At 45.2% G+C, this 72,089-nt stretch overlaps 1 long non-coding RNA gene across 1 annotated transcript; it reads right to left on the reverse strand.

Moving 5' to 3' along the window:
* Positions 1-9,154: 9,154 nt before the first annotated feature.
* LOC142830854 (uncharacterized) lies at positions 9,155-55,850 on the reverse strand. The gene is made up of 3 exons (XR_012906382.2): positions 55,574-55,850; positions 10,243-10,306; positions 9,155-9,796 (listed from the first exon to the last, which is right to left on the reverse strand). It is a non-coding gene; the product is annotated as an uncharacterized LOC142830854 (long non-coding RNA).
* Between the last annotated feature and the right edge of the window lie 16,239 nt (positions 55,851-72,089).

The following is a 72,089-nucleotide window of genomic DNA, read 5'->3' on the forward strand; positions in this document are numbered from 1 at the left end:
GTCCAAAAAAAAGTTCTTCTGAAAGAAGCCTGCAGTCTAGACATAGTCTGAGAGAGCGCCAAAGGGATGAAGCTGGTTTTAGACCTATTGCCAGCAATGTGGCTGGGGCCTGGTGGCATGCTTTCAACAGAGGTATAGGCAGGCTTCTGTTTGCCACATTACTGAAGTTGAAGGAATGGTCACCAGGTGGCAGGAGAACACTCGCACACCTCAAAGAGCAGATAAGCAAAAAAACTGGATAGTCCAGTGGTTAAGATGCCAACTTTTTGCTTTACCTTCAGATTCAATTCTTTGCTTTACCTCAGACTTCCTGTGTAACTTTGGGCAAGTCACTTACTCATTTTACTGCAGCCCTGAGCAGCTATGTCATACTGCCTGGAGTGGCTCAAACTGAGGGTGCCTTCCTCAGTGCAGATGGTCAAAAAACAAAGGCCGACACCTCCAAGTGGTGATATGCTTTATAATCAGATTTCACCAAGCCAATAACAAATGTGAATTCCTGAATCACTATCCCAATCTGATTATGGGGTCAAGACAAGCTCCTTATAGTCTCCGCCTATCTTGCCCTCCAGACGTTGTGATTAAAAAGTTACAAACAAAACAAAAAAATTACACCACATCAGCTTTCTCCCAGACCAAGAGGCTAGTCACTTACACAGATACAATAGATCTGTATCAGTATTGAACAACTCATGTTGTATTATTTACTTACTAGAAGATTTACCTGGTGTTGCTCGGGTTCTTAACTGAAATAAGTTCTATTTTCATTTAAACCATGGGTTCCCAAACTGGGGGTCATGCCCCCTTGGGGGGGCATGAAGAAATTCCGGGGGGGGGCGTGGGCGTGAGGCGACTCAGTTCCTCAGTTTTTTTTTTTTTTTTGCTCAACAAGTTTTGTTGCTATGGGGGGGGGGAGGGGTTTTTCAAAAATCAAAAAGGGGGTGTGATGCCAAAGAGTTTGGGAACCACTGATTTAAACCATTGTTCTGGGCTGGGGTTGGGGATGGGGATGGGGATGAGGGGTTCAGCATACAGACTGCCCCACAGAGAGGTGACTATCCCAGCCTTCCCTCATCACAGCAGCTTGGGGCCACCCCTTGGGTGGTAGGTTCCCTCTGTGGGGCAAAAACCCCTGCGCTTGTTGTCTCTCCGCCAGTGAGGAGACCCGACACCTGCCCAGTTGGGACCCAGGTGAAGCTGAAACTATTGCACTGCTTGTGTAAAACAGTGGTCTATCCGCCTCACCCTGAACCAGGGCTGGGCCTTATAAACTGTTAGCGTAGGCTTCATGTCAGGCTGGGCCTTATACCCTGTCACTCGGCCAATGACTAGGCTGAGGTGTGCTGCACAAACTTGTTGTCCACTGAGGCACCACAACTGCCCTCTGGTGGGGCACTCTAGGGAGTCATTGTGGCCTCCTTCTGACCTTGGACCATTTACAGAATAACTCTCCCTACTCCCAGACTCTTTCCATTTTGAGAGACAATCAAATGCCAGTTACATCCCTTTGTCCTGGCACAGCCAGATCCTTATCTTACTTTAAGTTATGTTAGGAAGAAACACAGACACACATACATTTCTAAAATAGATAGATAGATGGGGGTGGGGGGGAGAGAGTTACCAGGAGGTGAAAGCAGGTAAATTATATGCATCGCAGTTTATAATTCCAAATGGAGACTGATGTAAATCAACTGCCAGCTCCCCAAAGTCTCTCAGGGTACTCAGATTCTCTCTGAGATCTCCATTTTGCACCTGGCACACTTCCCTGTAAGAAGTTCAGACAATGAGAAATTAAGGCTCTTTTCTTGAATCCATATTTCTATATCTTCTCCTCACAGAACACAAGTTGACAGTTCCTTTACCCGATGTGGGCTTTTCCTTTGATGACAGTAGGTGAAGAATGCTCTTTGAGTCTCTGACCTCAGGACAGTTCTCACACAATGGTCATGTGCTTTGGAATTAGTACCTTTTCTTAAAGTCCTTCATTAGCATTTCCCAAGACTTCTTTGTTGTTTATTAGAAAAAGGAATATTTATTAAGGTAAATATTAGCTGTTGTAACAAAAACAGATACTTGTATTTTCACTTAACAGTCCACTACTTTTCATAAAGTTTATCATCTGAATTTAAAAATAAAGCCAGCAAAATGGTCTGTGATAACTACCATGGTATCTCCTGCATGTTACTGAGGAAGGAGGAGAGAGAATCTTTGCTCATGTCTTCCCAGACTGATTTCATCTGACTCAGCAGCCAATGTACTTGAGACTCAATGTGAATTCAAAACTGGTGGTAGACTACAGACATAATTTTCAGTATCAGGTAAGTACAAGAAACCTGTATTGAATGGAACATGGATCTGTTTAATGTCATCATTGATCTGACCAGAGCCTTTGATACAGTCAATAAAGAAGGATTATGGATGATCCTCAGCAAACTAGATTGTCCACCAAAACTGTTAAAGATCATTGGTTTATAAACATGAGGGGATGTAAGGTCAGTCAATCACTTTTTAATGGAAATCTGACTGACTTCTTTTCTATTTCAAATGGGATCAAGAAAGGTTGTGTCCTTGCCCCTATACTGTTCAACCTCTTCTTCACCCAAGTTCTCAACCATGCTACAAATGGGCTCAACCAAGATATAGACATCAGATACAGACACAATGGCTTCATCTTCAATCTTATAAGTCTTAGGGCAAAAACAAATTATGAGAACTAACACTCTCTTGTTGCTAGTGTTGGGTTTGTACACCCCGTCACACAGATCTACTGCATGACAATGGAGTAGATATTTAAAGTAGTGTACCTTTTCCTTTTAATGTTTTAGTTGCTGCCAGAACACCACATGCAGCCAGCAGGAGTTCTGCTATTTCTAATTGTGAAGGAGTTTTGCCATGGGATGGTTGTGTGTGATCAGTTTACTGGAGACCTACAAACATTCTCTCTGTAGAGTGGTGCACCCAGCAGGAGGGAAAAGTGATTTTTATACAAGGTAGGTTTGGTAGGACATTTGTCTCCATTGTTCTTTATTCGCTCATTTTATTTAAGCAATTCTTTAGGTTGCAATCACCAGTCCATTCCACGAGACTTGCCTAAGAAATATGCCCATGCTTCTTTGCACAACTCCTGAGCATTGCTTCCCCAACACTACCTGTCATACACAAAGTACTGGTCAAAATACCCATCATCCAATAAGAAAGGAAATACTTCTATACCTCCACCTCATAACTATCAGCAGTTAAGCTATGTCTAGACTATGCTGAAGTTTTGAAAGAGGATAAAGAGCAGAGCTTTCGAAAGTGAAAGTAGTCGGGACGTGGGGATTTTTTGGCAAACACTCCCTTTTTCGAAAAATGAGGTTTATGCAGCTTTTTGAAAAAGGGGAGGGATTACCGAAAAAAGCACATCCCGACTACTTTCACTTTCGAAAGCAGAGCATTTGAAAGTGAGATTGGAAGAAGATATGCAAATCCCCGCAGAATTTGCATATGCTCTTTCGAAACTTCAGTGTAGTGTAGTGTAGACGAGCCCTTAGAGGTCTTTCCTCACATTGGCTGACAATAGTTTCAGAGAGGTAGCTGTGTTAGTCTGTAACTGGAAAAACTTTAAAAACAACAAATAGTCTCTGAAGTGCTACAAGACCCACAAAAAATGTAGTTGTTATAAGCTTTTTTGGGCACAACCCACTTTCAAATAAATAGCATAGAGGGTTTCTTCTTCTTTTTCTTCCTCTTCCCCTCCACCCCATCTCCTCTCTCTACTATTTATTTGAAAACTGGACCGACTCCTTAAACTTCATTCATCTGAACAAGTGGGTTGTGCCCATGAAAGCTGATACCACCATCTACATGTTTTGTTAGTTTCTCAGGTGCTGCAACACTATTGTTTATAGGCTGACAATCACAGGAGTTACCCTGAGGGAATGACAGCACAACACTTGAATCATACTGACAGCAGTCGCAGGACTCCATCTCCCCACTGATGTGTGTGGGCTACCCAAGAGTGATACACACTGATCTGTCATGCCCTCCAAATGTGTGTGTGCGCGCGCGTGCACACACACACACACACACACACACGCAGTCCACAATACAGTTAGAAAACAAGACTTTTAGTAACACAATTTTTCCTATGCTCTCCTAAAATATATATCTCAATTAGTACAAAATAGATAATTACTCCTCAGGCCTGTGCAAAACCTTGTAGGGTACAGTCACAGTGTTCCCTCTCAGCTGTGTTGCAGCACAGCTTCACAGGTGATTAATCAGTCCCACCCAGCCAGTCAGCTCACTGCACAGAGCCCTGAGCCTCTGACTGGGCAGGGTTGTTTAATCACCTGTGAAGCTCCCCTGCCTCAGTTTGGAGGGAACACAGGTCACAGACAGTTGTCAGCAGATCATGACCTGCAGATTCATTTCATGTCCTGACACACTAGTGAGGATACAAAGAGAGGGAGTTCAACTATAGGGGCCTCATCACTAGGATACCTAAGAGCCAAATATTTTGGGCTGAGATTTTCCGTGCTTGATCTCAGATGGTTTCTCTCTCTAAGTTTTAAGAAAAAAAATCCATCAACATTTCTATTGTGCAGTCATGGAGAAGCCACAATTCCTGCCTGTGACATGACATATAACTGTGCTTTAATAAGCAAAAGTGGCCAATGATGAAAAGTCAAAATGTAACTGCTTTTATTCAGAAATCAATGAGACTTCATTCCAAGTTGTCTGTTGGTGGAGACTGGTATAACTCCTTTGAAGTCAATGGAGCTGCACTAATTTCTGCTAGCAAAGAATTTAGTCTGCAGTTCAGCAAAGCCTTTGAACAGAAGTAGTCTCACTGAATTAAACAGACCCATGGTAATGCTGGAGTAACCTTCACTCATTTATCAAGCATGCCCGGCTGAGTGCTTGATTTCTCAACCTTTAGTGTTGCTATGAATGCCAGGTTGTAGATTAAGTAGAAAGATATCATGAGAGAGCACACACAGGTGTTAAAAAGATAAGAGTCTACGTAATCACTATAAGAACATTAGATTCATATCATTCTGGAATCTTCAGCTTATTGACTGAAGTTAACAACCATAATTTCTTCTTTCATAAATCTAACTCATGACCTTTCAAAGTTTTCCTTCTAAAGAAGGATGAGAATAACACTTTAAAAATCAGTCTTGAGTTAGGGATGTTATTGCAAATTATTTGAGCATTGCTCATGCTATCGTCAAAAGAACACTGCATTCCATCATTCACCATTCTTACCACAGACTGGGTAATTGATGTCATTAGCAGTCTCACTGGTCAGTAAAGAATGAGCTTGTACATTGCTGCTAAAATATCACCTGTGCTGCAGCTTCCTCAAAACTAGTTCATTTCATTCCATCCCTACAAAAGAAATTTAGGCCTCCCATTTATGTTCTGAAAACCCCGCACTTTCCTTTTAAAATGATCATTGTCCAGAAATATCTAAATCAAACCTCCTCATTCCATGAAAATTAAAGGATCTGATTTCCTGGATATTGCACTGCGTTAAAGAAAGCAAGAAGCCTACAATCATAGACTAACCATTATAATTCTGTTCTTTATTCATGATTATTTAGTTTCCCCACTAGGGTTGCCAACTTTCTAATTGCAAGAAACTGAACACCCTTGCCTTGCCTGGGGCGAGATGCAGGATCTGAGATGGGAGTGGAGCTAAGGGGTTTGGATTGCATGAGGTGTTCCAGGCTGAGGCATGAATTTGGGACATGGGAGGTTGTGCGTGCTCTGGGGCTGAGAGTGCCCATTCTAAGGTGGGGTCAGAAATAAGGGATTCAGGATGTAGGAGGGGGCTCTGGGCTGGGGCATCAGAGTTGGAGTAAGGAAAGGGATAGAGTAAGCAGGCTCCTCTCAGCTTTTACTTCAGATGGCTCCCAGAAGCAGTAACATGTCCTTCAACAAAGGCAGAGGTACGGCCAGGCAACTCTCCATGGTGCACACTGCCTCCACCCACATGCGCCATCCCGGCAACTCCCAATAGGCACAGTTTCCAGCCAATGGGAACTGTGGAGCCAGCATGCAAGGCAGGAGCAGCGTGTGGAGCAACCCTGGCTGTTCTTCTGCCTGGAAGACCAGGAATATGTTGCTATTTCCAGGAGCTACACAGAGCCAGAGAAGGAGTCTTCCAAACCTGCCAACTGGACTTTTAATGGCTCAGTCAATGGTGCTGACCGGAGCTGCCGGGGTCCCTTTTGGACCAAGTGTTCGGATCGAAAACTAGACTCCTGGCAACTCTACACCCAACTACCCATAAGAGTTAACATGTTGAGAATATGAAAATGTCAACAAAATGACTTATCCAAAAATAAAAACACAGAACTATAAGCCTCTTTAGACATGGAATGTACGGGAATCCAACAACAAGCGACAAAAGCTTTTTTTTCCTTCCCCCTTTGACTGAAAATTTTCTGCATGTTGAGATTTGTGTGTGCCCTTCTCCCCAGTCACTTATGGGAAGTCAGAGCTGATCCCTGCATTTCTTGGGATTCTCTTGTAGCTCTGTTAGTTCTCCATGCTGAGGAACATCAATGCAGTCCTCCCTCTGCAGTAGCTGTCTGCCTGCTGCTGTGTTCCTAATGCAGGGCAGAATGGAAGCATTCCAATGATTTGCTTTGTTTGTTCCCCAATCAGAGCACTTCACTCAGCTGTCAGATACTTCCCAGAGCTCTGAAAGGGGAGGGGTGCATGCCCACAGGGCAGCAGAGATCTCAAAACACTGAGCAGAGCCATCAGGACAGGCACTGAGGGATACTGGGAGAAGCCAGTTCTCAACAAAACAGAGCCCACACTGGCAATAAAGGGGGGGGAAAGACAGAAGTCTCTCATAGAGCTGGAATTTTTTTGTCACCAAAACGGGGTGTTTTTCCCAACAAAAGTCATGCTGTAGTGTACACTCCCCCTTTTTGGTCTCTAAAAGGCAGTTTTTAGCAACAAAAAGTGCCAGTGTAGACAAGGCCTAAGAGTTGATGGACAGTTTTGGTCTTAAGCAACATACTAGGGGGCTGTGTCCCCTGCTCACTGTACTCACCAACCCCCCTCTCTCTGGGGCTAGGTGTCTGGCCAGGTGGAGGGGGCAGGAGTAGGGTGGGGGCAGGGTGTCTAGCCAGAAGGAAGGAGCAGGAGCAAGCTTGGAGGTGCAGGATCTCAGTAGAAAGGGTGAAGAGGTGGAGGTGGGGGGGGGGACCCAGGGTGGCCAGGCTCAGATGGCAGAGGGGACCCAACCCCAGTAGCTCCTCCCCAGTGGCACAGCCCCCCGGGCATGAAGCAGGAGCCAGAGTTGGAGCAGCCCCTGCCTGGAGGGGACGGCCCAAGGCTGGCCACAGCAAGTGGCTGAGGACGGCGGCAGAGGTGGGCGGCGGCAGTATGAGGATGCAGATGACATCACTGTCATCCCGTAGGAAACATTTTTATAGAGAGAGAGATAACCATTCAGGGGAGAAGCAGCAGCTTAAACTACAGACATTCTGCCTATTTCTTGGCTGCATGGATGAATGGTTGGAAAGTTGACAAGTCCTTTCAGGCATGACTGAATCCACTCCTTGACTCAGAAGCAAATGGGGCATGAAGCTTTGGATAACTGAGATCACTACGTGTGAATGAAAACTGAAACTAGCTTAACCTACATCAGTTAGATTCATGTAAAAATGCATCTTTAGACAGAATAATTGGTGTTGACAATGTTAATGGTGTAGCACTGAACCTTTGCTACTTAAAGCTAATGGTGCTATGTGCATTTTATATTCTATATGGGCTCACACTTGTCTTGTCTCCAGCTAGAATTATCCCAGATGGTGAACAGCCCCAATACAGCCAAATATAAGCATGAGCAATGGCTCTTCTCAGTCACACCCCTCTCTTGTACGGAACTGAGGGTTATTGAGGAGGTGTGGCTATGTCCTTCAAGTCTGGCCTGTCCAGTGGGTGGGAAGAATAGGCTTCTGTCTCCCCCTTGTGCAGCACAAATCTCTCTGGTGTTCCATCTGCAGCCCCAGTCAGGGCTTGTAGCCTGCAGGCTATATACTAGCTTTCTTCAGTGTTTATCTTTACTGAGACCAAGCAGAGAGATAGACAAAATAATAAATTAACTTTACATTTGGAAGATTGTATCAGCTGCGTCCTAGCAAAGGGACTGCATTTCAGACATGCCTAAGTTGCAAAATTGCCCCTTGCCCACCTATGAAAAGCCAAATGCTCAGGTGTTTAAACAAAGCAATTAACCAAAAAGTTGTGTTTGTTAACTGTCACAAGAAAAAAAAATTGAGTTTTAAACAGTCTCCGAGCCTCCAACAAGCATATGAGTAACTTTACCTGAATGAGTAATCCCCACCAACTGAAAGATTTGCAATGTAGTTCACATCTTTTTCTATATTTTCAAATGAAAATAAATATAAAGCTTTAGCAGAAAAAAACAACACAGATTATAAAACAGGAGGCGTGTACAGGGTTACCCAGGAAATACAGATGAAAGACAAAACCACTAGCCCCATCTCATATAGTCAGCCTTTTGTATAGAGTGATGTAGACACAATCTTTCTCTTGGAAACTTGTGAAGGGGCAGGAAATGGTTTGGAAAAAGAAAAAATTGGAGTTTTCAGCCAGTAAGAGCAATATGCCAGTGAAACAGTAGACTTATGAGCTGCTTTTTTGGCTGAATTCATGCCCATCATGGAAGACAGGAACAGTTTTAAAGGGTATGATTTTAAAATTTGGGAAATAATAATGAAAAGTAATTGGCAAGCTGAGTGGTTCACAATCATAAAGAACATGATTGTATACATAGGCAACATCACCTTTAGATTAAGATTGCTCATAGCAAGGAATGAGAGATTCAATCCTTCTGTTTTTGACTTAACTCACTAAGGACACATCTACACATCAGGGCTAAAGCTGAAATAAGCTACACAACTTGAGCTATGTCAATTGTGTAACTTAAGTCAATATACTTTCCCAGCTTATTTCAGCTTTTGGTGCTGTCTACACAGCAGAAAGTCTGGGGTAGAGCACTCTTCCTCCAACTTCCCTTACTCCTCGTAAAATGAGGGTTATACAAGTTGGAGTAAGATGTCCTCCAGCTCGACATTATGTCTACATTAAGTCAAAATAACTGCTTGTGTGTGGACGCAGACTTTGTTATTTCAGAATAACATCAGTTATTGCTGCTGTGTAGACATAGCTCAAGTTCCAATGACACAAGACTTCTGACACAAGTCAAGGCAACTGTACCTGTGTTTCCTCAACAGTGGGACAACAAGGACATCTACTCTTGGGCTTCAAGCTCTCTAGCCATTATCTTTCTGGATGGACACAGGTATTCTACTCCCTTTTGATAGGCTGCAACACTTCCTTTCCTATACAGTGTATTTTCAGCACAGACAAGCTGCCCATAGACACCCATTTGCTTTGTCCATCAGAGATGGTTAACATATACAGTTACTACAGTAATAAGGTAGCACACAGCACTTCTTTAGCAAGCTTGCTTTTTACCAAGAATAAAGCATTAGAGAGAAAATATATTACAAACAATAGAAGAACCCACCTGCATACTAGAATGCTTACTAGCATTCCCCCTAAGATGGAGTCTGGCAAGAGCAGCCCTTTAAGTCTCTATCCAAAGAGATCCCTTGTGGTTACAAGGCCATCACCGCTTCAGTTCAGAATAAGCAGTCTTATGAGGCCTCATTAATTCCATTCTTCCAACCCTACCCTAAGGATTGGGCATTGCCATGGACCAACAGTCTTGTCTAAATGATGGCTCAGGAAGAAGGCCCTAAAACAGGTAAAACCAAAAGTCATTTCTTTGTCCGTCCCAGGAAAATCCACTTTGAATTAGTACGTGCATACCTTTCCAGCAAGGCTGGAATCAAAGAGCTGCTAAGGAGATACTTCAGCATCCTCCTTTCTACTTAGAGAAGGTATATATACACCATACAGGCAACCCCCGTACTTATGACTTAATTGGCTCCTGGAGAACCATCATAAGTCAAGCCGTCATAAGTTGAACCCTTATTTCCCATGGGTGCAATGGTATAAATGGCAGTTCCATTCCTGGAAACCCATTTCATACCCGAAAAATATCAAAATTGACTGTGGAAATGGAGGAAAACTAATCTAAATAGTTCAAATAATGCATAAAAGTAACTAAAAAGTGAAGACCGATGTGGCAGAGATGTGCACAGTTCAAGCAGCAGCTACAGACCGACAAGTCTGACTGACCTTGTGCGTTTCCTGTTTTGGGATGACGCATGGAGTCCATGTCGTACGCCATCGTAAATGTGACCTATGGACATAAATTGGGGGATTTTAGAGCTATCTTGCATGAAAAAAATGGTTGTAAATGTGGGGAGTCGTAAGTCAGGTGGCCGTAAGTCGGGTGTCACCTGTAAATGCATGTCTAGCTGCATTTAGTTAATCCTAATTCAATTAGGTTTAACCATTCACAAAAGTTTCTCAATTCCATAAGTTTCGTTCAGGATAATGTCAATCTGTCACAACATCAACACTGGGAAATATTCCAGTTGCCAAAAACCCTCACCACTTCTCCCTCCCCCCCCCTTTTTTTCCCCCAAGCATCTGTGCTTCCTTGTTTTGTCCAAAACTAAAAGCAGAATGATCACAAATAAATTGAAAAGTGCATATGTTGTAGTATGTTTGGCCTTGCAAGATCCATAAAGTTCTGGAAATAGTGTGAAAGTTATCTCCTCCAATTTCAGCATCAGAGGTTCAGTGGGAGATGTAAGGCAAGCCTATTAGTTCACCTGGTTCCCCTCCGCCAGTGCAAGATCACGGTCTGCAGTAGATACACCAGAGTTCTGCCCAGTTTAGTTTACATACTCCTTACTTATAGGATTGTCCTCATTTCCCTCAGGCATATATGCTGTAGACTTAACATCTCACTGGTTTATTTTGTCACTCATTCTCTTGCATTCTCTGCATGTAGGCTAAGAACAAGTTCCCTTTCTCCTTGCATCCTCATATTGGACACCCAGGTTTGGAATCTATTTGCCCAGTTATTCCCCAATGAAGGAAATGAATGAGGTGTAGCTAGGAAATGGAGAGTTGTGGCTACAGGGTTGCCAACCATCAGTAAATTTACGGAAAGTCCATAAAAAAATTAGCCGAAATTGGACTTGTCCGTAAAGTCCATAAAAAAAATTTAGGTGTCCGTAAATTTCGTAAAAGTGCAATAAAATTTCAAAAACCAGCAATTATTCTATAGCAAATTAAATTTCTTCAGTGCTGCTTCAGCCATTTTACTGTAGACAGCAGAAATTGGATGTTTTAGTTGTTTATTTCGCTCAATGGTTGAGGTGACGTAACGTGAATCACATGATGTTATCATCTACATCCGTGGTCCCCAACCCGGTGCCCGCGGGCGCCATGGCGCCCGCCGGGCTCTTTACATGCGCCCGCGGAGCAATCTGGGCTGGCAGGTGCCAGCCCCGGGCGCATGGCCGGTCCCGGCCCCGGGAGCACCGCGCGTGCCCTTGCTGGCTCTGGCGCCGCGCGTGCCCCGGCCCCGCGGCGCTTACGGGGTGGGGGCGCCAGCCCCGGCCCCGCAGCGCTTACGGGGGAGGAGGGCGCCGGGCGTGCGGCGCATGCCAGGGGGCGCCTTCCCCGGGCGGGCAAGTGTCCCCCGCCCCCTGGCTCCCGGCAGGCGAACGGCCACGCCCCCTGGCGCCCGCCAACCTGAAAAGGTTGGGGACCACTGATCTACATTATCCCACCGAGGACCATGACTAACTAAATGAAAGTGAACTAAATAGCATATTGTTCTTGCGATATATGAATGACAACGGTTACTTTTCACTTTTGGCCATGTATGTCGTCTTAATATAGTATAAAAATTATGTCTGTAAAAAAATATGTCTGTCTGTAAATTCTTCCCATTTTGTCCATAAATGCCATTTCTGGGGGTTGGCAACCCTGTGTGGCTCCTATCCACAAGCCAGAATAATTGAGTCAGAACAGACTGGAGGGAAGTAACTTACTGCTCACCAGTACTGCCTGAAACAAGGCTGACAGAAAAGGAACTCAGATGTGTTTCTGTATCAAAACTTCTTCTGGCTATTCCTGAGGTGGCACCATTTACACATAACCCCGTTGCTCAGAGCTATGCCTAAAGTTGCAATCTAGCCCATTTTCTGCAAGTATCTCTGTGTGTGTCTCTCTCTCTCTCTGTCTCTCTCCACACATTGCCATGTCCAACCTCACACTTTTCCCAATTTTATCAGCATTGAACAAGACAGACAGCAGATATACTCATAGAAATACTAATTTTCCAAGTACCATTTTTACTCAACCCTGGCCTCCCACCTGTCAACAACGAACAATTAAGGAAGGATAAAGTTTGGGTATTTATGTCGCCAGATGTAGACAATTTCCTAAAAAAATGACAAAAAGAGAGAATTTTCCCCCATATCTCCTTTATCAATCCATTTTGATAAAATTAGAATTGGAGTAAGTTTTGACTTGTTTAGAAACCCATCATATGGTGAGGCCCTAAACTGTAGCTTAGTTAGCAGAGCTGAATCAAGGCATAAGTAGACTGGAGAGCTGTGAGGAACCAGTAACCCAGGAACAAAAGGCTAGATGAGCCCTCAACAACGTGTCAACAACAAAATCAAATGGCCCATCACCTGGTTAAGTGGCCCTTTTTTGTCAGGATAGCGGATGCAGGCAAAAAATCTATACCTTACAAACAGAGCAGCAGCATTAGACTCTGATGAGACTCCTGAAATCTAAACGGTGTCTGCTCACAGAGACCTACCACATGCCTATAATGACTCACAGGGCTTTTGCTTAAAGTAGCATTCAAGGGTAAAAATCATGACCACAAACATATGATCACCAGTAGTAATCAAACCCAGGATCTTTAGCACCAAAGCACTAACCCCACTCTACCCCTACCAGCTAAAAAACATATTCCTTTGGCTGACAGTGGTAGACTGTACAGTGTACCCTCTCTATGACCAGCCACTGAAGGGAGAGGTCATGTGCTCTAAGGCAGCTAGAGGGTTGCATATTTGAGTTAGAAAAGCTGAACCTGCATCTGAGATCCCAGCAATTCATGTCCTGTCTAGAGTGTCACTTTGTACTGAACCACAGCAGCATGACTACAGAGAGGGCATGGTCAGCAGCAGTGGAGCTCACACTGAGGCCTCAGCACAAAAACCCCAAGCCTCTCCCAGGTGCACTATACACAATGCTCTTTGGAAGCCTGTGAAGGGCTCCAAGGCTTTGACTTTGAAGTCAGATACTTGCAAATGAAACAAGTATGCAAGGAAAGGTGGCAAAGTCAGGCCCTTTTGTTTCCCTCTATTATTTTGTTTCACTCCTTCCTCACACGTCTCATTTCAGCTGAGCTGCAGGCTACTAACTAAAAGGAAAGACTTTGATTAATTCAGTTCACAACTCTACTTGAGACACAGCAGAGTTATAGCTAAAGAACATATACATTGCCAGGAAATGAATATAAATCCTTAAAGCCTTGTGAGCCAACCGTGATTAGTAACTGTTTGTTCTCTTGGAGAAAGTGATTCCCTAACACTGTTTAGGGTTACAAGTTTACAAACTTGTTATTTGTGGACTGAACAGTCTGGTCAGAGGAAATGCTCAGCCTCCCTTCGACCCATAATCAACAATATTCAAGCTTCAGGGGATGATTCACCCCTGCCATGCACTCCTGTAGCCAAACTACCACCATTATGTCAAGTTTTACACCTACTTTGTAACTAGTGTGAGTAGCTACACAAAGTTGCCAGGCAATGATGAATCAGGCCTACAGAGTGAAAGCAATGGGACATCTCACAAAACTAAGAAACTCCTCATCGTAAGTAAAGGCGGCAGACTCAGTTCCAAAATAAAGTAGCATTGGTAAAGGCTTGGTTGATAGTTTGACTTTGAACTACCTGATGCTTATTGCTGAGAAACCATAACAACTGGGCGAGGGTGGCGGTGGAAATAACAGAAAAAAATATTTGTAAAAGCAGAGGTCTTTATATGAAAAGGCACTATGCAAATTCAAGTAACAATTTAGGGTTAACAACTTTTCATGATTGTCCTGGAGTCTCAAAGATGGATGTGAAACCCGTAGGTAATAGCATTACAAATTTTTGCTGGACAAGTAACAATTCTAAAAATCCCCATTACCTGTTCAATACTCAGCATTTAAAAAGAAACCAGTTCAAATCCTGAAATACAGTAATCCTGAGATCTCCATATTCCTAATTACTGGAGTAAATGAAATGTTATCTACTAAATTTGAGAGAGTTTGTCTGTCTGTGCATGATTCTGTCTATCTGTTCACAAACTTCTCTTAAGCAGTAAGAGCTAGAACCACCAAATTTAGTATGTGACGCCTCTGATCAGAGCACAAAGCAAGGTAATGGTTTGGCTGTGCCAGGAAAGACGGGATGAGTCCAAAATGGGATTGCTTCTTATAAAACCATACAGGAAAAAAAGCAAAATGCAGGACCATGTAGCACTTTAAAGACTAACAAGATGGTTTATTAGATGATGAGCTTTCGTGGGCCAGACCCACTTCCTCAGATCAAATAGTGGAAGAAGATAGTCACAACATTTTCTTCCACTATTTGATCTGAGTAAGTGGGTCTGGCCCACGAAAGCTCATCACCTAATAAACCATCTTGTTAGTCTTTAAAGTGCTACATAGTCCTGCATTTTGCTTCAGCTACACCAGACTAACATGGCTGCATTTCTACCACTATACAGAAAAAAAGAGAGAGAGAGAGAGAAAATCACCAGGCAGGTAAAAAGGGCTGGCTGTGGGCACCCCTCCACTTTGGGACTGCCTCAGTCATAAGTCTCCCACCTACCCTCCCAGTTCTCCTTTAGGGAAGACTGGGACAGGGGATCTGAAGCAATCTGAACTTACCCAATGAGCAGTTCATACCCAAGATTATTTAAATTTTCAACAAAGATTCTTAGGGCGATGGTGAATTTTTTTCTATGTCCCTCCACCTCTCTATATTTAAAGATGGATGAAGTCTCATGATTCTCTAGTTTACTATGTTGGGCTACTGCTTTGTATTATCCTCCATATGATCCTTTTGTTTTGGAGCACCCTCTGCAGCAAGTTGCATACTCACAGCATAACATCCATTATTGGATTCTGCCTTGCAGGCTCAGACTTTTCATGGGCAGCAAGACATCTTTTAAACAGATTTAAGAAAGTCAAGTTTTTCCTCATGAAAATGGCCTTGAAAACACCATGTTTTCAGTTTCCTGGATGCTGCATAATGTTATGCAGCGTCAGTCATATCACATCACGTTATGTAGCAGGTCAGCAGAACTGCCATGTTCAGAGATATGGTTTTTTGGCCAAATCATTTGGCACATCTCATATTCTCATCAATTTGAATTACTTGTAGATCATTTCGGAAGAGATTATTATTGGCCACCATTCAAAAAAATGGTAGATAGCCAGCAAAGCACTCAGTGAGCTCTCTCATTTGTCTATGCATTTCAGAATAGACAGTTTTTACAGAAAAACCAATACGAGTATGTGAAATTCATGTATATTCAATCTGCAAACCTTATTTACAAATAGTTTATTGATTTCTATGGTGTTACTCAGAGCAAGAGATGGCTCAATATGATTAAAGGAAGAAGATTTTGACCCTTAGGTTTAGCTTACATAACTTGCTAATTGATTCATTTATTCAAATGAATGATAGATAGATATATTCTCAAATCTTTGTATAGTTTTCATCTACTGCATACATTTAATCTTTTCAGTGTTCCCACACCCAAATATGATAAATGGCTTTAACTAAGTATGGATTTTCCTTCACATCTAAACAGATGCTAAAATATTCCTTTATGATTACAGCATGCATTTTTTATTAAATCCCATTTTAGCATACATTGTATATGAAAAAGTGAGTAATCAATGAGAAATGTACAGCTAGTTGCTGAGTTCTGGTTAGCAAACCAGCAATCTGTCTAGAAAATAATATTGCACTTTTCCTGGTTAGGAAAATTCATTGCTTCATTTTAGGTGGTATCTTAATTAAGTATAGTATTTATTCATTGTAAATTTCTTCATTGTTATGTGTTATAGGTGTATAACTTAAATTTTGGTCATTGATTTCTCTGGGGAGGATAAAAATAGGACTTTTTTTAGAACAATATATGCCATCCAGATTTGGACTTCAAAAACTCAAGTTTTGGGGGACCTATCAAATAAACCATCTGCAGCATGTTATAACCTTTTGTCAATGTCAGGTATGACCAACAAACACCATTAACAATTGGTGCATGTCCATAATTTTCAGTTAAAATAGGAACTCAGAATGTCTGAAAAAGAGGGACCCCACGTTTCACACAGCGGGCACCCAAGAATTGGAGGAAATAAAAAAAAGTCAGCATCTACTTTTCTACCATGGTCTGATTGACTATCCCAAGGTCACACAGACAGTAAGTGACAAAGGTGAGTGATTCTGACTGTTAATCAGTGCTATGCCAGCTATAAGTATATGGATCTATGAAGAAAGAAAAAGTTGCACATGGTTGCAACTTTAAGCCAGTCATGAAGGGAGTGCACTGTTTAGTAGACTGGTATTGAAAGCCACTCAGTGCACTGGCTCTTTACCATTTTGTCCTCTGAAGGGGCAATAATTGCAGTAAAAATGCCAAAAACTGGGTCAGTGCTAAGAGAGATCTAATGGACTGTGGACCATGAAAAACATTGCAGCAAAGCAAAACAGTCAGCATATACATGGAACTACTTGGGGTGAGGTGAAGTCTAGGGGAGCGGTCAACAGATTGCAGTTCATTGACAGGAAAGCAGCATTCACTATGATGTGCAAGAAATTCAGGACCTTGCTGGCTTCACTGTAAGAAAGGTAGGGAAAATGCAGGAAGGGGAAATGTTGCAAGGCAACTGTGGAGGAAAAGAAAGTAGACTGGAGGCATGAAAGTGTCTTAGTGAGTCCACAATGATGAACGTGTGGATAGCCTAAGGAACTGAAGTCTGATGGATCAGACAGACTGAGTGTACTGGGAATAGCACAGAAAACTCACAGATGCCAGCAGACTAGTAGTGTAGCCATGGAGATTCTAGACTAGCTGTCAACATACTAAAGTCCCAAAGTGGGAAAAAAAAAATCCACAAAACTTTGTGCGACTAAACCACAAAATGCGGAACGATGCAAGAAAAAGCACAGGATTGCTTGTATAATGGTTTGTTCTAGTTTATGAAACTGAGCTTGCAGAAGACTTGATTCCAATAAATCACAAAAATAAAACGGGGGTAATGGCAGATCTCTAAAGTAATTGAGTCTGATATGATGAATGGTTGTCAAACAGGGCCTGACGCAAAGACCACTGAAGTCAATAAGAGTCATTGTAGTAATATGAAGTAGTGAGCTGTTAATCCTAGACTTCGTAGTGATTAAGATACTCACTTGACGGAAATTGGGAAAGCTAAATTAGGTCATAGGAAAATCAGCAATTTCAGTTTTCAGCAGGTCTGTGCAAACTGCTGGGCTTTTAACCTAAGGGGATATACACCCCCACTTGATTATGACCTGTGAACTTAAACAAGCGTCCCTGCCTCAGCATCTCTCCCTCACCCCCCAAAAGCAAAGATTAACAAAGCCACATTAGGGACAAGTCTGCACTACAAAATTAAATAGAATTCAGCTATGTTGACTTACAGCTGCTGCAGTAATCGGGACCATTTCTTCCAGTGCGGTTGCCCTACGCAGCCCAACTCCAGGATGGACGGACAACTACCTCACAGGAATAGCAGCTGCTCCACTGGAGGGTTTTCAGGGGCAGAAGCTGGGGGTTGCCAAGACTCCTACAGTGGAATCCATTTGCTGCAATGGCCTCCTGTCCATCTGGTCTGGGAGAGTTGGAAACTCTGGAACAGAGCAGAATGGGAGGTTCACCTGCAGCCTCAGGGCAACAGGCGGGAGATGTGCCTGCCAGTTAGAAATGGCACGTTGAAGGAGAAACCAACACTCTCTAAAGCCTACAGGGTTACCCCCACATGTAAAGACTACCTGCAACTTAGTTCAATTTCAAATACCGTATTTTCCGGCGTATAAGGCGACTGGGTGCATAAGATGACCCCCTAATTTTCTAGTTAAAACATAGGTTTTCGCCTATACTCGCCGTATAAGACTACCCCCCCTTAAGAGGCCAACTGGCAGCGCCCCAGCTGCTCTGCCCCATGGTCCACAACAAAAGCCTGGTCTGCTGGGGGGCGGCGCACTAGCTGCGCCCTCCCCCCCAGCAGACAAGGGACACGGGGAGCAAAGCCGGGGCGGCGGCGGGGTGCCGCGCCTCTGAGGCTTTGCCAGAGCAAAGCCTCAGAGACGCGGGACCCCTCCGCCTCCCCAGCTTTGCTCCCGGTGTCCCTGGTCTGCTGGGGACCGTCTCCAACAGACCAGGGACACCAGGAGCAAAGCCTCTGAGGACGCCGGCAGCGGGACAGCCGCGGCACGCCTGGGCTGCCCCGCTGCCAGCTTCCCCCGGCTTTGCAAAGCTGCGGAGGGGCTCGGGCAGGGGGGCAGCCCAGGCGCGCCTGGGCTGCCCCGCTGCCAGAGTCCCTCCATGGCTTTGCTCCACGTCTTCCTGGGCTTCAGACCAGGGAGACGCGGAGCAGCTTTTCTCGCCCCAAAGTACCCGGGCGGCAGGACCACGAGGTCCTGCAGTCCGTGTCCTCCGGGGCGAGAAAAGCCCCGTTCCTACCTTCAAGTCGGGGACTGCCTGTATGTTTATACCCGGCGTATAAGACGACCTCCGATTTTTGGGGGATGTTTTTTAGCATAAAAAGTCATCTTATACGTTGGAAAATACGGTAAAAGTGTTGCTAACCTTGGTGGACCTGGCCTGAATAACAGGTTTGTAACCAAATCCAAAACTTACACGGCTTTTGGGTTTATTCTGAATGGCTTTCACTGCTTTATACAAATTCCAACAGTTAAATGTTGAATCTCTCCGAGTTGGAAGGTAAAAGGGGAAAAAAAAAAAAGAAGGCAGGATGTTGTTCAAAAGCAAAGAAGCTGTCTAGCCAGTTATAGAAATGTTGCCTGAGTCAATTCAAGGTAAGTCAACATTTTTGTTTGTGGGACAAGGGAACTATTACTGTTTGTAGTGGGTTGGAGTGACCACCCACAGACCCCAAGGGAGAAACGCCACTTTCTGAGCCATGGTGGGCTCACCTGGATGACTTACCTGGGAGGAAGCCAGGGGGCCGGGCCAGGGATATAAAAGGCCTGCCTGCAATGCCAGTTGGGGGCCTGCCAGTGAGGGAGCCAGAAGCCTTCTTTCCCCAGCCAGCAAGGAAGATAGAGGCCTTCTCATCACAGACAACCGGAGAGCCAGAACCTGCTCAGCCTAACCCAGGGTACGTCTACACTGCATCCCTAGTTCGAACTAGGGATGCAAATGGAGACAATTGAAGTAGTTAATGAAGCGGGGATTTAAATATCCCGCGCTCCATTAACATGATCTCGCCAGCGCACTAGTTCGAATCACAGCTGATTTGAACCAGGAAGTGCGCGCCGGGACGCGTTAGTTCGGACTAAAGCCCTTGAGGAGTAACATTAGTTCAGACTAAGGGCTTTAGTCCAAACTAACGCGTCCCGGCGTGCACTTCCTGGTTCGAATCAGCTGTGATTTGAACTAGTGCGCCGGCGAGATCATGTTAATGGAGCGGGGATATTTAAATCCCCGCTTCATTAACTACTTCGATTGTCTCCATTTGCATCCCTAGTTCGAACTAGGTATGCAGTGTAGACGTACCCCCAGAGAGGAACCGGACTTGGGGGAAGCTGACGGCTGGCCAGGGCCACCAGGCCCACTGTTGCAGGATTGCTTCTGTGGCTGGAAGACCCCAGCCCGTGCGGCCTGGAGGACCTGCCAAGGAACCAGGTATAGGGTGCGGAGGGGAGAATTGGAGCAGGCCCCGGGGATAGTTGACCTTGGTCTGGCCAAGGGTCAGCGGGCTGCGGTGTGGACCCCTGCTGACTCTGACATAGTAGGTCAGTAAGTTTTGGAACTGGACCCCTGCTTACCTAGCAGCTGACTACTGGCTGCTACTAGAGCCCTGGGCTAGGACGCAGTGGAGTAGGGAGGGCCCGCGTCCCCCCTGCTACCTCTTGAATGGGTGGCAGTCTCCCCTCCTGTAGTTGGCAGCCACAGGCAAGGTGTCTGAACCCCTCCTGAACAAGGAGACAGACTACTTACCTGTGCTTACTGGCTGTGGACTGCCTGGCTTGACCTGGAAGAGCCCTTGCCCTGCCCTAGGACTGGACTCCCTAACTGTTTATTTGACTGCTTAAGTGCTGCAGTCTCCCCTGTGTTTGGGGCTGGCCTACTAACTGTTTATTGATTGCAGCCCTTGCCCTGTGTTAGGGCCGGGCTACTAACTGTCTATTGACTGTCTACCTGAGACAGCCTACCTTGTGTCTGAGCGGGTTTATTAACTGGCTGAATCAGACTTGAACTGCATGGAGTGGATTGGAGTGGCCACCCACTGACCCTGAGGGGGACACCCCTCATTCCCCAGGGTGCACCCCAACGGGCTACACTGTTATATAGTGTTAGAGGTGAGGCCTTGCCTCAGAGGGCGAGCCATTAATTTGATTGCATGAAGTTGATCAGGTACAAACTCCTATGAATCTCTGTGTGGTAACCATAGTTTCAAATTGTGTTGAGACATCAAAGATGATAATTCTGGAACACAAGTAAATATTAGACTGTCATAAGTAGAGAAATGGACCCAGTTACATATCTGTCTCAAAACAGAAGACAGGCAGAAAAAAGGAAAGAACAGAATCCTGAGGGATGTCAACTAAGAAGAGGAGACAGAAGGATTTGGAAATGCAAAAGGAGCAGTCAGTAACACGGGAAGAGAACTGTGGAGAGAAAATTAACAGCTTTGTCAAAGGCACCAGAGAGCTTAATAAATATCTGAGCAGTCCATTTCATCAATAGATTTCAAATTACTTTGCCACATTTCCTATAGGACCACCATTATAATTAATTCATTCATTGGCAATCCCTTGATTCAAGGATTACCTCTTCCATGGATTTATATATGGGTCCTGAAGAACTGATAAGGAAGCACCACAACATTTTTCTTCATATCTGATCTAATAAGAAGATTCTAGAAGACTTGAGACTCACTAACACTTTTATAATCTTTGGAAACAAGTTGAAGTATGGAAATTTTCAAGATCTAGAGCAGGAAAAATTCTTACCTGTGTCGTCTTAAACTAATTACTTCCCCTTGCTGAGGAAATATAGCCAGAATCTCATGTGGTTTTAGACCATCCTGCAAGACAAAAACAACGCGACCTTCGTTGCCTGCTGTCATGAACAGGAGGAGTGCTGACCAGCATCTGGTCACTAAAGGGTTAACTCAGGTACCCAGCAAATGTGTTGGACAATGGAGTTAGGAAAGTCAGCCAATAAAAATGCTGATAGGAATTTCAAGCCAGGAAAGAGGCGTTTTTCTCTCCCTCTTCTTTGTTTGAGATCAGAGCAGTTTCTCCTAGGTATTGAGGGAGATGGGAGACACTTCTCTCCAAGAATGGACTTCTTGAAATGCGCAAGAGGGAAAAGTTTAGATAGTTCATCAGGGTTTATTGTTTTCTTTGTTTGGGGGTTTGGAAATAATGTCTGAGCAGGCTAATTGTTGTTCTCTTTTGTAACTGAGGCTATGTCTAGACTGTAGGTTTCTTTCGGAAGAAGCTTTTCCAGAAGAGATCTTCTGGAAAATCTTATTTAGAAAGAGTGTGTCCACACAGCAAAAATATGCTTTTTCAAAAGACAGCATCCACATTGATTGGATGCAATCTCGCATTTAAGTTGTGATTAGTATGGACAGAGTTATTAACAGAGGGCACCTGTTATTTCCTGGAGGCCTCTTCTTTCGAAAGAACTCTCCCTTCTGTGTTCACACACGCCTTTTTCCAAAAAAGCTTTTTCAGAAAAAGGCTTCTTCCTCATAGAAAGAGGTTTACCACTTTGGAAAAACACCTCCGTTCTTTCAACTTTCTGTCGAAAGAACATAATAGCAGTATGGACGTAAGTATTGTTTTTCCAGAAAAACGGCAGTTTTTCCAGAAAAAACGCTGCAGCGTAGAGACATACCCTAAGACTTACAGCCCAGGGACTTTCTCTGAATCTGTCACTTCATGGCTATTTACCTACTATGCTTGCAGAAGCAGTTTTGTTATAATAAGAGTTTTCCTTTTGTTTTGATTAACTGATATTGGTTGATTGTTGTGTCCTTAGGGTTACATGCTTCCTTACACAGGCACAGTTCATTGTTCTCTGCGGATTCCCTCTGTTTGTTTTCCCAACTCCAAGCAAAACAGAGGTTGGGGCAGAGGGGAGAGCTTTGCCTTAGAAGGGGATTCCCAAGTGCTCTCTTCCCAGGAAAAGGGTTTATTCTATATCTATTTAAGTGGTGGCAGCCGATTTTTGTAATTTTTTCCCTTGGATCTCAGGGAGGCTGAGACCAGATAAGCTTGTCTCTGGGGGTATGTCTACACTACAGTGTTATTCTGAAATATCTTATTTTGAAATAACGCATCTACACACAAAAAGCATTTTGAAATAGCATTTTGCTATTTCAAAATAGTGCTCCTGTGAATTGCATTTAAGGCTGGCTGGAACCAGTTCCGGCAGCGCACCAGGTCAGGACTTACTGTGTGGGTCTGTGCTTAAAGGGACCCTCCTCGGACAGCCATTTCTCAGGTTTCCCTGCTTGCTTGTCTACCTTGATGAGGGACAGCAAAGCATTTTTTGTCTCTGCGTGCTCTGCTTGCCCTCACTGGGACACCACAGCACTCTGCAACATGGAGCACTCTGGTGCTTCTCTTGGGCACGCTGCTGTCAGCCTGGCTGCACTTTCTGCAGGCTGGCATCCAGGAGGTCTATCGGGGGCTGTCAGTATCCAGGAGGCCCTGCGGGAGAGCTTCCACCCTGAGGAGCACTCAAAGCCTCACTGGTCTGCCCCATTGCAGGTTTGTGCCTCATTCCTCTCTCACTTCCTTCCACTTACCCCTCCCTAACCCCCCTTCCTGATGTCAAATAAAATACATGTATTTTCATGAACACAAACTCTCTTTATTTAACAAAACTTGGGGGAGGGAGAATGAAACTCTGGGGAAAGGAAGCGGAAGAAGGGAGGAGAGAGGGTGGGAGAGGGGAGGGGGAAACCTGGGAGGAGGAAGCTAGAAGGGTAAAGCAAGGGGAAGAAGGGGGAGGGGAAGCTCAGGGCTCAGGTTTGGGAGTCTCGCCGGACCAACTTGATTGTCATGCAAACCTGCTCCTGGTTCGCATGTGGCCTTTGGTGGCCAGGCTGGCAGCTATCCTGCCATAGACAGCCACGTTCCTCCAAGTGTGGAGATCATGGATGTTGAGGGCATCCCCCCCAAAACTTGAATATGGTCCATGATCTCCACCCTGGACCAGGAAGGAGCCTGCCTTCTCCAGGCCCTGACAGGCTCCTGGGAGCTGGCAGACTGCTCCTGCAGAGCAATGGAGTACTGGCTGCCAGTGGCTTGCTGGCTCATGTTTTTGGGCCACTGGGTCAGGGGCAGTGACTGCTGGCTCTGGGCTGGCAGGCTTGGAGCTGGCACAGGCACTGTGGCCAGAGTCTACCCCTTTAATGGGTCTGGGGTGGGGAGAGGGAGAGAAGTGTTCTTGGTTGAGGCTGGAATGACCACCAGGGCACCTTGGGAAGTCTGGAGGCCCCCTATTTCAAAATAAGTGTCTACACAGCACTTATTTCGAAATAGCTATTTCGAATTTGGCATTATTCCTCATAGAATGAGGTTTACCAAATTTGAAATACAGGCAGTCCCCGGGTTACATACAAGATAGGGACCGTAGGTTTGTTCTTACATTGAATTTGTATGTAAGTCGGAACTGGCGTCCAGATTCGCCGCTGTTGAAACTGACCAGCAGCGGCTGAATCGGACACGCCTGGGGCAGAGCAGCTGGGGTGTTGCTGGGTTGGTCCAGTAGTGCCGCACCTCGGCGCTATGGGACAAACCCAGCAGCCCCCCAGCTGCTCTATCCCAGGCATCAGCGAGAAAAGCCTGGTCTGCTGGGGAGCGCAGCTAGTGCGCCCCCCTCCCCCACCCCAGCAGACCAGGGAGACGTGGAGCGGCTTTTCTCGCCACGGAGGACGTGGGCGGCGGGACCGCGGCGCGTCTCGGCAGTCCCGCTGCCCGCATCCTCCGCGGCAAGAAAAGCCGCTCCGTGTCTCCCTGGTCTGCTGGGGGGGGTCGCTAGCTCCGTGTCTCCCTGGTCTGCTGGGGGGAAGTGCCCCCCGCGCCGCCGGAGGCGGAGACAGTGAGGGAGGCACCCTGCACTAGCGGGGACCCCACCCCCTGTTAGTAACTAAGGATCCGACTTAAGTCGGACTGACGTAACCCGGGGACTGCCTGTAAGTGCTCTTATATTTCAAATTTATTTCAAAATAGTGGTTTGGCTGTGTAGACTCTAGGAAAGTTATTTCAAAATAACTTTGCTGTGTAGACATACCCTGGGAGTGCCAGAGACAGGATTTATATAGTTTATTCTGCTAGCTGGCCCCCCATATCTGCACACACTGTGTCAGGTTGGGGGATTGAGCCGTGACACCTGCCAAACCCAAGAGAAGTCTCAGGAACAAAATCAGAGCCTGTATATGGCATTCATCAATCACCCTTATAAGGAGATAGAAAAAAAAACAAGTCATTTCCCAACTCAGCAGGCCAGTGGCCAAGTCAGAATAGAACCCACATCCTGAGACCCAATCCACAGGCAACACAGATTCATTAATGCAGATATGAATTAAGGATCTATTTGACTTAGTTAGAAGGTGGTTTCAGTGGCATGAAGAAGGTGGAAGCCATTTTTTAGAATTATATTAGTACCAACATTTTAACTTTTGTTACATAATCAAAATGATGATAAAATCAGAACTAAACATTGATATAGCTTTCCATCTGCATCCATATTGATACTTATCCATGAAACATTTCAGATTCAGGGAATCAGGTGTTTTCTAACACAAGAAAAGCTAACATCAGCGAAGTGCCAATATATTCATTTGCATCATGTGGTCTGAATGATTCATCCTGCCAATAGTTTCAGCACAGAATAATAAGATACACCAAAGGTTCCCACTTTGTGGATCACAATCATGAGTCAGTTGCCACCACCCATCCCTTATATTGCTAAATGAAAGGCACATCCCAGATCTGTCCTAGCAAGGACGATGAAATACTGGGAGGGAAGGGGGAAGAATGAGATGGAAACGTGGAATATTAATGATGATGATGGTATCAAGAGAAGCAGCTAACAGACAAAAAAATGTTAATTTATATTCAATTGCCATAATTAGAAACAAAAAAAACTCACATTGAAGTTTATTATTATTTCAGGTCCTTTAGACACACAAGAAAAAAAAATTAAAGAGACATAATGGGTCCTTTATTTTCACCAGCTTATACTGGATTCACTTAAAGCAAACAGATTCACTTTTGTGTGATTATCCAGTACAAAATGTAGGAAGGCAGGAATTGCTCTTAGAGTAAACATTTGTGAATGACTCAAATGCTTTGATTGTGCATTGCACAAATAGTCCCAAATTTCACAAGAAAAAAAAAACAGGTGTTTGTCATGCATAAAAATATGCTAAACTAGAAACAAATCCTGCATAAGGAAAAAGTTTTCTAATTCAAGTGAGCTGTTAGACAAAGGAATCTGATTAAGCACTTAAAAATAGCTCTTTAATAACTTAGTATTTACCAAGTCCATAGTAGAAAGGTATCCTGAGCTGAATTTTCTGGGAATAAAAACCGGAAAACAAACTCTCGCCTGTATTTTTTCAGTCTTATGAAAATAAAGTTACCACAAAATATCACAAAAGAGTAAATAGTTTTAATACAGTTTGCATCTCTGTAAATCTGAACTCTCTGGTCTGGCAACATCCGTGGTCCAGCAGGATAACAGATGTTCCAGGATCGGCAAGTCCTGGTGCGCTCCAAGGGGATGGGAGGGCCCAGGAGCCCACATGATGTAGGGGAGTATGGTGTGTGGCTCTGCTGGGCTGCAGCTGAGGAGGGAGTGGAAGCTGAGAAACCTGGCACATGGCTCATCAACGATTGAAGGAGTGGCATAGAGAGTACGCTTATTAAGTTTGTAGGTGATACCAAGCTGGGAAGGGTTGCAAGTGCTTTGGAGGATAAGGTCATAATTCAAAATGATCTGGACAAACTGGAGAAATGGTCTGAGGTAATAAGGATGAAAGCAAAGCACTCCACTTAGGGAGGAACAAACGGTTTCACACATACAAAAATGGGAAGTGACTGTCTAGGGAGGAGTACTGCTGAAACGGGTCTAGGGGACATTAGGGATGTGAACGACTAATCGACTATCCAAAAATCAAATTCTTATCAGATTGTCGACAGGCTAGTCAACAAGTTGCTTCCTGCCCCCCGCCCCCTTGCTGCCTCTATCAGAAAGAGGCAGCAAGGGGAGGGAGAAGAGAAGAAGGTGCTTCAAAGTGGCAGCACCGCATGAAGCCAGGAGCCAAACTCTGGGTTCCACACAGCACTGCCACTTTGAAATGGGCATGGAGCCCAGGGCCAGCTGTCCGGGGTTGCATGCAGCATTATCAAAGTGACAGCACCGTGTAGAGACCGAGGTCCACGGGGGCGTGACCCCAGAGTCCACATGGCACTGCCGCTTTGAAACGCTACATGCAGCCTGGAGTCCCAAGCTGTCCGCAGGCTACACATGGTGTTTCAAAGCAGTGCTGTATGGAGCTTAGAGTCAGCTGGGGACTCCCCACTGATCCTGTGCTCCCCACAGCACCCTTATCGACAAATTGAGTAGTCGATGCAAAATTACAGTGACTATTTGATTAGCCAAATAATTGAAATGTTACATTCCTAGGGGACATAGCGAACCACAAGCTAAATGAGTCATTAGAGTAACAGGGTTAATAAAAAAAAAAAAAAAAAAAAAAAAAAAAAAAAAGCGCCATCATTCTGGGATGCATTAACAAAAGTATTGTGAGCAAGACATGAAAAGTAATCCTTCCACTCTACTCTGTACTGATTAGGCCTAAATTGGAGTATTGTGTCCAGTAATGGGTACATTTCAGGAAAGATCTGGACAAAATTGGAGAAGGCCAAGAGAAGAGCAACAAAAGAATCATTCAAGGTCTAGAACAGTGTTTCTTTACCTTTTTTTATATAAAGTACTCCCTTTTTAAAAAAAAAAAAAAAGTACCCCCCTTTTAAAAAAAAAAGTAAGTCTTCCCAGTATCTATAATTTTCAGACACACAACATTTTTTCTACTATTGCAACACATTTGTTTAAACAACTTAATCGTAGCTGGGTGAGTGATGACATTTTTGGGTGTAAAAAGTACAAAAATAATAAAACGCTGTAAAACTTAAAACAAAAATTTAGTTGTCTTCACATACCTCCCAGACTTCTCTCGAGTACCCCTAAGGGTACTCATACCACTGGTTGAGAAACACTGGTCTAGAAGACATAACCTATGAGGGAAGATGGGCAGAACTTAGCTTATTTAGTTTGGAAAAGAAGATTGAGGGGGGACATGATCACAGCTTTCAAGTGCCTAAAAGTATGTTACAAGGAGGAGGGAGAAAGGTTGAGAACCACTTAAAGACAGCTATTTTCTTCTCAATTTAAGCAAGATGTTGTCAAGACACTGCTAATTATGTCCCTTCAAAACCAAATTTGGAATCCTGAATTGTAGTTCTCTGAAGAGGTCTTCCAGTCATTCATGTATATATAATCTTTCATTTAAGATCTTGAACATTGGAACAATTCAAAGCAGAACTAAAATGTTTTCTCCCTTCCTCCCTATTCCTTTTTCAAAACAGCTATCTTATCTGAAAACAGGAGCTCCTTGAGTACTGAAAAGCTTCCCTATCTTTATTTTGATCTTATTTTTTAATCATCTTAGTCAATGTGATCTGTATTTTTCCATAGGCTCTATCCAAAGCACACTGAAGCAGTGAAAAGACTATTGGTTTCATTGAGATGTGGAGTGAACCCTATGCCATCCAAGAATGTGGGAGACAGGAGAAGGAGTGAAGAAATCTTGGGACAGCTGGTCAAATGTAGAAAGATCAATGAAAGATCCAGAAAATAATTAGATATATTTTGAAGGGGGGGAAGAATGTTCTTTGCAAGTGGGGAGGCAGGAGAGAAGAATTTCTAAAAAAAGCTGATTTAATGGTAAGATCATGAACCCATTATCTACGTTAGTGATTAACCATGTCTTGCATTATAAAAATTTTCCTCTCTCAATTATAGGTTCAGTCTTACTAGAGGAGCTATTGACAAAAAAATTCTTTTTAAATGAAATGAGCATAATATTTACTAAAAATATTTCAAAGTTATATATGTGTTTTTATTTTTAATTCATGAGTCATGTTCAGCAGTGCTTACTGACTCAGAACACCCCATGAAGTCACAATGCTGCTTTCTTTAAATATTTCTTCTCAAAAGTAGGGCATGTATACAAAATGTTCTATCAGCCACAGTGACAAGCTATAAAGTTTCCAAAATTCTGAATCGGAATTTTGCTTTGCTCATGGAAGAAGCTAGAGAAAATAAGGTTTAAGTTAGAGCTACGGTTTTTTGTAAAAAACACAGCCATTCTTTTTATTCCAGAAGAATATACAGATCCTTTCAACACAACTCTTGGAAAATAAAAATATAGGCCAGTGAATCTTGCTTTTCCCATGTAGTAATTTGTATTTCTTTTTTTTTAAACTAAGTGATAGTTACTGTGAAGTGATTGCCAATTTTATACTGAGATTTATAAGATAAACCAGACATTTTTATAGGACACATGACTGTTTGTCATCTTTAGTTTTATTGTGGTTCTAGGTCCACAATCAGATTTGGGGCCCATTATGTAGGCATTACACTAGTTCTTGTATAAAACACAAGACAGTACCTCACCTGAGGAATTTACAGTATAAGATCCTACTCTATTATGCACATGCACGGCCATTTGCAGAATCAGGGCCTAAGCTTCAATTGACAAATAAAACTCTAAACAGGTATACACAAAGGTAGACAATAAGTGTACGTCTACACAGCAGTGTTATTTCAGAATAACCGACATTATTCTGAAATAACATAGTGTTCGTCTACACTACAAGCTTACTCATGTAACCCTCATTGTACAATGAGTAAGGGAATTCAGAGAAAGAGTTCCCAATTGACGTAGCTCAAGTTGCATAGCTTATTTCAGCTTGAGCCCTGCCGTGTAGACATGTCCTAAGTAGCTTGCAGAACCCGAGACAAGCTGCAACAGGTAACTAGGACAAAGAAAGTATAGTAATGAAAATAAGACTACATCACACTAGCTGATGGCCCTGAATGTACCAATTGCCATTCAAAAAATAAAAATCTGTGCAGGTTCTCCCAGACCACTAAAGGGTTGTGTCTCCACCTACCCGGTAATCCTGTGCACCTTTGACTCAGAGCCCTGCCACCAGTAGCAAGCTCATAGCACAGCGGTCTGACTGTTCCTGGCAGGGTGATAGTCCCAAGTCTCTCCAAAACCATCTGTCCCACAGCATCCATTCCTTCTCATTTTCTGTGAGGGTCCCACAGGCACTGATTCCACAGGTGCTCTGGGGCTGGAGCACCCACCAGGAAAAAGTAGAGGGTGCTCATAGTGTTGCCAGGTGTCCAGTTTTGAACCAGACCATCCAGTATTTGAGCTTTGTCTGGGAAACAAATTGAGAAAATACCAGACATATAAATGTCCTGTATTTTCTAATTAACTAAGTTTTATTATTATCATGACTATCAGTACGTAGTTGCGTACTGCCTGGCTGGTAGACATGCTCACGCTGCCACAGGGTGCCGAGCACCTAGGTTACCAGATGCTCAGGCAGTACGCAACTACACAGCAGAGGGAGGGGCGGGGCTGGGGTTGGGGCAGGATGGAATCCCTGGGGCCGGACTCGCCAGTGCACCCCACCGGGATGGGCAGCACCCTGGGATCTGCGTGTGCCCGGGCCAGCCCCGCTCCCCGCCAGCCGGTTCCCCCCCCTCCCCGCAGCCAGTCCTGCTCCCCCTGACCCTCTCCCGGCCCGCTCTGCTTCCCACCAGCTGGTTTCTTCCCCCGCTCTCTCCTGACCATCCCTGCTTCCTGCCAGCCGGTCCTCTCCCCAACACCAGTCCCGGTCAGCTCTGCTCCCCCCCAACTCCTTCCCAGCCAGCCCCGCTCCCCTCCCAGTCCCCCAACCCATCCTGTTCTGAGATCATATGTGTCTGGTATTTTTTTGAAATTCATCTGGTAACCCTAGGTGCTCAGCACCCCGTAGCAGCTGAGCACTCCTTTCCCCCACCTTTTGCCTGCCATCAGCCTCATTGATCAACTTCTCCCGCTCCTTCCCAGCATCCCCCACTTGCCACAGGCAGCTGTTTTGCAGCATTCAGGGTACTCTGGGAGGGAAGGGTGTTAGAAAAAAGAAAATGCCCCCCCAGTAAAAACGTTTGGCCAGGCCGCTCTTGCTATTGTGGGCTGCAGTACTCCTTGGGAGAAACCGGCCGCACCCTTCCTGCATACCATTGCCTTTAGAAAAAGGGAAGGCGTGAAAAGGGGAAAATAGCCTCAGACTCTCCCACCCATCACCTTGGCGTGAGAACTGCGGGGCGTACCTGGTCGCATGAAACCTGCTCAGTTTCGGCCCAACCCCTGGGACACAGACCCTCCACTTGGTGACCATTGGGCCATATATTGTAATATGCAAGCGTGGGAAAGCAATGTGCAGATTTGGGGATAAATACCCATCGCACAGTTCGCTCTAGGAGGTCTTTGCAACACACGTACCACCGTGCATGTGCTTTCTCGCATACTTTAAAGCGCTGCCGGCCTGATCAACCGACCAGCCACCTCCCCCGACTCTCGGGCGTAACCAAGGTCTTCGCAACCGAACCAATATCTGTGAAATGTTCCGTGTGCTGTGTAAGTTGGTATGTATGGTTTGATTTTTTCTTGTTGTATAAGCTTAGTGTTGTAGTTGTTTTGGGTAGTACATAGAGTTTGTAGTTATCACTGTTATTTAATTAGTGTAGCCGGATATTTTTAGACTAGAGACTATTCCCCTTGCCATTCCCATCCTTATATCTCTGACACGTTTAACTAGAAATCATAGAATAAATACTGTAAATTCATTATTAACACGGTCTATTAAAAATCTTAGAATTAATACTATAAATTAATCACTGTCATAAATAAATATTTTTTATTTGATAAAACGGTCCACCTGGTTCTGTCCTTCCCCCCTTGGGTATGCATCATCGGACCTGTGATTCTCGCGACAAAAGGGAGAGGACTTGGGGGAAGAAGGACCTGGGCAGGAAGAGCCCAGATGGGTGAGGGGCAGAGAACACTGAGTACCTCCTGATTTGAGGGGGAACCTGGTGCCTATGAAAGGTCTAGTATCCAGTCTGCTGCCTCCAAAAAAAGGCAGAACATGCATAGCCTAAAAGATTTTACTCTTTAATTAAAGCAGCACTGACATGTTTTTCTAAAAGTAAATAAGTTTATCAACAACGGAGTCTAGATTTAAGAAGGAAATGGGAATTAAAATGGCCACCAAAAAATAAAAATAAAAGATACGCTTCTAAGTCTAAATCTTACCTAAAACCAGGTAAGTACCTCACCATTGTCTGTCATTCTTCCCTCATGGTTGCCAATCTTTAGCCAAAATCCCCACTTGGCCCACAAAAGCTCATCACCTAATAAACCATCTTGTTAGTCTTTAAAGTGCTACATAGTCCTGTATTGTGTTTCAGCTACACCAGACTAACACGGCTACATTTCTATCACTATTTGCTATGTTAATCATCTTTGTTCTCTCCTAGGAGGCAAATCAGTAAGGTTAAGCACATACTAAAATACATAGCAGGATTGATCCCATACAGAACAGACACCAAAAGAGGAAGACTGAAGTAGAATCCTTAATAACAAGCTTACTACTCATCTGAGGTGCTCCCACAGTTAATGCATCTGACGAAGTGGGTCTTTGCCCACGAAAGCTTATGCTCCAATAAATCTGTTAATCTATAAAGGTGCCACAGGACTTCTCATTGGTTTTGCAGATTCAGACTAACACGGCTACCCCTCTGATACTTGTCCCCATAGTTAATTGCATTCACGTCCTCAGGCTATTATCAAAACCTGGCTCTCATTCTAGAGCAACTTATACACTTAACCACAGAACATGTGTGGAAGTCTTTGCAAGATCAGGGCCTATCGAAGTAGCTCTGTTTAAAACTTGAACGCCCACTGAATCCTCAGTCTCAAGGTTGGGTCATGTAGTCCAACAAGATAGCTATGAACAGAACGCGGATATTCTGTATCGTTAGTTAATCAGAGGAAATGTACCCTGCTATGTATAGAGGCAGATGGCCGCAGCATGCTTTCATGTGTAGTCAGGAGTTATTAATCTATGACCAAAAGAGCAGGTGGCTGTCGATTATTGTAGGAGTATTCCACCAATCATATGACACCCTAGCAAAGAAGCTCAATACATTTTTATGATTTCAGAAGAATCTGCCCAACTACACTGTAATTGCACTATTTTAGACAGTAGTAAGGAGTACTGGAAATGCTACATCCCACTGACTTCTGTCTCTCTCATTTTCCATTAAAAAGTATTTGTTTGTATGTGTGTGTATTCAGTGTAGTAACTACACATGCAGTCTGTATTACAGGAGTGTCTGCAGAGATTGGGGGCCACTATGCTAATTACTGTACATACAAATAAAAGGGAGTTCATTCAATATTCAGCATTGCTTATGACATCAACAGAGCAGACTGAGGTAGTAAAAAAGTAGTAATATTATACAGGGGTGGCTTGAGGCGGGCTGCGGCAGCTGGCGCCCCAGGCGGAATGCGCGATCGGCACCCCCGCCTGCTCGGCCATCAATGGCATGATATCATCATTGGCGCCCTATACTCACGGGCCGCCCCTGATATTATAGGATCCCCATTGTACAGACAGGGAACAGAACCAGGACATATCGTCAGTTTTTCTAGTGCTTAGTCACCACGTAGGCACAAAAAGTTACATAGCCAGAGTTTCAGAAACACACACACCCCGCAGCCCCCATTCACACACACACATATGTACACAAAAATCGACACAGGAGGTCGGGAGCTGAGGCAGACACTGAATCCAGTCCTCCTGCTCTCCAGTCCAGTTCTGAAATTGCAAAAGCATCGTTCAGCTCTACCGCCCACTGATTTCAATAGAAGCAGCAACTGGGCCCAACATACACAAAATCCATCATTTAACAAATTGCTACAGTAATGCTTGTGATTTTACAGACATGTAACTCAAAAGTTAAGTAGGAAATACAAGTCATATAAGTGCTATGCAGATGTGCTATTGTGCTAAGCTTCCAATTAAAAATACGGTTGAATGCAACTCAACTATATCCCACTGCAAATAAAAATTGTCCTTAAAGCTGTTGTGTCTTTTCGTGGTCATTAGAAACAGCTATGCTAATTTGCACAAGGGGTTTAGCATGATTTTTAAATCCTGGCATACAACCATTGGCTTTTTAGTCAAAAGGAATTTTTCAATTTTAATTCAGTCTGACTTAATTGTTAACAAAAAACATAGTAAAATTATTCAACAAACCCCCCTGGCAAAAATGGAATCCAGGTGTTCAACTTCAATCTGGATAAACAATCTTTATACCATTAAGCAGAAAAAGGTGGTATGTGAAAAGAGGAAGAAGTATCACAGGGGCTGTCAGGGTAACAAGTTTATCTGATTTATGCATCTGGAGCCTTAATTCATGGAGCTCTAAAAGTCTGGAAGTTACAAGTCATAACTCACTGCTACCACTATCTACCTATTATGCAATAAATTCTGTAGAAGCACAGCAAGAAGATAATAAGCTAAAATGACCAGATCTTACAAGAAACAAGGAGCTAACTTACAACCAGGAATACTATTCTTTAGTATTCTGGGTTAAGTAGCAATTTAATATCACTAAAAACTCATTAGGAAAAAAGACATAGTATTTCCTAAAATGGCATTCTATACCAGATCTGTTTTGACAATAAGATCAGAATGAATTATCTTATTTACAAAGAATTCGCAACTAGCAATAGTTTTCTTTCTAGTGCGACATGGCAGTACTATAAAAGATAATAAAAGGGAGTATTAAAACCCTCTTATTTTCCTTTGTAGCATAAAAATATTAAAATAGTCAAATTTGTGGATGTCAAGAACATCACATAACTAATTAGGTTATAGTTACACATGAAAGGAATAAGGTTAACAAGTGCTTTAATGTAATGGGGGAGAGGAAACAAATATTCATTGCTGTTTTCAAGAAAATAAAAAAAAAATCTTCTGTGACTCAGGGAATTAGTCTTTTGTCTTTTATTTTTAGGATTCATTTTTAAGTCCAGACTAAACAATGTATGTCACCAAAATCTCCTTTGATTCTACAACCCTATGTAATCAAATGCTCAGAAAAGCACCTAAAAACGAAGATTAGCTCTCTCATTTCAGTTTTAATGCAAACGTAAGTGCTTGTGAAACTGACAATTTGTCTTCTAGGGTTTGGGTTGGCCTAAAGCTGATCCAGCAAGCTGATGTCATTGGTACTAACTGGCCATTCTAAGTTTTTAAAGTAAAAACTCAAGCTGGTTTCTTCACAGGAGTAGGGGTAAAATGTATTCTAAGATACAATTACAACCATCACCACACAAAAAGAGACAGCAAACAGAAGAGTTTGAATGATCCTAAAACCCAGTGGACAAGATAAACAATTGATCGTGGCAAATGATTAATCTTACAAGCTATTGAGCACATCCTCTAAAGAAGCTTTTTGATATTAGAGAAGCCCTGTCAGGTTAAAAAGTGTTGTTTTAAGAACTCATATCAGACCATTCAAGCAATTCAAACATCTGTTTCTTTTCATTATTAATATACTAGATTACTTTTTGTTTAGGTCAGCTTGGGCAATGAAAATAGACTCAGTTTCATTTTATAGCAGTCATGAACTAATACAATTCTATGTTTGTATTTCAAATGGTAAGCTTTTGTTCTGCACATCCCATAGCATCAAGAACGTTTTTCAGAGTTCAGATCCTCACCTTTATAGAGGGTTGGGAACAAGGCAGTTGCAGAATATGAACACTGTACTACAGTAGAAGCCAAAGGATTCTACCCCAATTTACACCCCGTGCAACACAACTGGCTTACACTGCATGGAGTAGAAAACAAGGCATAAACTAAATTAAGACACATATCTTTAATTTTGTACATAATTATAAAAGATTTAATTAATGTGTGGCTATTCTATGCCAGATGTATGAAATTTTAAATACTATCATCTTTTAATGAATAAATCTATCAAACTCAGAAAGCTTTTCAATGGATTGTCAATTTCCATTTCTCTCATATCATACAGATCTCTCTATAACCAAACGCATTACTTCTCCTTTTCCTAACACAGAAGCTTGCCAAATGCATTGTTATGTCATCTTTTTTCTTTCCCTAGTACAAACAATGCCAGACACCTTTAGAAAATAACTGCTAATGCAAACACACCCAATAGAGAATGACCTAGCATCATCCACTGAACTGCATGCATGTTTAAAAACACAGGCATCGTTGTAGCGAATTGCTTTCCACGCCCAGCAATTTCACACAGGAACAGTATGAAATCTTGGTGCAGGGGCAGCCTGTCCATATGGCGAACTAGGCTGTCGCCTAGGGCGCCAAGTTAAATGGGGCACCAAATGGTGGTGCAATATCATTGAGGGGTTTGTAGGTGGGAGCGCTGATTGCATGGTTCACCTAGGGCGCCAGTTGCTGGCAGCTAGTCTAGGGCCACCCCTGTCTGGGTGTTCCAAGGGTCAAGGCAATGTGACTGCCTTGAGATAGACATTAAAAAATAAACTGAAGATCTGCTAGCTAAAGACATTTTAGGAAAGACATCAACAGGCTCACAGTGTCTGCTACTAAATATAAATCAGCAGTGATGGTTCAAGTTAAAGGAACTGCATGGTCCATTTCATTTACAATCCAGCAGTAATCAAACGATTGTTTTTCTTCCGTAAGCCAAAGGCAATTTTTTTAAGGTCTTGAAAAGGTACATCAGTGTAGCAGTAAGGCAGACAACTTCAGGACCTTTAATTATGTTGACTATTTCTGTCAAGAAGGTCATTTATTAACTACAGCGCCACAAGAGCGGTGTGTGTTGTTCGTCACGTTCTTTCCAGCTATTGATGTTCTTTTACTGAAATGTTTTATACTTGGAGAAGTTGACATTTTCAGCCAGCTAACCAAAGTTTATAGGGGGATTGGTGCTGCAATCAGTCAAACCCCGCAAACTTTAACTTAAATTATTACTACGGATCCATTTGCAATATAGCCTATGGTAGGCATCTACCAGATATAAGAGAATGGATCATCTTCACATCATGGAGTTCATAATCTAAGGACAGACACAAGATGTTAGGCAAGGGAGCAAACACAATTTTCTACAAGATTCATTGTAGGCAGCATTGAAGAAATTTACTTTGTAAAAGGGATGTAAAATTGGCCAGGGTGCCATCATGGATGAGCTCAGGGAGGTTGAGCCGTGCATAAGGAGATGTGGGGAAGATGGTACAGAGGCAATTATCTGAGACAGCAAAATAGGTAGGTTAGAAAGAAACATGAGAAATAGCTATGGAGTTCTCTCCCTCCCACAATGCAAAGAAAACCCGAGCCTTTGATGAAACATGAAATTGCTGCAATGTATCAGGGTTTTAGTTCACCGTAAGTAATTTTTATTTGTCAAACTAAACAAAACCTGTGAAATAAATTGTAACACATAGAGCATATTGTCTTAAGGGTTTCTGTACAAGTCCACTGGATAATGTACAATGGGTAAAGAGTTTACCATTAATTACACACTGCTCTCATGAGTTTCAGAGTGGTAGCCATGTTAGTCTGTAACTGAAAAAACAATAAATAGTCCTGCAGCACCTTAGAGACCGACAAAGAATGTAGATGGTATCATGAGCTTTTGTGGGCAAAACCCACTTCTTCAGATTAACAGAGTTAAGGGGACCAGGTTGCAAAATAAGTAGCACAGAAAGAGAGGGGATGGGGGGGGGGGGGGAGAAAGAAGGGGAAAAAATTGTCAGTGTCCATGCTAAATGAAGCTAATAGAGTGGGTTCTAATTACTCTTAAGTACCCTATGCTTGGCTTTTTATGTCATTAGGATATGGAACATAGAGGGTAATCCAGTTAAGATCTTTGTTTAAACCTCTATTGTAGGTATCATACTTGTAAATGAAATTAAGTTCTGCACAGCTCCTCTTTCAAGCTGTTTTTTTAAATTGGCTTGTAATAATATGGAAAATTTTGAGATCCATTAATGAGTACCCCGGGGAAGTTAAAATGTTCCCCAACAGGTTTCTGTGTGTTACCTTTTCCAATATCTGATTTGTGTCCATTAATCCTTTATCATAGAGATTGTCCAGTTTGACTAATATACATGGCAGAGGGACATCGCTGGCACTTGATGGCACAGATCAATTGGGTGGATGTGCAGTTGTATGACCCTCTGTTGTGGTGGCTTATGTGGTTAGGTCCCATGATTGATGTCGCTAGTATAAATATGTGGACTAGGGATGCAATAGTGTAGTCGATTAACCAATAAGCACAAGCTTATAGCAGTTGGAGGCATGCCGCAGAGAACAGAGTTCAAAATGGCCACCCTTAAAAGGGCAATGCCTGCTCTCCTGATAAAAGGGCAAACTGTTTGGGTTTTTTTGCTTAACAACTTCTTTTTCCCGTCCTTTTTTGTTTGTTTGTTTGCTCAACAACTTTTCCCTGTCTTTTTTTTCCCTCAACAACTTTTCCCTGGGAGCTTTTTTTTGATCAACAACATTTCTCTTGAGAATTGCTGCCCTTAAAGGGGTAAGCCTCTTCCCCCCCCCTCAAAAAAAAATTGCCGGTGTTCCCTATAAAAAAAAAAAGTATTGTTTGGTGTTCCTCGGTCTGCAAAAGTTTAAGAAACACTGGCTTATCAGTTAATGCTATAGATTACACGCATTTCCATCCTCCCTCCCTCACCAGTAAATTTTTTAGCAGGCTGGCCAGCAGCCTTGCTCAGTCCTGGCTTGCGCTGGGTCTGAGACCTACCCCTGCTGTGGCTCCGCATTTAAAGTGTATTCAGAGCCAGGCAGGCAGCCCGGCTCAGTTCCAGCTCACACATGGTCCAACAGCTCAGACCCAACCTAGACAGGGACCGTGCCACCCGTGCTGTGTCTCTATCAGAGGCAGCAGCACAGGGTGACAGGCAGCCAGTCTGCAAGGGGAGCTGGTTTTTAAACTGGCTTCCCTCACAGACCAGCTTCCACCTGGCACCCTACGCTTTCTGCCTCTGATACAGAGGCAGCAGCATGGAGTGTCAGGGGGCTCCTCCAGGACTGAAGCCAGAGTGCACAGGTGCTAGCCCCGCCCCCAAGGACTATAGAATAGTTAACTAACTGATAAGAATTCATGAGGTTATTCGACTACTTAATTAACTGATATTTAACATCTCTAGTGTTAGCAGAGTTGGTACCAGAGTTGACTGCAGGGGTGGGTTCCAGGCGGAGTATGATGGAGGTGTACTGCGTGGTTGCTGAAAAGAATTTGTTTGAGGTTAGCGGGTTGTCTGTAGGTGAGGACTGGCCTGTCTCCCAAGGCCTGCAAGAGTGAAGGGTCATTTTCTTTCAGGAGGTTTGGCCAGAAAGGCTAGCATGTTAGGTCTCTCCTGAATGACAATACTCATAAGCATTATGAGGTGCGTGTACAGGTAATGTTTAAGTAATAATGTAACCAAATTGAAATTTTTTCCCTTATGGTCTTGGGGCAGGGAGAAGAAGAGTCGCAGGCCTAGTCTACTCTATGCCTCTCCCCCATCTAAACTACATAGACTTCAGCTGTTTGTGTAGCTGAAGTTAAGTACTTGCTGCAGTGTCTTCCACATAGTAAGGTAAGCAAGGGCTGCTCTACCTTTGACTCCTGCTACTCTCCTTGTTCTGGTGGAGCACTGGAGTGGATGGGAGAGTGTTGAGAGGCCAATTTATCACCTCTAAACAGATGCAATACATTAACTGCAGGTGGATCAATTGCAGCAGGGTCAATCCAATGCAGTGTAGTGAACGCAAACCCTCAGTGATCACCCATTCAAATGAGGAGTTGTCAAACTGCCAGGCTAACAAATTATGTGCTGTATTGCTCAACTGTCCACTGTTGCAACAGCCCACAGAAGTCAATGGAAAACCATCAAACTATACCCATCAAAATAATTTGGAAGTGAAAAGGAATCCATAATCAAGGGAGCACCCAGACCACAAATACAGATAAAAGATAGATTTAATATGTCACAGAAAGAAAGATACTCTTATCCATTCACTGAGTAGCTCACTTAGGCTACATCTACACTGCACGCTTCTTGTGCAAGAAGCCTTTTGCTCAAGAGTTTTAGCGCAAAAACTTATTGCACGAGCACATCCACACCTCAAAGCGCATTGCAAAAGCCATGTGCTTTTGTGCAAGAGAGCATCCACACTGCATGGACGCTCGTGCACAAGAAAGCTCTGATGGCCATTCTGTGAATGGCCATCAGAACACCTGTGCTTTTTCCCATACGGGTTTGTTGCACAAGAAACCCCTCTGAAGTGTCCACGCTTGCCTTCTTGCGCAATAGCTGTAGCAAAAAAGGAAGATATGCCTTGCAGAAGGAGGTTTACCTACAGCGGTAGAAGTCCTCTGTTCTGCTGTTTTACTTCTGATTTACTTGTGCAAAAGTGCATTTGAGGTGTTGACATGCCACAGGTTTTTGCACAAAAATGGCCATTTTTGCGCTAAAACCTTGCAGTGTAGACGTAGCCACAATGAACAGGGCTCGTCAAATAATACAATCTACTTTCCCATGGCGAGAAGATTGCAACCCAGAAGAGCTGGGTTCGGGTGATCTGCGCATGCGCAGAACGATCTGCGCATGCGCAGATCACCGGACAGCACGGCTGGTGAGCGGGGCTCACCACGGTTCGGCGAGCCCTGACAATAAAGATTGAGCCCTGGCTTCTTAAGGCCAGCAAATGCTGCAAAAAAGACAGAACTTTGGGATGGGAATCTACTTTATTATCTAGGAAATAGAACTATTAACAAGTTTAGGCCATAGTTCATGGTGTAATGTTTTCATTTGTATGTAACTATCATTGCAGTTATTCACACATTTCTATTTTCTTAGGAAAGTTTCCTTTTCTTTTCCTACAGCTGAATTCAATTGCTTTGTTTGATACAGGAGCAGCCGGTTATGGTAAAACTGTGTTACCCTGTTCTTTTGGAAATGGAGCATCTGGGATTTCTCTGGGTATTCAGTGATCTTTGAAGAAACTTGGTAGGGCTAGGGCATATCTCTTGTCATCAGCAGGGCTGGGATAGCCCAGAGAAGAGTAGCTGACAGGCTGTTATGTTACAGAGCTAACACCCAGCTGGCATAGGCAAAGCTCCCACACACTGGAAGCGGGTGACAATAAGGTGACTCTCTGCCGCGAGCACTCCGAGATACCTCACAGTAACAGGACTACTTTATAGGGAGTGTGTGTGTAGGGGGTGTTAATGATTAATTCTAATTCTAGTGATTTGCAAATATGGAGTCCAAGCTTATAGTTACTCAGATGCAAAACTCACCAAATAGCTCCTCCCCAGCTCCATATGGGGATACTTTTGCAAGCTCCCGGTACCACTAAGTGGGCTAAGTGAGCCCTCAGACTCCCGTTAACAATTTCACTGCCATTGTGGGCTGTATATACTGCATCACAGCACTTCAGTATCAGCATTTGCAATTCTTGAGTCATTGAGCCCAATGAAACTTGTGTTCCTAACTCCCCAAGACACTTCTGAGACTGCCCCCAAGAGTTTAAGTGTGGGTAGGCACTAGGCACCACTACAAATCTCTTCCATGGTCTAATTTTTAGCCTCAGTCCAACAAAGCATTTAAGCATGCGAATAGTCCCTGCTGACTTCAGTAAAACTACTCCCAGGCTTAATGTTAAGTATGAGCTTCAGTGTTTTGCAGGATCAGGAACTAGGTCACTGGCTTCCTTAAAGGTTGCCTTTTCGTTCTGCTGTCAGTACGACAGTCAGCAAACAAAACTGTATTAAAATAAATGAGTCTCAAAATAAAAAAGAACAACCCACATTCATTCAACATAGCATGTCATATATATTTGAAAGAAAAAAGAAAAAAAAAAAAAGAGTAAAATGCTTTGGTAGGGACTACTAACTCCATTAGATAGATAAAGCTTATTTCTTCTGAAAAGAACTGAAACTCATTGTTTTGTTGCAAAGATGGCCCACGTGGCCTTACATTTGTTGATAAACAGTGTTTACATGAAGAAATGTATGTTATTGATGGTTCTCTTGACCTGTAAAGAACTTTTATAACGAATTCCAATTACTACACCATTCAGCACACTGATAATATCTCCTGTCTTCTGAGTAGGTATAAGAGACAGGAGGAATCCTGACCAGCACCCGGTGACTAAGGAGTTAAACTCTGGTAGCTAGCAAAGGCGTGGGCCAGGAAACCAGGAGAACCAATCGAGACAGAGTGTTGAAATTTAAATTGGATAGAGATTCTTTGCCTGCTTTCTTTATGTGGGAGAGAAAAACTAGCAGTTGAGAGACACAGTGATTTAAACCCAGACAGGACTACTATGACTCCAAAGAATTTGGGGCTTAGGAGTGGACTGAACAAACAGAAAATTAGTAGGAAGGAAGGGGAAGAGTGAATCTAGTCACGTTCAAGGTAATTTTCTTTATTTTGTGGTTTGGTTTGAACTGCTCTGTGTGAGTCTATGTCTCCCCTCCCCATTTACTACCTTGCATTGTGGCCACAGACTTTTCTCTGTTTTAATTAGTTTTCTTTAGTTGCTCCATAACATATAGCACCCAAGAATACTTTATCAAGTTTATCTTTTGTTTTGCAATAAAAAAATCACTTTTTAAAGGTGATTTCATTCTTGTGTCCTGGAAGGTCTGTCTGTGTGTATCTGCATGTCTCTGACTGAGGGGTCAGCTACAAGAGACTGCAATTTGTTTTTCTCTTTTCAAGCTGTGTGGGTGGGTTCAAGTATTCACTTGATGGTGACAGCAATTCTCCAAAATCTGGGGGCAAATTTTTTGGTGTCTGTAGAGGCAAGATTTTTAAGATCTCTTGTGGGCCCTCACCTTCTGCACTCAGAGTGCCAGAGTGGGGAACAGGGCTGACAGCAGGACTGTAAGATGTGGGGAACTAGACCTAAATGAGGCCTTACGTTGACATGTTTTCAGTGATATTTAGACCCCACTGACGTGAAAATGCTTCTGCTTGAGTCAGAAATCACAAATCACGAAGTGGCCTGTGGCGGGTTTACGGGTGCGAGCGCCTCGCACCCCCTCTTCTTGGCTTCCAACAGAGCCAGGGGCGGGGCTCCGCGGACCCACCGCCTTCGTTGACCTCCTTGTCCCTAACCCCAGGGTTTGTTGGCAGGGTCTATCGTGGGGGGGGTGCGATCACCTCCCGACCAGGGGTGGCCGAGAGGGCTCGGCGAACCCCGAGTTCAGATCCCCTCCTCCGGCCGGAGAGGGGGGGTTTGGTCGTGGCGTGTCTGGGGAAAAGGGGTTGTGGTCCTGACCCTTGGAAGGTCCTGCGGCTGGTGCAGTTCACCCAGCTTCCAGTTCTTGAGGGTTGCAGGGAGGGTGGGGGAGTGGGGGACCCGGGCCCTCCCTCACCACCGGGTCCCAGCCCGAGGCCCTAAGTGGAGTTGGCGTCTAAACGTCGCCCTCCACGGCGAATGGGGCGGCAGCCCTCAACTCCTCCGCCCACGGGCACCAAAAGGGCCCTGCCTCGGGCTCCTTCCACTCCCTGCTTGTCCGCCCTGGCGGTGGGGCTGATCGGGGTGCACTCACCACGTCGAAGTCTCCGGGTGCGTCCCAGTGCGAGCCGCCAGCTGCCGACTCCGTCCTTCCTGGTCGCCCCGGGGGCCGAGCCCTTGGTGCCCCTGGAAGCCAGGGTCACCACCTCCTCGCTCCTGCCCCCCTCTCCGTCTGCCCGGCCGCCACCTTTATGGGCGCCGGGGAGTGACGTCTGGGCGTTCCGCCACGCCCGTGCGCCGCCGCCGCCCTTGCCCCAGCGTGGGCCCGTGCCCCGTTCAGAGCCGCAAGCCGGGGCGGGCGGGCTGGCTGCTTCCGCGCGGCCCGCACCCTCCCCCGCTCCCGGTGGGGTGCCCCGGGTTGGGCTTGCCGCTGCCCCAACTCCGGGGCTGCGAGTCCCGCTCCCTCCTCTAGTGCGGACCCCGCCGGGTCCGTCACATGGCCGTTTTCCGGATCTTGACAAATGCAGCTTCTCTCTTGGGAGAAAAGGAAATAGGCAGCGTGGCTGAGTGACGTGGCTGAGTGACCTTGATGCATTGAGTCAGTGTAGCAAGTCACAATTCAGTACTGCAAGATTGTGCTGCAGGGAAGATGGCGATGTTATGAAAGTCAGACAACAGGAAGAAGATTGCTAGAGGCATTAATATTACAATAAGACTTTGTGAGAGATGGGGAAATGGAACAAACAGAACAAGAGCCAGGGGAGGAGTAGAATCAGGAAAAAAATATGTAGACAGCCTCTCTACAACACTTACAGTCTTACAGGGAATGCAATTTCATCTTTTTTAAGCATTATAAAGGTTGTTAAAAGTTTATTCAGAACATTCTTGGAAGTCACGGTATGACGACAGTCAAAGTATCAAAGAGAAATGCATCATTAGTATTACACTTGTATGAATGCAGGATAAATTACTCTGAGCAGCTAAAATTATGAACACTAGAGGTAAAAAAAAACAACTAATGATTTTAAAAGCCTCAAGAACTGTAAGAGCAAAGAACCTTAGTACAATAGAAGGGGAAAGCATTTTACTGTGTTGTCTTTTTTAAAAGTTAAAACCTGTATTACTAGTTGTAAAAAAAAGTGCATTGTCATATGCATGAGATTGATTAAAGAATACTCACAGGCTATATTTGCTAACAAGTTGAGTGCAAAACTCAGTTTCTAGTCAACAGATGGAAATAATGATCTGAACCCATAGCATCTGCACCCTCCTGTAATTCCTAGTGCTTTATTTTTCCCAACGAATCAGTTTTTATGATTTTACCAGATAGAAGAAAAAAGTGGTTTGGCTATGACAGGCTGTCTTTTTCTGCACATAGGAATGAGCACATTTCCAGTTTATTATTCTCTACTCCTGTATTTGAGAATGAGAGTACAGGCAGTCCCTGGGTTACGCGTATCCGACTTACGAACGGGGCTTTTCTCGCCCCGGAGGACGCGGGTGGCGGGACCGCCCAAACGCGCCACGGTCCCACCGCCAGCATCCTCCGGGGTGAGAAAAGCTGCTCCGCGTCTCCCTGGTCTGCTGAGGGGGGGCTCCCCAGCAGACCAGGGAGACGAGGAGCAAAGCCGTGGAGGACCCAGGCGGCGGGACCGCCCAGATGCGCCGCAGTCGCGCTGCCCGCATCCTCCACGGCTTTGCTCCGCGTCTCCCTGGTCTGCTGGGTCCTCCCAGCAGACCAGGGAAACGTGGAGCAAAGCCGCGGAGGACGTGGGCAGCGGGATCGCGGCCCGTCTCAGTCCCGCCCGCCCGCATCTCCCTGGTCTGCTGGAGGGAGGCTTTTCTCAGCAGACCAGGCTTTTCTCGCGGACGCCTGTGCTAGAGCAGCTGGGGTGCTGCCAGTTGGTCCCGCAGCGCTGCTCCTCGGCACTACTGGACCAACCCGGCAGCTCCCCGGCTGCTCTGCCCCAGGCGTTCCCAAGTCACCCGCAGCTGAAACTGACCAGCGGCTGACTACAGTTTCAGCAGCAGCTGACTTGGGGACATCTGGGATAGAGCAGCTGAGGTGCTGCCGGGTTGGTCCCCGCAGCGCCGAGGTGCGGGACTGCGGGGACCTACCCGGCAGCACCCCAGCTGCTCTGTCCTAGGCGTCCAGATTCAGCTGCTGTTGAAACTGATCAGCGGCTGATTCCAGGAAGCCCGGGGCAGAGAAACTCTGCCTCGGGCTTCCTGTAGTCAGCCGCTGGTCAGTTTCATCAGCGGCTGAATCTGGACGCCAGTTCTGACTTACATACAAATTCAACTTAAGAACAAACCTACAGTCCCTATCTTGTACGTAACCCGGGGACTGCCTGTATTCTCAATTAACATATGCATTTAAGTAAGTTGCTTTGCCTTTGATCATAGACTGAAGTTTCCTTACTCACAACAATATAACTAAGCAGACAGAATGATTCTAGCTGCTTTCAGTTGTGAATTGTAGTGGGTCCCAGCCCCAGTCTTTCACTGTGAACTCCAGTAGGGGTTCAACTTCTCTCTAAGCCCCTCCCCCCCAACTCACACACACATTCTATAAAAGTTCCAGGGTCCAGCAGGGGAAAGAAGAGGGAGAAGGAGGGGCACTGGGCACAGGTGTAGTTTGACTTCTATTTGGGGGAGGCAAGGACCAGCAGGGCTCTGCACAGTATGGTCCAGGTAAGGAATGAAACCTCCACTCCCTGACTCACCTCAGCAGGCTACTCTGGGAGGACACAACAACAAAAAATTATAACTGGAGGTGGTGGGGACTCCTAGTTCAAAAACTTTGTAAACCACCCAGGATGCAGGGAGAGGTGTAGCTCAGAGCGCGGGGTGACAGGAGAGCTCCCCCTAAGGTGGCTGCTCCCCAAGAACTGAGCCATCCCAGAGGTGGGTCACCTGCCAAGGTAGCTTTGTTCAGCTGCATGAACAGTTGAAGTAGGCAGGGAGCTAAGGAACAGCCACAACCTGGAGCAGCACTGGATGGGGGAATGACACAGCTGCCTGCTCTATGGCACAACCAGCCAGAGGTGCACCTGTCCCACACTACCTGGCTCTGGCTTCCCACTTACAACTTGGTTAGAGGTTAGGGCCTAAGGGGAACTGGGGAAAGAGGACTGGAGCTGCCCTGGGACTGCCCCATGCTAGGTAAGGCATTGCAGTTTGGGGGAGCAACACCCTTGTGCCCCTGCCCATAAGCCAGGCAGCAGCAGGACTCGGGTTCTGACCCTGAGCCCCAACATGTTTGCAGATGTCAGATGGGGGTGGCAACAGGACTCCCAGCTTTAGACCCTGTGGACCTGGGGCTGCCAACTTCTGCCCCATGCTACTGCTGGCTTCAGATGAGCACAAGAGCTCCTGGTTTCAGCCTGTGGGGAGTGGCCACTGGGTTTTTCGATTCTGCCCTGCACTGCAGCTGGCTTTGAGGGGCGGGGGGAGCACTTGGCATCAGCCAGGGGCCCTGAAACCTCCTAAAAAGGTCTCAGTGGTCCATGTAAAGAAACTGCTGAACTAAATAACTCTACAGTATTTTCCTCCTTGGAGACTTTATTTTGAGGTGATTCCTTTAGGCTAGGATTAACCTTGTACCTTCCAAGCAACTGTCTCTGTGGAGACATTTTGACTTCCCTGCTGTAGAGCATGGGTTCCCAAACTGGGGTGTGTGCCACCCTGGGGGGGCGTGAAGAAATTCCGGGGGGGGGTGCGAGGCGACCCAGCCTCCCCCTGCCATCAAGTTTTGCTGCCCTGTTCAGTTCCTTTTTTTTTGCTCAACAAGTTTTGCTACTATTTGGGGGGGGCATGAGAGTTTTTCAAAAATTAAAAAAGGGGGGTGTGATGCCAAAAATCCTGCTGTAGAGGCATTTTTTCCCCTCTCTTGTCAGTGAGAGGGTGAGTCTATCAGTTAGGGATCCCCGATTCAGATTCAATCTCCATCCTGATTTCCAGTGCAAAATGAGATAACTCTTACTTTCCTTGTACACAAACCTTTCAGGGTTTTCCAGTTAGTAATGAATTTGAAATGTGAGGCTTGGATTCAAATGCCGCAAAATTTCAAGGATATTCAAACTCTGGGATATTTTGAAAGGGTCTTAAAGTATCGGTAGGAGAGTGTGGGAAGCACTTCCAATGTTTTGCTTAGATTCTGAGATGCCGGAGAAAAGTTTTGTTTTGTTTGTGTGTCCCAGAGACGGGAACACAAAACAAAAGAGGTCCCACACTGGAAATTAAGAGGAAACCAAGAAGGAGCAATAGGTCTAATTCTCCTTTGGTGTACACTGGCATGCAATCATAGAAACGTAGGGCTGGCGGGGCCTGCCAGAAGTCATTTAGTCCTTTCTCCACCTCCCCATGCTGAGACAGGATTTAAGCGTACTTAGACCATCCAGGACAGATGTTTATCTAATCTAGTCTTTAAAACTGCTGACTATGGGGATACCACAACCTCTTCAGGGTAATCTGTTCTAGTGCTTAACTATTCTTTCAATGTCAAAGGTTTTCCTAACATCAAATCTAAAGACAAGTCTACACTACAGACTTGAGTCTACCTAGCATAAATCAGCTTAGCAGGCACCCCAGTAATTACTGCAATGGTTCATGCCCACACTGCCCTTTTGTCAGTAGTGCAAGTCCTCATCAGAAGTACTTCCACCAGCTGAAGAGGGGCAGCATTGGGGCACTGAAAGCACCAACTCCCAGCTCCCCACCAGAAGCAAGGCATCTGCCCAGGCTCCTGACTCCCTGCCGAGAGCTGGGCAGCCACACAGGCTCCCAGCAAGATCTCTGTGCTCAGAGCCTCATGTGAAGTTATTATGCAGATATATTAGGACATGTACATTGGTGGGACCATGACTATCAAATGTGCACGTACTTAAATAGGGCAACATAAGTTGCCTTTCTTTGACCTGACTCTGTAACGTAGATCAGGCCTAATACTCCTTAACTAAAAACTGAGTCAGTTAGTTCTTATCCTACCTGCTGTGTAAATGGAGTACGGTTGAGCACTGTCCCCTTTCTAACATCTTTTCCATATTCAAAATAGTCTTAGTCTTCTTTAGTCTAAAAACATGCCCAATCATTTCAACCATGATCTTGATTTCCAAACCTTTTATCGGTGTTGTTGCTCTCCTCTGGATTTGCTCCAATTTGTCCACATCTTTCATCAAGTCTGATGCTCAAATCTGGACACTGTACTCCAGCTGAAGCTTACATGGTGCCAAATAGAGCAGAAAAATTACTTCCTTTGTCTTAGATAGAATACCCCTCTGAATTAAATTTGCCCTTTTCATAATAATGACAAATTATGCATTCAGATTGATTTTGCAATCTACTATATTGCCCGAATTCTGTTCTGCAGTACTACTTCCTAGCTAGTTGTTCCCCATTTTGTATTTGGGCATTTGATTTTCCCTTCCCAATGTACTGGTTTGCACTTGTCTTTATTTAAATTCCATAATAGTGATTTCAGACTAATTCTCCAGTTTAATCAATATTTTCAATTCTAATCCTGTCCTCCAAAATGCTTGCAATCCCTTCCAGCTTGTCATCTTCTTTTATCCATCATCCAGGACATTAATCAAAATATTGACTCATACTGGACCAATAAACTAGAGAGAGTCACGGGGGATTGTGTCAAAGGCCTTAATAAGTCAAGTCATAAACACAGCTACAATATATTGAAGTCAGTAGAGCTGCACTCATTTTACACTCACTAAAGAATAAGATCTGGTCCACTATCTTTTGCATACCTTGAGGAAAGTACAGGAATGTAGGCAGGGGTTGATTATTTTCCATTAAACAATGGAGAACAGTCCAATACTCAGTTCAGGACTACAAGATGATAAGATCAACCTACCAGCTTGTGGCCTGAGCCATGCCCTTATGCAAACGCAAGTTTCAAAATGTTGTCAAGCATAATATCAAGCCAGCTAGACATTTTTCTTTTATGTAAATTTATGGAAATTCAAGTAATGTATTCTTTTCAGAATGAATAAATATTACCACTCAAACAGATAGCAAGAAGTCAGAAACTTATCTCTAGATGGTAAATTTCATATTTGAAAGTCTAAATTTTTGGAATGCAAACACAGCCCTATGCAGAAAATGGAGTTTTCTGACATCCTGGGTACATTTATAATGCACACAATTGTTTTATATGCTTTGATGTTTTAGAAACTGCACTGAACTACCACAAGCTCTGGCTTGTGGATAGATGCAGCATCCATCCATGCTAGCAAGAGATGCATCTGCTTATGAACTGCACGGGGCTCTATCATATAGTAAAACAGCAGAAGTCATTTTGGTTTTCATTTTAGAAAGTCCCCACTCCGGGCACGTTAGTAATACTGTGTCTCAGTTCAATTATTTATTTTTAAGCAACATAACTATTAAATCTGACCCTCTGCACATATTCAGATTAATGCCTTAAGGTTTATACCTAGAGGGTCCAATTCACCATTATTCTGCATTGTGTGTGGTAAACCAGTGCAAAGTGAATGCCAAATGGGCATTAAACACAAAGCCAAGAGAATGGTAGCATTGTACTTTCCATTGGCAGCAATGACCAAAGATGGCAGGGCAGTTGGGAACTGAGCCCACAATTCAGAGTACCCATTCCTACATATTTAATTACCTTGCATAAATCAGATGTCCATTCTCTGCGTGCACAGAATCTACATGTAAATGTTGAGGGCTACTTGCACAAACTTCCAATTAAAATTTTAGAGCATAGTTCACATTCCTTGCAAACTTGTTAACTTTTAAGCAAGTTAACTTTTACCAAAAACAAAACAAAACAAAACCCCCTGCAGCCTCTTTTGATGAGCTCTGTTTAAGAAGTAGTGTTCTCTGAATACTCCTGAAGTGTATTTAGGACAAAATGCTACATTTTTAGTTGTCTGGTGTGCAAGAAGCCTCCTGCTCTTACCACCCCACCTCCTCCCCACCCACTCAGCACATGCGCAAGACTCAGATCTAGCACACATTGAAAGCTTTACATATAATTCTACCAGTTAACATCATGGTGCAGGAAAGGACTGGGCAAACAGATCTTTCACTTTGCTGGCAGGTTGAGGGGGTGACTATTCTAGTATTTTATACTAAGAGGATCAGCTTCAATAACACGTCTACACAGCCGTTATTTCGTAATAATTTTCCTAGCATCTACGCAAGCCAGCCACTATCTTGAAATTAATTCAAAATAGCAGAGGGCTTATTTTGAAATTGGTAAACCTCATTCCATGAGGAATAACTCCAATTTCAATTTCAAAATAAGCCTTGTGTAGATCCTTGTTTCGAAATAGAGGGCCTCCAGCCCTTCCCAGGGTGTCCTGCTGGCCACAACTAAGAAAACTACTCTCCCTCCTCCCCTCCCCGGAGATCTTAAAGGGGTAGAATCTGTCCATAGTGCCTGTGTCAGCTCCAAGCCTGCCAGCCCAACAAACAGTCTGTCCTGCCCCTGACCCAGTAGTCCCAATATGAGCCAGCAAGCCACCAGAAGCCAGCCCTCCACCACTCCCCAAGAGCAGTCTGCCTGCTCCCAGGAGCCTGCCAGGGACCAGAAAAGGTGGGTGCTTTCTTGGTTCAGTGTGGCGATCATGGACTTCATTGAGGTTTTTGGGGAATCATCCAACATCCATGATCTCCGCACTAGATGGAGGAATGTGGCTGTCTATGACAGGATAGCTGCCAGCATGTCCAGGAAAGGCCACATCTGCACCCAGGAGCAGGTGCAGATGAAAATAAAAGAGCTTTGGCAGGCATAGGCCAGGGCCACAGGGGGCAGCTCCCAACTAGGGCCACACACACCAAGCTGCCCCTATTTCAATGCCCTGGACTGCATCCTGGAGGGTGGAATGATCCATGCCCCCCAGGTGTTTCTCAACCCTGGGTCAGAGGACCCTGACCAGGGCATCGAGGAGGAGAGCCAGGAGCCACAGCAGACCAGACAAACTGTGCTGAGCAGCCAGGACCCCCGGGCCACCCTAGCAGAACTGTCGCCAGTGTCATCTGAGGCCAGGGAGGCAACGACGCATGAGTGCCATCACTGTCAAACAAGCAGGGAAACCTGAGAACCAGCTGTCCAGGGAGGGTCCCTTTAAGCACAGGCCTCAGTTAGCCTTAGACAGCAGCCACACAAAGTAACTCCTGACCTGATGCGCAGCCAAAACTGGTTCCAGCCAGCCTTGAATACAATTCAGTGTCCACTGAGTGTGGACGTGCTATTTCGAAATAGCCAAATGCTATAACTATTTCAAAATTGGATATTTTGAAATAACGCTGTAGTGTAGACGTGCCCAGAGAATGGAGCTCTGGAACAGGAATTTGAATCCAAGTTTCCTCCTTCCCTGCTGTATGCCCTAACCACTATGCTATAAATTATAAAGGAGAGTAGTGCCTCCTCCCCTGTACGCCTCATGAAGCTAGCAGCCCACCTCCATATGGGAAAAACTATTTGACAAGTCAGTGCCAAATTCACAAATACTTTCAGGCAAACTGAGTATTCTCACAGCACCCAGAACTATGTCCCCTTTTTGTCCTGTGCCTCCAGCAGGAATGACTCTTTCTTGTCTCTGTCACCAGCAGAAATGGGTCCAATAAGAGCTGTTACCTCACCTACCTTATCAGTCTCATATCCTGAAACCAACATAGCTACAACAATGCTGCAAACACTCACCTGTTCAAGGCATGGGCAAGCATCATGGCCGCCCCCAGCACTCCCTAAAGCATGCTGCCTGTGCGGCCTAGACAGGTACAATGCCCAGGCATCTCTACTCCATTACTACGGCTCCTCAACCCACCCCAAATAGCAATAAGCCTTGGAGAACTGTCAGGTTACTCTCTGAAACTGATTTATCTTTTTAGTAGCAATTTCTTATTTCTCATTGCTAAGGCCTCATTTTAAGCCTATTTTATGAATGTTAAAATAGGTGATTTGGGATAGGTGTGGGGGGGGGGGGTTGTCACATTTTAGAGATTACCTAAAATCAAGACCCAAACTTCAGCTTGTCCAAAATTCAGATTGTTTGGATTCTTTAATCTGAGCCAGCCCCCATAGGAAGGGTGGCCTGAACTGTAGTGCTCCAGCAAGCTCACATCCAGTGTCATTTAGAATCCGACATGACCTGACCAGCTGGATCCAGAAATGGGCCCACGGACTGGTATAGTAAACTCATAATTTGGGGGGGTTTATCCAAGCCTTTGGATTCTAAAAGAGGCCTGGCATCTGTCTTGGATCCACAGGATCAGTATTATGCCCTGGCTTTGGAGCAGTCCTTTGCAGGAATACCATTCGAGGCACCAAAGCCACAGGGGTCTCACAAGGGGCACTGAAACACGTAGGCCAGAACTGTCTGATGAAGTTATGCCAATACACACAGGCTGAGGGTCTGGCCCTGAGTATATTTAGAATGATAAGTCATTTTCCAGATGGAAAAAGATTGTCTGGGTCAACATTCCTTTCTGTATTAAAGCAAGTTCTTTCCAGGCCCGTGGGTGGGCTATTGCTGAGCATAATTGTAGCACTGAACTCACTAACTCATTACATTTTGATATCTTGAGTGAGTAAGGAACCACATTATTCCAGATTCTTTGCCATTATTAGCCATCTTCTTGAATTGTGTTTTACAGTTCATTCTGTGGAAAGGTTTTTTTATTTAGGAAAATATACATTTATTTAAAAACCAAAAGAGGGAATAGATGAAGTCATTCCATTACAATGTCCAAATCTTTTCTCTTTTCTGCCCAGTCCCTCTCTTTTTCTGAAAGCCAGTTGCTGAATCCAGACAGCAAGCTATAAAAGATCCATTCCTCCTGGCAGAATCTGGCTTTCCAGCAGACTGCAGAGACACTTGCATTTGAAGTTTTCAAGTTACTGCCTTAGGGTTTTCAGAGCTTGGGCTCCTAATAGGCTGCCTTAGATCTCTGGATGTCATTTTCCATCCATGTCACCTGTGAGTCTATAGAATCTGTGCATTTTATCTATGTAAGGATAAGATCCCCTCTTCTCCCTCCCACCCTTTGAATCAGTGTGCAAGCTTTCAATGTAAACTATTTTCCCTGTGATTTTGTTTTCTGTGATACCTGCTAGGCGAGATAAATATTTTTGAACCTATTTCTTAACAATAAAAAGATATTCTCTCACCCAGCTTGTGTCTCTAATCTCCTGGGATGAACATGTCTACAACAACAATTATTTTCTGTGGCTGCTTGAATATATATGAATGTTATCCACGGACAGACAGATCCTGCTAAGTGCTAAAATTAAAATCTGCAGTCAGGCCCAGATCAGCACTCCAGATCTGAGTACTCCTGTTCTACTCCATCTCTATAAAGTTCTGAACCCAAGGAGATTCAATCCCAGAAAAAAAAACTTAATTTCCAGTATTTGGAGAGGGACTTATACTCCACATAACCTACTTCCATAATAGAGGGGAGCATATAAACCCGCTAGCATATTATAAACCACCTCTTTAAAAAAAAAAAAAAAAAGAGTAAATACTGAATGTTCTAAAATAGTAGGAATTAAGAGGATACTGACACACTACTCATGTTTCCAAAAATGTATCTGTCCCTAACACACACACAAAGATTTACAGGCTGTTATAAATAAGTACAAATAGTTTCAGTTTATTAAAATTCCTCCTCTTTGACCAGCTGCTTTTTAAAAAAACTGTAGTTAGTAATTTTTCTAGACAAGACACAGGTGGAAGCTAGACTTTGAGATGAGATCTGTTTGCAATCCAACATCCAGGCTATGTTGCAGGCTTGCTCAAGAATCCGCAGAGTGTCTACACTACCCACCCACTCTTGCGCAAGTAAATTTATAGTACGGCGTGATAAGAGAGGGCTCCTTGCACAAGAGTTACTCTTTTTTCTCAGGTGTAAGCCCTCTTGCTCAGGAGCTCTTGCGCAAGAGGGCAGTGTGGATGCTCGGCAGGGATTTCTTGCTCAAGAAACCCCTAAAATGGCTAAAATGGCCATCAGAGCTTTCTTGCGCAAGAGAGCGTCCACACTGCCATGGGAGCTCTTGCGCAAACGCACAGCGTGCACATGGCAGTGTGGACATTTTCTTGCACAAGACTTCTTGCACAAGAACCCTTGCGCAAGGTATTCTTGTGCAAGAAGCCGCCAGTTTAGACATAGCCCCATTGTTGGTAGAATGACCACAGGCTAGAAGACTGAGTCAGTACTGAGCAGTATGATATATTGGCATGTCTCTGATGGTCAGAGTAGTATCCCACAGGTGGAAGTTAATCAATTCTATTCTATTTTATCAGGGCGGGGGGAGGGGGGGAATCAATTATGTCTACTCAATAATAACTTAAAAGGATTTTTGCATCTCTCAAGCAGATTACCTGGTCTAATACATAGTAGTTTGATGTAATCAACTTTGACACAAATATATGTTTTTGTTAGACATTTAGAGAGACAGATTTGAAAACAACAAATATAGGCTAGAAGGCCTTTATATATGCCACATAGTAGTCAGAAATATTAGCAATTTTTTGAGAGTATAGTAAAAACAAGGAAAATTCTGTCCAATTTTCATTTGAAGCTAAAACTGAAAGGCATTTTTTATTTTTCAGGCAGAAGTGTCACAAAATGGATGCACCTAACATATACAAAATAAAATCCTGTTAAAACCTTGAGGGTATATATTTACTTTACTTTGGATTTCATATATTTGCAAAAATAAAATATTGTTAAGAGCATTTTTCTTAAAGCTGTCAAAGAAATAACTTAAGTTCTATAACAAATGTGCAGATGATGAACAGCATCATAAAATCAAATTGTCCTGTGGCATCTTAAAGGCTAATAAAAATATATATAGTATCATGACCCTTTGTGGGCAAAACCCACTTCTTCCGGTGAGTTTGAGTGGGTTTTGCCCACAAAAGCTCAGGATACTATCTACATTTTTGTTAATCTCTAAGATGCCACAGGAAAACTCGTTTTTAAAGTTACAGACTAACACAGCTACTCCTATGAGACTTTTTGAACAGCATTATGCCAGCTTTAAGCAAGCATCTACTTAAACTAACAGCCCACTACCATAAGGTTTGGCCGGGTTTGCTTCCTGTTGCTTCAGATTTTTTTTAGTAGCACAATTGTAATAAAATGTCAAAAACATACAAGGAAGGATAGTCATAAATAATATTAAGGGACTGATCTATTCCTGACTCCGTAACACTTTCCTTGTGACCATGGGGAGGCGAGACGTGGATTTTTCATAATCTACAGCACTGCAGGTGCCCAGTGAGAGGCACTATAGTCAGAATTTTCAGAACTGCTGAGCACAATCTTTTTCCCTCCACCTCCCTCCATCAACTTCAAACATCAGTATTGTACATTAAATCTCTCACTGATGGTTTAAATAATGCCCTCCAAAATGAAGTCTACAACAACCTTAATCTCATCCACTACTTCAATATGCTTACATTAAACTATAAGATATATCAATTAAGTAATTATAAGGGAGGACTAGAAATGTTTTCCTGCATCACTAGGATACCACCCCTTAGTTGCAACCCAAAATGGGTTTTAACATATATTCCTTACTCCCTTTTGAAGAAGAAATATAAAAGGCTGCCAGCCCTTACCTGGGTCTCCTTTTCCTATGGCAGTTTGCGAAGGACTCCATATCCTGGCATACACAATATCAACCTCCCACATCACACTGCAGCCTCTTCACTTTCTCTTTCTGACTTCTGGCTATGTACACACTTCCTAGCATTTTCTGTTTCCCACTGATTCTTCCAACTACTTCTCAGGCCACCTCACCACATTTCTCCTCTTCCTTCCTCCAAACTCACCAATGTACTGCCTCAGAGCTGCCAAGGTTTGCACAGCTGAAAGCACTGCATTTGATGCCAAATTATTTAATGAGCTAATGTTCCCTTTTGCTGAGAGTTGGTAGCAGAGATCTCTGTGGAGGTCTGCTAGAGGTCTGTCTGGGAAACAAAGGGAATATTCTGTGGCCTGGCTGAGGGAAAGTGGTGCAAATATTGAGGCCCTGGGGCCCCTCACATTGCTTCCTCCCTTCCCTACTACGGCTTTATTCAGATCCAGCAGAGATTGCAGCCTGAGGGGAGGTTGATGGGCCATCCTGCTGCCCCCTAGCCAGTCTCCTCAGTGGCAGACCTTTAGGTGCTGGTGAGAGGAACAGTAGCAGCTGATAGCAGCCTGGTGGGATAGGTGACATTCAACCTGAACTTTACAAAATTGTGGGAGGGCTGCCAAATGCTCAACAGGGTTCTTCCCCAAACCCTCATTTCCTTCTTTCCTGACTAGCTCTAGAGTGGACTATAGCCTCTCCCCCAGTTTCCCTCCTGGTTGCCCACATCACCCTCTCCTATGCTTTTCTTCGCCTGTGTGTCCTATTGCTATGCCACCACATGTGGCTAGCCCTGCTGTCCCAGCTTCTCTCACTTTCCAAACACTCAGGCTGTGCATACATTGGCGCAATCTTGCGCAAAAGTGGCCGCTCTTGAGCAAAAACTTGCTGCCTGTCTACACTGGCCACATGTTCTTGCACAAGTAAACTGACGTTCTAATGTATGAAATCAGGGCTTCTTGTGCAAGAACTCTGACGCTCCCGCTCAGGAATATGCCCTTTTGCGCAACTGTTCTTGCACAAGAGGCCAGTGTAGACAGGCAACGTGAATTTCATGCACAAGAAAGCCCTATGGTTAAAATGGCCATCAGAGCTTTCTTGCGCAAGAGAGCTTCTACACTGGCATGGATGCTCTGTGTAGATGCTCTCTTCTGGAAGAGTTATTACAGAAGAACTCTTCTGCAAAAGAGTTTTTGCATGAGAATGTGCCAGTGTAGACGCAGCTTCAGGGCCAGCAAGTGAGGAACCTAAGCAAAGAATTGTTTAACAAGCTGCAGACTCCTGCAAATCCACAATAGGCCTGGCAGGCCAGAAAGAGCCTTGCAGTTTATAGAGGGTAGGTGGGCTCAGAGAGGCTGCTCAACTTTACTGTTTCTAACTCTTTTTCTCAGGCAGACAGAAATTAGGGAGGAGAGGTGGAGAGGGAAAGGTAATGTTATCACTAGAGTTTGGGGGGTGAGGGGCACCCTGCCCTGTAATTACACACATAGGTGATGCATGATCCCTTCATTGTCCCTTTTGTGAATTATGAGGGTGGAAGGGAAATTGTTCATTTCTACCACAGGTGACTTCAGAAATGGTTCCGGCATGGGTCAGTCACTGGAGTATCTGGCCTGAATTGGAGGGCGGGGCAGATGGCCAAGTGGTCTGTTCCCACGCTGGTGTTTGGAAGACTGGTAGTAAAAGAAAACATTGCATGCTAACTAGCAGCAGATGACACATTAGAATTTCAAACATGCCTGGTCACACTAGCTCAGAATTGAGCCATTTTTTTTATAATTATGTATCTAGGTTTTTATACAAAGCTCTTCAGCATTGTTACCAAGTGCCACAAAAAAGAATTTCCTACAAAAGAAAAATAAATAAAATTCTTTAATAACAAATACTGGCCTAAATCACCAGGGCACGATAGGTCATTTGTGAAGCAGAAGTTTGTATTTTATATATCTTGGTGATGGCTAACACAATAACAGCAACAAGAATATTTCTGTGCGAAATAAATCAAATGGGAAGGGTGTGAGAAGAAAGAGTCTTATTACTGCTGGGGAAAATGTGTCTAAAACTGTCTTTTAAAAGTCACTTCATTGTCAAACATGGTGCGATTTGAATGTAGGGAGAGGGAAAGCAAGTCATATTCCTTAGGGACATTGAGGTAGAAAGAATAAATATAAACAGAGGTTTGATACAAACGTATGAAAAGCTGCTTAACTTGCCTTAAAGGTAACTTCTGCTTTTAACTGCATGACCATCAAGTGTACTCATCATCTTCTGACAGTTTTACACACATGAGTAAATAAACAATTGATTTCACATCTACTGTAATATTATTTTTCCTTTGTATTTCTTTCTAATGATGAATCAAATAAGCTTGAATATTTAAAAGTGAAAACTGCCAATTAATGGTTTCCAAAAAAGTTATAGAATGAGGATTATTTACTATTTATTAGGTGTTTTGCAATAGTGACCAAGAGCAATAGCAACGCAATAGCCCAATCATGGACAAGGATGCCCTTGTGCAAGGAGCTGCACAAACACAGCACAAAAAGATAGTCCCTTCCCAAACGAGCTTACAAACTAAGTATAAGACAAGAGATGATAGGTAGAAATTGACTGGGGCCAATATTTTTTTAAAAAAGGAAATTATTATTTTTTCAAGCAGTTAGAGGCGGAGGTAGCAAAATTTATCAGATTTTTTGGGCTGCCTTTTTTGCCCATTTTTAATAATAAAACCATTGACTTGGTGACTGCTGACATTTTTAAATGATGTCTTCTGTGTAAATATGCTACCTTGGCAAGTGGTCTTGTCATAGATCAATGAGCTTCTGAGGTAAAGGTGTCACAGACCATAAAGGGAACATAAGAGTGGCCATACTAGCTAAGACCAAAGGCCCATCTAGCCCGGTATCCTGTCTTCCAAAAGTGGCCAATGCCAGGTGCCTCAGAGGAAATGAGCAGAACAGGCAATCATCAAGTGATTTCTCCGTAAATAACTTTTATTTATTTACTTTCACCACGCGAGTCATGATTTTATAGACCTAAATCTTATCCCCTCTTAATCTTCACTTTTTTAAAGATGAAAAGTCCCAGTCTTATTAATCTCTCCTCACATGGCAGCTGTTCCATACCCATAATCATTTTTATGAACTTTTCGGAACTTTTTCCAATGCCAGGATATCTTTTTTGAGATCAGATGTTCACATCTGCACGCAGTGGTCAAGGTGTGGGTGTATCATGGATTTATATAGAGGCAATAAGATTTTCTGTCTGATTCTCTGTTTCTAACATTCTGTTTTTGCTTTTTTGACTGTTACTGCACATTCAGTGGATGTTTTCAGAGAAGTGTCCCCAATGACTCCAAGATCTCTCTCTTGCATTGTAACAGCTAATTTAGACCCCATCATTTTATACGTATCGTTGGGATTGTATTTTCCAATGTGCATTATATATTGCATTTATCAACATTAAAGTTCATCTGCCATGAGGAAGTTGGTCATAAGACTTATAGGAATACTTATTTGCTTTTCTTTAACTTCCCCCCTCCCATTTTGAAACTAGTTTGTTGTACAAAAGTATTATTTTCTGCTTTGCTGTTACAATACACGGTACAAAAAATTTCCAACCTGGAAATAAAACAAAAATTGTGTGCATTTTCTAATAAACCTCCTCTTAGGTGTTTAGAGATTACACAAGATATATTCCTGGATGGAAGCTACGTTAATGTGCAAATGAAAAGGTTAATTCCTTAAGATCACTTTAATAAAAAAAAAAGCAAAGCAGGGTACAGGTATCCAATAATTTCAATAAAAATGATCAATCTTCCAGTAAATTGTCAAAATCATGTTTTTCTTATTCACAGTAAGATTTCTGCAGCCATACCATATTGAAATGTGTCCTGATGGATGTCACAAATTGCAAATATTTGTGCCAGGGTCAATATTTGTTCCAGAGGCTTTTTGACGTTGATGTAGTCAGTCCTGTTACTGACTCAGTCCAGTATATCCCTTTCACCAATGTTCTCTGTAAGATGTGCACTTGGGCAGCCACACAGGAGAGATTAAAATGCTGCCAAGCTGATTAGCAGAGCGCCCACAGCCAGCAGCATGTGTTTCTACTAGTGGTACACATCCATACATGCCATGGTGCACATAACAAAATTTATTCAGCACACTCATTCAGAAAAATATTAGCGAGAATATTGCCTTTGACCTCAGTGGGTAGTAGTTCTTTTCTAAGTCAAAAAAGAACCAAGCTTAAGCACACGGATCCTAAGTGCCATGCTTTTGGGGTAAAATCCTGCTCTACCTGAAGTCAGTGGGATATGGACCATTGACTACAGTGAGGTCAAAATTTCACCCACTGTCTTTACAATGAGGAAATACTATTGCAAGTGAGATGTGTTATTGTGTAAAATCCCATGACACTTTTTCACATTAATAAGCATGTTGGCCCTATTTCCTAATTAAATTCACACTCTCTTAATCAGTGCTCCCTGATAGCTGTGCAGTTGGGTGGCCACCCAGGAGAAATTCAAATGCCACCCAGATCATTAGCAGAGCACCCAGAGCTAGCAGCATGTATAGGTCCAATCTTCTGCACCTCCAGCCCTGCACAGGCACATTGTGCTCGTGAACACGGTAAAGCAGCTGCATTCCACCCTGGAGATGTCTGATTTCACCATTGTGGGAAATTATTTATCATTCACATAGTGCAGGGGTTCCCCAACTTTTTGACACAGGGACCAGTAAATCCATTCACGAACTTTTGGAGGACCAGTAATGTTCATTTGCATATTCATTAATCAAATTATGAATATTCAAATAAGTTGTTTCTGTTCCTCCCAAATCTCCCAGTGCCAGCTTTAGCAAAGCTTTTGATATGGTCACCTACAATATTCTTGCCAGCAAGTTAAGGAATATGGATTGGATAAATGGGCTGTAAGACAGACAGAAAGCTGGTTAGACCAGGGTTTCATAAACTTTTTACTTTAATTGGAACCCTTTTTTTCAGTTCTGCTTTTTGCAGCCCAAAAATATAAACACATGAAAAACAAACGAAGAAAATACCAGACATATAACAAGTCTGGTATTTTCTCAGTAGGTAAGTTGTATTATTACTAGATGTATCAGTTTGTAGTTTCAAACTGCCTGGCTGGTAAATGTGCTCAGGCTGCATGAGTGTGTCTACCAGCCAGCCAGTTCGCAACTACTCGAGGGGTTTGTGTGTGTGTGGGGGGGGGGGAACGACAGTAGAATCCCTGTGCCAGACTAACTCGTGCTTTGTGGGTGGGGGGGAGAGGGGAACGGGGTCGGGTCAGTCCCACTCCCTGCAGGCCGATTAATTCCTCCCCCCTGCTCCCCTTGCTGCGCCTCTGGCCAGCCCCACTTCCCCCAACCCCCTCCCGGGCAGCCAGGTCTCCCCAGCTTTTCCTCCCAATCTCCCTTGGCCAGCCCCGCTGCCTGCATCCAGCCCTCCTTCCAGGGGCCACTTCTCCCACCCCGCCCACATCTTCCCCGGCCAGCTCCCTGCCCCCAACCTCGTACCCCCCGGCAGCCCTGCTTCCACCGGCCCCTCAATATCCCCAGCCTGCCCTGATTCCCCCGTCCAGTTCTGCTTCCGGTGGCCAGCTCTCCCCTCCTCCTCACCCCAGAATCCCCTGGCACCTGCACCTTCCCTTAGCCCTGCACCCTCCTGGTGCCTCCTTTTCCCCTAATACCCACCCCCTCACCAGTCTCTGTCCCATTCCCCTTCTGCTCCTCTGTGTCCTCACACACAATTTGTTCCATCCTGACTTTCCTCATGCCCCCCCTTCTTACAAGCCTTCTCCCAGCACCTCCCCCTCCAGCCCCCAGTGCCCTTCCCCTCTCCTCTCCTCTCCCAGCATCACCCTGTCCCCCCTCCCACTGACACCTCCCCTCCTGCCCTTCCCCTCATGGTCTGCGCTTGGCCCCCTGGCCTTTGTCTCTCTTTCCCGCACCCCTGTCCCTTGGTGCCTTCCCCTCCCAACCCCCTTCTCCTTCCACCCCTTTCCCCACCCCCTCTCCTCTCCTCACCGCCACACGAGCCGGTTCCCACCTTCTCTTTCCCCGTTGTGGGGCTGGGGCCCACACTCAGGCCCCGGAGGCTGAATCCGGATCCAGCCAGGCCCCGCCACGTGCCTCGCGCGAGTTTCAAAACCCCGGGCCGTGACGTCACGTCCTCCCCGCCCATGTGCAACGCTGCGCATGGGCGGCAGGCGGCGAGGAGGAGCCGCACGCGGCAGAGACATCCGGGGCCGAGGGGACACTCTGGGGGTGGGGGCAGAGAGGACGCGTGGGGGCGGGGCCCGCTCCAGGCAGAGCCGGGGAGAGACCCCGCTCCACATAGCGCTGGAGCAGGGCCCGGCTCTTAACTCGCCGGCACTTCCGGGTGCAGGGGCGCGGGGCCCGATTCGACCAGATGGGTCAATCAGCCTAAGGGCCAGCAGCCACCAGGCACGCTGAGGACCGGTAGCGGGCCGCGGACCATAGTTTGGGAAACGCTGACATAGTGTAATAAAAGTCTCTTCATTACTTGCCAAATTATAAAAAGAAGCTGTACATACATATAGCTCCGGCCCTCCTGGCCCAAAGACCTTATGGTCTAAGAGGCCAAACGACACCAAAAATTGACATGAGATCATAACTGGATTTTCAGACCGTGTATGAAGGAAGGAGAGGAAGTACATTAATTGAAGTACATTAATTAGAACACTATGCCAAGCCAAAGGGACTGAAAGGAGACCGAAGGAGCATGTCCCTTCTGCATTTGATAGTCTTCATTCTCTTTTATACTGTGGTTTCTGCTTTGTTACATGCATCCTTTTTAAGGCCTTGTTATGGTGCCAGAGTAAAGAGGCCATCTTAATGGAAAAGGGAAGCAGGCCCAGCTGGACCTCCGACCTTGGGAAGGGGAAAGGGGGGGGGGCATTTGCCCTAGGGCCTTGCAGTTAAAAAGAGTGTGGGGCTCCAAGCGACTGCCACCATTGCTACTGTGGCAGTTGCAGCAGCCAGAGCCCCAGCCCCTTTAAATTGCCACTGGAGCCCCATGTGGTGTGGTTGGGGTGGCACAACACGGTCCATGTGGCACTGAGAGACCCTAGCCTACCTTTTCCTTCTGACGGGCTCAGAGCCAAGCCTCTCCCACCTAGCCCAGGGCCCAATGAAGTCTGTCACCACCCTTGAGGCCCAGTAAGTATATTTCATGGTCCTTTTTTAGGGAAGGAGGGAATGGTATGCAAATATAATGATTTATAAATAGATGAAAATCTTTACCTTAGAGCAGTGTTTCCCAATTGGTGCTCCGCGGAACCCTGGGGTTCCGCGGAGCAAAACGAGGGGTTCCGCGAAGAGCCAGTGCTCCCCCGCCCCCTCTGAAAAAGAGAGAGAGAGAGAGAGCCGGCTAGCCAGCAGAGGCGTGGGCGGTGAGTTGTGTGGGCTTGTGGTGCCCATGCTCCCGCAATATTTGGAGCTGGAGCTGGAGCAGGTCCCGACCTTCCCCCGCGCGCGCACATCCTCCCAGCCCGGCCCCAGAGCATCTCTCCCCCATCCCCGGACCCATCCCTGCCGTGCGCAACCTTCCCAGAGCTCCCCCTGGCTGGCTGCTCCTGCCCTGCACAGCATGCTCAAACCAGTGGGTGGAGAGACGCCCAGACGTGACATAACGTCACAGCCCGGGATTTTAAACTTGCTGGGCGCTGTGTTGCGCCGCATGGCTGAGTTGCGGGTTCGGAGTCCGGGGACAGAGCACAGACTCCGGACCCACAAAGTGGAAGGCAGAAGGTGAGGGAAAGGGGGAGGGGGAGGGGCTTGTGCAGAGGGAAAGGGGAAGGGCTGGGAGAGGAAGGTGCTTGTGCAGAGGCGGAGGGGAAGGGGAAGGCACCAAAGGGACAGGGATGGAGGAGAGACAAATGGCAGGGGGCCAAGCGCAGACAATGAGGAAAAGGGCAGGAGGAGAGGTGTCAGTGGGAGGGGGACAGGGTGATGCTGGGAGGGGAGAGGGTAAGGGCATTGGGGGCTAGAGGGGTGAGGGGAGGTGCTGGGAGAAGGCTTGAAAGAAGGGGTGGGCATGAGGAAGGCTGGGATGGAGCAAGTCGTGAGAGGGCACAAGGGCATGAGGGGAATGGGGGCAGAGGGTGGTGAGGCATCAGGGAAAAATGGAGCAAAGGGGGCAGGGGAAGTGAGGAAAGGGGGAGGCACTAGGAGGGTGCAGGGGTAAGAGAAGGTGCAGGTGCCAGGGGATTCTGGGCAGTGGAGGGAGGGACCACCATCAGAGGAGAGAGGCAGGGCAGGTTTGTAGAGGGAGGTGTTAGAAGACGGGATGAGGAGGGGTAGCTCACATGATCAGAGTGGGGCTACTGGAGAAGTGAGCACAGGGAGGAGAGAAGGGCTGGTGGAGGGGGGCAGGTTGCAGGAGGGCTGAGGACAGTGAGAAGAGCAGGAGTCAGGACAGCAGAGGAGGGTGAGGAGTCGGGGGGCAGCAGGCACCAGGGGAGCTGACATGGCAGCAGAGGGAAAAGGTAGAGGTTTAAAAATATTTATTAATAACTTGGGTGGCACATCCAAACAATCCACATGAACTCAATACTGGTGCACAACACAAAATTCATTTTGCTCATGTAAGGAAACTCTTAGGCTATGTCTACACTGGTTGTTTCTTGTGCAAGAACAAATCCACTCTTCCATGTGCGAGCTGTGCTTTTGCACAAGAGCATCTATGGCAGTGTGGACACTCTCTTGCCCAAGAAAGTGCCGATGGCCATTTTAGCCATAGGGCTTTCTTGCTCAAGAAATTCATGTTGCCTGTCTACACTGGCCTCTTGTGCAAGAATAGTTGCTCAAAAGGGCTTATTCCTGAGTGGGAGCATCGTAGTTCTTGCGGAAGAAGCCCTGATTTCATACATGAGAACGTTAGTGTACTTGCGCAAGAACACACGGCCAGTGTAGACAGGCAGCAAGAGTGGCCGCTTTGGCGCAAGATCGTGCCAGTGTAGACACAGCCAAGGGGAGGGAGGAAGGCAGGGGCAGGGAATCAGTACTGCCTCAGCATGTCTACATGGTTTGGGGGAAGGTGCAGGAAAATTGAGCTCAGCTGGGTTGCAGAGTGGGGAGGTCTGGGGAGCTGGTCTGTGGGGTGGGGTGGGGTGTGTGTGTGTGGAGCTCAGAGCTCAGTTTGACTGCAGGAGGAGGGAGGTGCCGGGAACCCAGGCTAGACTCAAGGGGAGGGAGGGACAGGGAATCGGCTCTTGGCTCAGCAGTTTTGTGGGGCTTGGAGGAGGTGCAGGGAAACAGGGATCAGCTGTGCTGTGGGGGGAGGCATACAGGGAACAAGTGCAGGGCTCAGCTGGGCTGGGGGAGGGCATACAGAACAGACGGGCAGCTCAGCTGGGCTGTGAGGGGCTGCAGGGAACTGGTGCTGCACTCCCTTGGATTGTAAGGGATGGTTTTGGGGGAAGTGCATGGAACCAGCAGGGGTGGGCAGCTTAGTTCGGTTGCAGGGGATAGAGGTGCAAAGAAGCCTAGTGGGGAAGGGGGGGGGGGGAACCAGGAGCCCTGAAATGATCTCCCTTGGTCCAAAAATTCCTCATCTGGGACCAGTCAGGTCTAGAGGGTGCCAGATCAGGGAGGTCCAATTCCTACCCAAGTCCCCTCCTCGCACCCTCCCTTGTAGCCAGACACCCTACATCCAGCCTGCTTCTGCACCCTACCTACCACCCAGACCTTGTCCCCTTCTGCCCCCCAGCTCCCTCCCAGATCTTGCACCTCATCCCTATCCCACTCCTTGGCAGCCCTGCCACCCACCCTAGCACCGCCCTGGCCCCAGCACCTTGCCTCACACCCCAGGACTCAGCACCGCCCTGGCCCTGTCCCCAGCTCCAGCCCCAGCATTCTGCCATCCACGCTAGCACGCAGCAGCACCCTGTTCCTTGTCCCAGCACCCTGCCAGTCACCCTAGTGGCCAGCAGGACCATGTCCCTGACCCCAGCACCCTGCCACCTGCCTGTCCCAGCACCTTGCCCCAGCACCCTGCCACCTGAGCCAGCATCCTTCCACCCAGCAGCACCCTCTCCCCAGCCCCAGCACCCACTAGCACTCTGTCCCCTACCCCCACCAGCACATTTGGGACCACATTAGTGAGACTTGGGGTTTTTTGGAGGAGCTTTTTTTGTTTTTTTGCATCTCACTTGTGTGGCCCCAACTGACTTTTCTGTGGGTCAGTGACCTTTGACTCAAAACAGGTTCCTCACCCCTCTCATATATAAAGACAATGCTAAAACCTTTTGAGTTTGACATAATATTTTATTTAAAAATGAAGCCTGGCCAACAAGCCCCCAATTGGGACCAAACCCCCATTTCACTGCAGCATCATAACACTCCTGCACCACCTGACCCCAAATCTGAGCCTATCATACACTGGAACCCCCTGTCCTGAGCCTCTTACATCCCCAAACTCCTGCATCCCCACATCCTCAGTCTTCTGCCACAACATTCCTCCACCATCCACACATCACAAATCTGTGTCCTGAGCCCATCATACTCACAAACTTCTTGCCCTGAGTCCCTCACATATCCAGCCCAAACTCCTGCACCCTCACATTCACAAGCCCTGGCTTGCTCAGCACCCCAACCTTCCACCTGAACCCAACACTCCCCAGCCTAGAGCCCTCTCCCTGAGTCAACAGCCCCTTCTCCTGCATCTAAATTCCCTCCCAGAGCTTGTACTTCTCACCCCTTCCCACACCCAAATCCCTCATTCTCACCCCACATCTCACTCACTAGGTTGAGACAGGTATAAGGGCTGGGGATAGCAAGTGATGGAGAGGAGGGGAACAGAGCGGATGAGGCCTCACAGAAGGGAGATGAGGGGTCCCTTTCTCCTCCCCCCCCTTTTTTTGCTTGACAAACCTAGGGGTTCCTTGAAATTTTGAAAAGCTGAAAAGGGTTCCTCAGCCAAATAAAATTGGGAAACACTGCCTTAGAGGCCTGGAAAGGAAAGAAGGAATGTGTAGGTGGTATGTGGTGGAGTATCATGGGCAGAAATGTAGGCAAAGCACAGATAAAAGCATCTATCCTTGTAGGAGGTAAATGAATAGATTTGTATTATTCTGTTAGGTCTGTTCCATGTTTCTGCATCACATTTAGTGCCCAACTCACTTTTTCAAACTAACTATGAAGTAGGTCAGATTCACTTTGGCTTTTATTGCAGATGTTTATCTTTCAGACACTGTCTCATCTTCACCTTATCAGACCTCACAAAGCAATAAAACAGCAAGTTATGCAGCCGGCTATGGGGAGTACTGTATTGGGAAGCATTCCTTCACCCCTTGCCCAACAGGAGCCATTGTTAAAGATATGTTCAAGCCAAACATGATTAGAAATGATTGACTGACTCCCTGTCATCATATCATTCAGTTGCTCCTGATTTAGTACTTAGGCAGCCTGCTGTGTATAATAAGGATAGTTAGACTGAGAGCAGGATTGACAAAACATACTTTCTTTTCCCTTCACTGAGTAGTTTTCCTTTTAAACTCTCCTAAAACTGTAAAACTGAAGGGTACTGGCACAAGTTTGCACATTCTATCTTTGCTTGTGTTGCTTCATGGGCCAGCTACATTTGAAACAGCATTGCCTACTGTACATAGGAAAAAGAATTCATGTGAACTTTTCAGAAGAACATAATGCAGTAATATGCTGTCCACTTGGAACTAGACAGTTGATCTCAGCTTCTTGGTGACAAGACTAACATCAGCCTCTGGGTCAAACCCCGGCAAAGCACCGAGCTGAAAAGACTAGTGAAGAATTTTGCAGGGACAGAAAACAGCTACAAACTCCCCTCCCCACATCAGGAGACCTACACAGACTACAATCATCATCATCAGCCTCCAACTAACCACCGACAGCAACTTAAAGCTGTCGTCACACCTTTCCTGGCACAACAACCCAAGGAGGACAGGTGGTGGCATACAATGTGAGATTAATCCCTCCTGGGGCAAAGCAGCCAGGCTGACACAGTGAGAGGCTATTTATGCCAATCTGCAATTGCTTGGGGCATTCCACTGCACAAACCAAACCTTCTATCATTTGTTTAGCAACACTCTTCTTCCAATCTAGACCGTAACCCATGGAAGCCATTCTAATGCTTTGTCTACATGTAACAGTTTAAAGCTCAGCAACAGCAGTGCTTTAAACTGAAAGTGCAGACAGCACAAGCACTAGGAAAGAGCCCTCCCTGTGCCCTGGGTAAGCCATCTCTGCGAGGGGAGTAGCTAACAGATCTGGGAGTGCAGTTCCCACCACTTTAGCTTGGTTCACTCTGGTGCTCTACAGCAGTGTAACTTTGTTGAGCTCAGAGGAGTGTTTTTTCACACCCTAAAGCAATCAACTTGAGAGCATGTTGTTTTCTCTATCTGGACAGCGGGGTCAGTCATGAGCTAGAGCATAAAGAGCATCCATATCTGCATGGCAGCTGGTCATCCTTTGTCCTGAACTCACCCATGCTGGAGTCTGGCTAAGCACACTAGCTACGTCTACACTGGCATGATTTTCCGGAAATGCTTTTAACGGAAAAGTTTTCCGTTAAAAGCATTTTCGGAACAGAGCGTCTAGATTGGTAGGACGCTTTTCTGCAAAAGCACGTTTTGCGGAAAAGCGTCTGTGGCCAATCTAGACATGCTTTTGCGCAAAAAAGCCCCGATCGTCATTTTCGCGATCGGGGCTTTTTTGCGCAAAACAAATCTCAGCTGTCTACACTGGCTCTTTTGTGCAAAAGTTTTGCGCAAAAGGGACTTTTGCCCTAACGGGAGCAGCATAGTATTTCCGCAAAAAGCACTGATTTCTTACAGTAGGAAGTCAGTGCTTTTGCGGAAATTCAAGTGGCCAGTGTAGACAGCTGGCAAGTTTTTCCGGAAAAGTGGCTGATTTTCCGGAAAATCTGGCCACTCTAGACACAGCCACTGTGTATAAGCAGAGAGATTGGAGCAATAGGGTCAGCCTCATACTTAGGATTATGCTGATCACTGCACAATTGGTCATCATTACAAATGTCTGGGAACTGCAGAGATACTGCATTGCCCGTGCATCCCCCAGATCCGTGTTCACATAGTTGACTCTAAACTGGCTATTTGGAACTGCACAAGGAGATACAAGTGACAGCCTAGAGCTGTTTCAAATCAGCTCTGCCCCACAGTAACAATTAAAGATAATTGCATTATTATCATTCTCCAGCTACAGCTAAGTGTGAAAGCCCAGGGCAAGCTAGATGCACCACCAAACCAAGACAGGTTCTACTGGAGAGGCTGGGCAGGAGATTGGGGTGTAGGGTCTGGGTGGGGGTATGAGTGTAGGAGCAGAATTGCAGATAGTTTTGGGTGTGACCGGGGCAGATGTGTAGGAGGGGTGCGCAGGGTTTGGGTGCAGGAAGGGGTAGGGTCTGGCCAGAAGGCACTTACCTAATCAGCTCCCAGCTAGCTGCCCAGAGAGACCTCAAATGGGTTTCCTACCTTCTGCACCTCCCCATGCCATTCAAGCAACTAGCAGAAACCAGCCAATGGGAGCCTCAAGATTGTGATGGGGTGAGGGCATCATGCAAAGCTCCCTCTACTCCTTGGGCTCATGGCATGCAAAGAGCATATGGGCCCTGCAGCCAGCTGCTTTGAGTGGTGTGCAGTGGTGCAACAGGTAGCCAGTCTGCCCGAGATGCCCACTGGGCTGTGGGACAGTGGTGAGTCAGGCAGGTCGGATCCAGTTGTGGGCCTTGTTCTGCCCACCCTGGAGTCAAATGAAATCTAAATCTTTCGTCCCCTGCAGAACCTCTAGCAGTGAACAGCAACTGCATGGCTGCTACTGTCACCCAGATGTGGATGTTCCAGCTTCCATTGCAGGCATGAATTGTTCCACTGCCCCAAGGCATTGATAGGGTTTAATCCAGCCCCAGGAGTGGTGAATACATTTATAATAGTCATTAATCCTCAGTTGCCAATTTAAGCACACATAGCAGTTTTTCATCACCTGTATTTAACTCACTAAGAACACATATCCCAAGCTGCCTCCTTAGATGCTAAGCAGTCCCCAAAGCTGTTAAGCCAGACTTGTATCAAAAGTCATTTTCCCAGCAAGACATGTTTTAACTGAATGCACTAAATGGGATTAAAGAGAGTAAAACACAGCCAAATATAACTTGTAGGTGTACTGCACCCGCTGAAAGCGACTGATTCCTGTAAGCACTTGGGAACAGCAGACTGCTGTGCTGTTCGCTGTAATCTGTGCTGAGAACAGAGAGGTCCTTAGCCTCAATTAAGTTCTTTTAGTTCATCACTCCCTGTGATATAAGGCAGTGTTAGTGGATGTACAGTAAAATAGTAGGTAGGCTGAATATCAGGAAAATTTCCTACCAGTGTCTGTTAAACAGTGAAGCAGACTGTAAATGGAAGGGATGGATGTCCCATTGCTTGAGTTATTTGAAATTGGACTAGACAAAGCACTGGCAACTGTAGGATACAGAGCAATCTCTTTTGGCAGGGAGCTGACCTAGATGTATTGGGCCTTTTCCAGCCCTAGTTACCATGATTGTGTGTTTATTCCATATCATATGAAGTAAACCAAATTTGCCTTGGTTAAATCACAGTGACAGAGATGTCTTGCTGTGATGCCTTAAACTGCAGTTCCACTCTGTGAAGTGACTGTAAAATGGAATTGTCAGCCCAGGTGTTGATTACACATGTTCTCGTGCACAAACACCACCAGTGGTAAAAAAAATCCAGGCCACATTGTCATCAGTTACAGCTGTGCAAACCCTACCGATGGCTAATAGGGTTGGACAGATGAATCTGGGGGCATCATTTGAAGAGAATGGGGTTGCATAACTGAGCCTGTACAATGGTGATTGTGACAGGGTGAGGTCACAGAGGAACCCTTGGGGGTGCCTCCCAGAGTGCTGACAAGGCCACTGCCACTCACCTTCCCACTCGCTAGGGCTTCTCATCCCCCAGTACTTCTAGGCCAGCTCCACTGGTCTCCCACAGCCAAGGCACCAGGCTGAGATCACTACCTCCTCCCCTCCCCCCAAGAAACAATACAGACACTGAATCTCTTCAGGTCCAAGGAAAGTGCAGTTTTGGGCACAGCTTCCTGGGATACCACTCCCCAGATGGGATCAAAACCCTTAATGAATTATTTGGGTAAGCCCCCTTTAGCAATGAAAAGGGGAATGTACACACTGATTGCTCCCCATAACAAATATTTACACTGGGCTCGATAGAAAATAAAAGTGATTTTATTAAGTACAAGCAGTAGGATTTAAGTGGTAATAAATGAGAACAGGCAGAGCAAAGTAGATACAAACTTAGAATAACAGAAAACTCTTAGCTAATTCTAACACTAAAACCTCAGTACACAAACTCATTACAAACTCACCCTAAAGCTGTCTCTTTTCCAGCAAAGCTTTGCAAACCAGAGCTGTCCCTCCCCTGGGGTCTGTGGTTCCTTCCCTGGGGTGTGCCAGCCAAAGACAAAAGACTCCTACTTTCCTATTGTTTTTAAAGATTCTCTTTTTGCATGATAAGTCACCTGGCCCCCCTACCAACCGCAGCTAAGATTTAAGGACAAAAGGCTATTTGCATATGATTGCCCAGACACTGAGGCCTCTCAGCAGCAGAAACACCCTTCATTTTTTAGACATTTAAACCCCATAAACCATTCCATACTCCTTATGTCTAATTTTACACACAAGAATGATACATAAAGCTGCTCTCCGAGTTACGAATGAGTTACGGACCAACACTTGGTCCGTAATTCGAACTGTCCGTAACTCGGCTCCCATAGAGTTACATGGCAACAGTGCTGTTCGTAAGCGTGGATCGTCGTTCATAACTCGAATCCATATTTACGACTGCTTTGGTTGTAAGTGTGAATGGTGGTAAATGGAGGTGGCCGTAAGTCGGGGAGCAGCTGTACACCAAAATAAAATAAACAGATCCAGCAGATTATGGCTTGAACATTGATAGGTTACATGAGGCAATTTGTCCAAAGCATTTTTTAGTTATGTGCATTATGTCCATAAATCCATTTCATAAAGCATGGGGGAAAGGGGATCCATTGTAGTGATGATGAGTGAAAATTAAAGCACCCAGCTTGACTTTCATATCTCAGGTAGAGATTAAAGGCCTCAGAGCTGAAAGAGCAGGAGAGGTGCAAAATACTTTTAGGCAAAATACAGTGAGCATATCTGATGTAGAATTAGTGAAAAACAATAAACATGGGGACCCTCATTGCCACTTTTTCTTTTCTTAAAAAATGAGAAGAAAATAGAACAAGTTTCACTCAGGTTTGAGAGTTTCCTGCTTGTAATGGAACACAGACTTGTTTTGTCACAAAGGCTGAACACAGAATAATCATCTGTCAGGGATGATCTAGATCAGGGCTACTCAACATGCACCGGCCCGCCCGTTTGTTTGTGGCCCGCAGTGCAGTTTGGATTTACGTGGGGTTCAA

The sequence above is a fragment of the Pelodiscus sinensis genome, chromosome 10, assembly GCF_052426305.1.
Source record: "Pelodiscus sinensis isolate ZL-2025 chromosome 10, ASM5242630v1, whole genome shotgun sequence".
Classification (NCBI taxonomy): domain Eukaryota; kingdom Metazoa; phylum Chordata; order Testudines; family Trionychidae; genus Pelodiscus; species Pelodiscus sinensis.